Source organism: Ornithodoros turicata, chromosome 2 (assembly GCF_037126465.1).
Source record: "Ornithodoros turicata isolate Travis chromosome 2, ASM3712646v1, whole genome shotgun sequence".
NCBI classification, from domain to species: domain Eukaryota; kingdom Metazoa; phylum Arthropoda; class Arachnida; order Ixodida; family Argasidae; genus Ornithodoros; species Ornithodoros turicata.
The window spans coordinates 33,522,282-33,594,370 of NC_088202.1; the positions used below are offsets into that span (position 1 = coordinate 33,522,282).

General features: G+C 44.4%; 1 protein-coding gene across 2 annotated transcripts; it reads left to right on the forward strand.

Annotated features, from left to right (window-relative positions):
- Positions 1 to 6,440: 6,440 nt before the first annotated feature.
- LOC135385281 (ribosomal RNA processing protein 1 homolog B-like) lies at positions 6,441 to 54,387 on the forward strand. 2 transcript variants are annotated; one of them, XM_064614499.1, is made up of 11 exons: positions 6,441 to 6,673; positions 7,204 to 7,283; positions 9,941 to 10,084; positions 22,387 to 22,581; positions 27,022 to 27,086; positions 27,669 to 27,891; positions 39,140 to 39,237; positions 46,723 to 47,677; positions 48,044 to 48,304; positions 51,979 to 52,075; positions 54,144 to 54,387. In XM_064614499.1, exons 1-11 carry the CDS (start codon positions 6,550 to 6,552, stop codon positions 54,308 to 54,310), a joined length of 2,409 nt encoding a protein of 802 aa, XP_064470569.1. In that variant the 5' UTR covers positions 6,441 to 6,549; the 3' UTR covers positions 54,311 to 54,387. The 2 variants fall into 2 exon arrangements, with proteins under 2 accessions (XP_064470569.1, XP_064470568.1); XM_064614498.1 differs by having other exon boundaries at positions 46,723 to 48,304.
- The last annotated feature ends 17,702 nt before the right edge of the window (positions 54,388 to 72,089 follow it).

The window sequence follows — 72,089 nt, forward strand, 5'->3', positions numbered from 1 at the left end:
ATTGTCTTTAGGGCACCGTCAGGTAAAATACACCAGAAACACGCGTGGAGGCATGGGCGTCTTCAACGCAGAAGGGAGGAAAAGAGGTGTAGACCATTGTGTAGACCGGGAGAGGAGAGAATCGTCTGCTCGAAGACGCATAGTGCGCCTGCGCATTGGCACCCAATTGGAGAGCGGAATAAATCTGCGGCTAGACGCGTGTCACAGCATGGTCACCGGTCGCCATATTGGTGGGCCCATCGCATCCTGTCGTCTGCATTTAGTTCAAGCGGTACTGCCCGTATTTTTTAAAAATGTCCTTTAAATTAAAGGGCATGTCATGCCAGTTTGTTGCGGCTTTGAGTAGACTTCACACGGACAGAGAAAGAGGGATAATTTTTCACAGGTAAGCCCTTTATTTTGAGGAAAAATCTGTTTATTCGTATCGCGTGCATCTGACAACTCGGACTTGTTTGCACTTCGCTGGTGCCATTGCGTACTAAGAAAGTATGTGCGACTGCTCCTACAGATATCAAGACCATGTATTTTCTATAAACAATGCGCTTGTGCTTGCAGGTTCCCCTCACAGTCACTCAGCTGTGCCGAAGAACCGGATGCAGAACCTACGCCAATATGCCAATTTGTTCCACTGTTCTTTTAATCTGTGAGGTACGGTGGAAGTAAATAAACTGCTGTGTTAACCTCGTATGTGCAGTTGCTCCAACAGCGTGTGTGATAAGTCATGCATGTGCATGCTCTTCGTGCACAGCGCTTCGAATTTCTGTAATAAACAACTGCAAAACGCTCGTGACAATAACGTTATTTTAGGATGAGGAATGCGGAGTTTCATTGCCAGGGTCCACCCCATTGCTGGTTGTGACGTGGAGAATAAAATAACGAGCCCCTTCAGAACAAGGATCGAAGTCCTATTGCAGCCAGAGGGTCGAACCGAACCCGAACCGAAAACCGTTATTAACCGTTATTTTTGGCCGAATCGGAACTGAACCGAACCGAAAGAGTCCCCTAGTAGCACAAAACGTCGCGGAAACGTCTTTATTTGGTCAAATTAGGGTAGAAGACGATCAGGACGTCAACGCGACGTCTAGAAGCCGTAATTTATAGTATGTTTATAAGACGCGCCGATTTAACGTTTATAATACGCCTTCGGCGTCTCTGTTGAAGAGATATCCTAAGGAAGACCTCCCGTAAACGTCTTTCGTTCACGTTTGCAAGAAGTACCGAGTTTCCGTTTATAATACGTCTTCGCCAACTGTGTTCAAGACGTATCTTAGACGAGGACGATTTGTGTGCACTGAATAAGTTTACTTTCGGTGGACCTACTGACTGTCTCAAACCAAAAGCAGTAGGAAACACAGGCGTTGAGTTGACGGTGAGTTAATACTCCCAGAAATTTCCCACTTCAGTGTTGTTTGTATGCGTAATTGAAATAAAGTTAGACACTTCACCCTCCGTTTTGACTCAGAGGCGAGCACGGCTATCGTGTTTACGGGAGTTTTTAAGACGAGCAATGTATAGTATCTGTTTTCCCTTTGCAAGGGAATAGACCACCTCTACGCTCTGGTTCCCCTACGTGTAACGCCGTGGAGGGGGCCTGCTGTTCTTACGGTGGGAGGACCTCTGCTAACGCGGTCCACCTTGGTGAACCGCGTCTTCGATTTTGGCCAAAATGCCACGTGGGAGTGCTGCTTGCAGTTCTACTTGGAGAAACAGAAAATAGAACGTGTGGTGACGGTGACAGAGCTTGAAAAATGAAAAAAGAGGCAGATCTCCGGAAAACTGTACCCTGGTGGATATCCACAGGGCTGAATTTTCTCACATTCAAATTAGTGTTCTAAACATTTTTTGAACGTCTTCAAGACGGCCACAAACACGTCTTCAAGACTCGGGAAAGCGTCAACTTATCCGGGGGTAGAAGACGTTATGTAGATCAGATTGAAGACGTCTCCAAGATGAAAATGTGGTTGTGGCTAGACCTTTCCTCGACGTTTACAAAACGTTTTGTGCTACTAGGGCGACGCCATCTTGGAGCTGAACCGGAACTAAACCGGTAAAAAAATACCGGTTTCCGGTTCAAATAACGGTTCACACGGAATTAAGTGCGAAACTTTGGATGTTGTGCATGAACACAAAAACTATTTTTCGTATTTTTTCTTCATTTATTAGCTTCGTAGACATCCTCTAGCTTGCAAGAGATAGTAACTTAAAACTGCTAGGACTACTAACGTCTGAGACATACACATAAATACAGGGTGTCCACGCTAACTGTGAACATATTTTTAAAAAAATACGTATAACACTTTTTTCCAAGACGAAATCATTGCAATATAGCATATGCTGAAGGGCACTCCCTAGCAGGGCATTAGCAAAGTCCAAAGGCAATGTCTTAATTAACTTTCATTAATTAAGTTTTTTATTATAAAAGCTACAAAGTTGTCCCAGTGAGAACATCTGTTCCCTTCGGTCACCTGATATCGTGGCCGTTTTCAGAACACAAATCCGTTCGATAGATCGCCCGCAAAAAATTTGTGAAGGAACGCGATTTTTTCTTTATTTTGTTCATTGCGCTTCTTAGAAGACGCGTCTTTCTTTCATCCCCAATGTGAGAGGGAGAAAGAGCACACTATCGCCTCTCGCGTCCTGGAAAAAGATTAAAAGGAAACAGAAAATGCAACCCAAGAAAAGGCCAGTTCCGATAGAGTCACCCGATACAGTTGTTTTTGTTTTGTTTCCGCAAGTGAAAGCTCATCTTCGACGCATGAGGCGGCACTGTGCTCCTTCCCACTCTCCCGTTGGGGATGAAGGAAATACGCGTCTCCGAAGATGCGCAATGAACAAAATAAAGCAAAAAAAGGCGTTCCTTCACTAATGTTTTGCTGACGATCTATCGAACGGATTTTTGTTCTGAAAACGGCTACGATATCAGGTGACCGAAAGGAACAGATGTTCTCATTGGGACAACTTTGTAGCTTTTATAATTAAAAACTTAATTAATGAAAGTTAATTAAGACGTTGCCTTTGGACTTTGCTAATGCCCTGCTAGGGAGTGCTCTTCAGCATATGCTATATTACAATGATTTCATCTTGGAAAAAAGTGTTATACATACTTTTAAAAAATATGTTCACAGTTAGCGTGGACACCCTGTATATATAAGAATTAGGGATCAACAGGAAATGAGGGACAGGTTTGGGGAAGACGATCAGGACGTCAACGCGACGTCTAGAAGCCGTAATTTATAGAATGTTTATAGGACGCGCCGATTTTACGTCTTCGACATCTCTGTTGAAGAGATATCCTAAAGGATGACCTGCGTAAACGTCTTCCGTTCATGTTTGCAAGACGTACCGAGTTTCCATTTATAATACGTCTTCGCCATCTCTGTTGAAGACGTATCCTTAAGGAAGACATCCTGTAAATATCTTCAGTTCACGTTTGCAAGACGTACCAACTTTCCATTTATAATACATCTTCGTCATCTGTGTTCAAGACGTATGTTAAACGAGGACGATTTGTGTGCACTGAGTAAGTTTACTTTCGGTGGACCTACTGACTGTCTCAAATCAGTAGCAGTAGAAAACACAGGCGTTGAGTTGACGGGGAGCTAATACTCCCAGAAATTTCCCAATTCAGTGTTGTTTGTGTGCGTAATTGAAATACACTTAGACATCGCACCCCCCATTTTGACTCAGAGGCGAGAACGGCTATCGAGTTTGCGGGAGTTCCTAAGACGAGCAATGTATAGTATCTGTTTTCCCTTTGCATGGCAATAGACCATGGCCTATGGTCACCTCTACGCTCTGGTTCCCCTACGTGTAACGCCGTGGAGGGAGCTTGCTGTCCTTACGGTGGGAGCACCTCTGCTAACGCGGTACACCCTATTGAACTGCGTCTTCGATTTTGGCCGAAGGGTCACGTGGCAATGTTGCTTGCAGTTCTGCTTAGAGAAACAGAAAATGGAACGTGTGGTGATGGTGCCTGAAGTTCAAAAATGAAAAAAGAGGCAGATATCCGCAAAATTGTACTCGGTGGATATCCGCAGGGCTGAATTTTCTCACATTCAAATATGTGTTTTAAACGTTTTTTGAACGTCTTCAAGACGGCCACAAACACCTCTTCAAGACTCGGGAAAGCGTCAACTTATCCTGGGATACAAGATGTTATGTAGATCAGATTGAAGACGTCTTCTAGATGAAAATGTGGTTGTGGCGATACCTTTCCTCGACGTTTACAAAACGTTTTGTGCTACTAGGGTAGCACCCTCAATGAGAAAGTGACACTTTCCTATGACGTTTGCGTCAGAAACAGGCACTGCACTTCAGGATCAGTCCGTTTGTAACACAAACCTGTCAGTTTTTTTTTTTTTTTTTTTTTGACAGCGCTATGTCTTCGAGATCATCTCTACCGTTATCGCAGGCATCCTGATAAATGCGAATACGCGGACCAACCGACGTATATGTCGTCGGCTATGCGACCTTCGGTCTTTCAAATATTCTCCCCTTCGTTTTTCTTTTTCTTCTTCTGTTCTTTTATCCGTAGTGCATCGCGAAAGCAAACTACCTGAGCTCAGCTCTAGCACGTATTCGTGTGTACAACGCTGCAGCATAATTCCCAACGAGTGCGCGTGTGAACTTACATAAGCCCCACGCTAGCCACACTGCAAACTTAATGAAACAGAATGCCGGTAAGTTCACCTACTCACCAACTATCATCTCGTGTGGCGTCGTTCTCTCCTGGCTTGTTGAAAGCAGGGGCGTGTTGAAAAAACGGTGCCATTCGGGATTATGGTTGGTCACGAGGTGAAGTTACTGTCATTTCGTTTATTAAATTTGCCCGGGCGTGCCTAGGGTACTAGAAAGTAAAGCACCCGCTACACTCATGCTGGTCAGAATGAAAAGGATATGCCAAGTTGGCTTTCTTTATAGATTTAAAATAAAAGAAGCAAAAACGACCATACTGACACAGTATCTAAAAATCGCCAGTGGGTCTAAAATGAGTCGAACTGTCTGTTTGCACTTGCTTTGTCTTTGTTCCACAGATACTTCACTCTAACGCCGAGCACGTCGGCGGTCAATGCTGACACAATAACGTGCCCTTTAGTACACGTAATGTCACGAGCACACGTACTATTCCAATCCAATTACATACCATGAAGCGTCGTTATCTGATTAACGTGCAATCGCGGTTCTGACTGGTAACGAATAATTTCAATTACTTAAATGACTTAGGCCAAGGTAGGAGGCTTGGTTGACTGTTATTCCTGGTGAGATTCTGCGAAAAATCCGGTGGGTGAGTTAACCTCCGCGACCTGAGCTACGTGCGGGGAAAGTCAACCCAAACGAGTAATTCATGGCTATGCTCCTGTTGTAACCGCTACTAATCTTGTCTCCCCCCCCCCCCCATATCGCACAAACTCCTTCAAAACCCTGAACGACTACTGACGCTTTCCTGCCCACTTCAAGCACCATAACACACACATGGAAGCTTGTTTTAACTGCCTGTTGTGCTTCATTCGCACCTGTCGCCCCTGAACCGGTTCGGGAACTGAACCGTTTGGAAAGAACCGGTTTGAACCATTATAGTTGCTTTCTGGAGCTGAACCGGAACCGAACCCTTGTCGCCGAACCTAAACCCGAACCGGACCGTTAAACGTTTCGGTTCGACTCTCTGATCGCAGCACACACACAGAGACACTCGTAGAACATATAATACCATAATGGAAAAAGTCAAACAGAACCGTACAATACCAAACCGAACCAAACGAGAACCAAATGAGAACCGCGGAACACCACACGAAAACCGAACAACAAACGAAAAAAAAAAAAAAAACGAAAAATATAAAAGCGGAAGTACCTTACAATAACAAACAGTGTGAAACCTTTCTGAGTAAAAAGAATTAATTTTATAGGTTGACATTCACCTTCATGCGTATGCGCCCTGTGCACGACAGTTCCCCTATTCAGTGCACGAACCCCTATTCAGAATACAGGCAGCGGAGAAGAAAAAGAAGGCAATTACCATTAAAAACTACAGGAACACAGCTGAAGCACGTTTGGAATGCATCAGCACACTGATTCCTAAAAGAGATGCGTGCTAATCAGCAATGAGGAGCGTTTAATGCGCAATAAATACTCCAAATCAAATCGCTTCCCCTTGTTTCCTATGGGAGCAGCCGGCGTCGCTGGGCCCTCCAACATGGCGGCCGGTTGCCGCACCTCTCTCCCACGAGCCCCTCTCCTATGCGCAATCCAGCCTTTATGCATAGAGATCAGTGCTGGCACCTGTTTTTCGAGCTTCATCAAACTATATAATCTGTTTATGCAAAACAAATGAATAAAAAATTACTACCTCAGGGGTGAAATAAAGTCTACGGTTAATTTCTAATATAGTTGCATTGATCACAACCCTCCACAAGGCAGTATAAGCGGTATCAATACAAGCTATTCATGGCCGCCTCGGCCGCCTCTTGTGTAGCGTGTTTGCATGCGTGTTTGTGTGTGTAGTTGTGCATGTAGTTTTATGTTTTTAATAGAATCGCAAACAGCACCCTCATAATGCCAGTGGTGGAAGAAGTTAATTTTGCCTATCACCTGGCTTCTAATGAGCCAAATGTGCGTCGTAGAACAGTTTCCAAACTGATGAAATGGATCTCCACGAAGTCTGCGCACGTGAAGACAGGTGAGGCTGTGCCCTATTATTCTGTTTAGTTATTTACTTGATAGTAAATAGTGTACTTAATAGGATGGTGGTTAGGTAACCATGCAATAGCCTCCTAGCATTGCTAGTGTTTTCATAATATTTTATTTTTCGTGGTGGGTGGCTTGTTTAGGCCGGTTGTACAGTGTGCATTCATTGAAACTGATAGATTGAAACATGGCGATCATTGGAAAAGCTGGGCAGCGGTGTGAGCCTTACCTCTCAGTTATTTACTGTCGATCAAGTGCGTCCACCATTACGCTACACTGGCTCGACATAGCGACGACTTGCCAAGAGGCCTCATTCCAGTTTGTGTTCCTGCCTCAGATCAGTTACTTAATTTTGTGCTCAGTGAAACTATGATGTTGCTTGTAACGCAGCAACTGCACTCAGAGGGACTATAAAAATGCGTGCCTTCAAAACAAAGCAGGGGTTTTTTCTCTTAAGGCACATACTCAGTCGCAATAATTATGGAAAGCTGTACTCAACAAAACATTTTCCCCATATTTCAGGATTCACTGAAGAGTCTATGATGAAGCTATGGAAGGGTCTTTTCTACTGCATGTGGATGACAGACAAGCCTCTTGTTCAAGTAAGTCTTGCGCTGCTTGCTCAGCTCTGCTAGTATCACGTTCTGCTTATTCGCCTCTACGGGAAGAAGCAGGGTGCGAGGGAAAGCTGGCACGGATCCCGTTCTTTGTCCTACATTAGCTTGCATGATTAGTCTAGCCATTTTAGTGATCCGCAACCATTTTTTAAGAATAGCAATCCGAGCTTTGGTTGACGTATATTCTCCCTCCCCGCAAATGGGGAATTTCATTGAATTTCGACCAAACGAAGCACCTTGACATACTCAATTTTATTTTAACTATGTGAAGAAATAGTGGTCTGTCAAATAGTTATTTTTGTGAGTTGTGTCAGAGACACGAACGAATGCAAAAATTAATATTTTTTTAGACCTTCTCCAACACGGACCATTCATTACAAAAATATGAAATGCATAGTATGGAGTTCCTCTTTCAAAACTCTTCCTTTTGATGTCCCTTTTAATTTATGCTCCAAGTGATGTGTAAATACTTGACCCAACTTGAGGAGTGGTACCATAAAATTTGTCCTGTTCTGGGGCTTCTGGCTCAAAACACCAATTAAAAAATTGTGCACAATTTTTAACACGTTGCACGCTCATCCTCCCGATACACACAGAAGAAAAAAATAGATTTCTTTTTGATCAGAGGCATCATGGCATTTTTTTAAAATGACTCAGTGTAGCACCCACAAAACAACCTAGCGGCAAAGCCTTGCACAGCGCAGCCACTGTGCATTGCACATGTGGAAAGCGGTGTAAAAAAAAGAGGGAATCATATTTTATAGATACATCTGCCTAGATCTGATTTTTATTTCCTTGTCAAATAACAGGTACTGTTGGGGACACTGTTGCCTCAAACCACCTGTCAGTAGTTCCGCGGCCCGGATCGCCTCAGCTGAGCTTAAACGTGTTGTGGCAATATTGTATTTGAAGGTGGACCATATGCTGCACATGTTCATATGACAGGGAGGTGACTCGACACAGGGGAATATTTAATAGACAACAATTTCTCAGACACGGCAACAAATTTTAAAGGGGCACTAAACAGCTTGACGGACATTCTCCAATTATTATGCTCCATGAAAGAATATAGCTCACAATATCCAAATATGGAATTAATTTACTTCGACCGGGCGTCTTTACCACAAAACGAAGTCATTCAAATAGCATAATCTGCATGAGTCTCTCCTTCATCCCTGGAACCGGATCATGACACATCGTTCCCACGTATAGCAACACTGCATCCCAGACTCGGAGGTGGGGGAGATTTTGCTGTCCTAGCCAATGCTGGGCCCCAATGAGGCAAGCTGCAGCTCGTGAAAGAACCAGCTTCGGGAGCATCGTGGTGATCTCACGGAGAAATACACTACCGAAAACATAGTGCACACACGAAATGGAACTTTGTAGGTTTTTTGTTACCCTTTGATCTGGCTACCTTGGGATTGACATGCGGATGGGTGTTTAGTATTGACCTCACTTATCGATAAGACAACAAAATCAATTGATAAGCGTCCCGCATTTTGAACGGTTGGTGGTGCACTGCATCGAAATGATGTGTGGCTATTTTTGTTAGGGCGGGGCATGAGCGCGAAAGAGTACAGTGAACTTTTGGTCAGTTTAGAGCTATTATTTACTTTTTTGAAACAACAACGTTTGGAAAACTTTCACCGTAGACAACGAATCACACTGCTTTAGAAAAAAACTGCACTTTCTATACCTATTTATTGCCCCTTTAATGGCACATTACGACTTAAATACACTACATTACTCAAAAGAAATAGTCTTGCACACCTGGGGATTTGAAATGGGATAAGCCAACAGTACAGGAAGAGGAAAATGCTTGCACACTGATTTAGGTAGCCTTTTGCAATCTTTTGAGTGTGACGTGGGGCTTGGCTTCCCACTCTTTCAATTTCGTTACCTTGTAGCTGCGTAGGTAATCCTTGTAAAGATGCAGAAGTGTGACATTTTTTGACAGTGTTGCAGTAAAGTACCTGGCTTTCTGTTGTTGAAGCATGTTTAGCAACGTCTCCCACTACATTGCAAGCACATTTGCAGTGACACGGTGCTGGTATAACCCACCTATTTGCAGTGAGGCTTCGTTTCATCTTGAAGTACTGGAAACTGTTGTTAAAATGTACTCCAAAGTACTGTATAAGTTCAACTTTTCGTGAGGAACCAAGTTTTGCGAAATTCACGAGTGCTCTTTTTTCGCCAATTCAAAGTTCCATGGAATATTCAACCCAATGACAGAAAAATATGCGAACAAAGTATTGAAGAAATTTGACCCAGGGCACAGATGCAAATTATGTATGCGGCTTCTTACGCTATTACACTGCATTGCCTCACAAAGTGTTCACTTCTTCTACGCTGCAAGTGGAAACAGTAGTCCAGCCTTCACGAATCCCGAGCAGATGCTGGTGTCCCGTGATTCCAGTTCCTTGTAAGCCTGGGTCATCCAGCAATCGTGTACCCACACGTTGCTGTCAGCCTTTGTAAAAGTTGCTGCATTACTATCGAGAGCCAATTGTACCTGCTAATGTAGTGACAAGAATGATGGGAGACAGGGCAATTCGGCAATGCAGTATTCCAGTGAATTTTCTCTGTAACTGTACTCATACTGTTCTGACATTTTATACTCCTTTTGTTTGATTGCATTGCAGCAAGAAATGGCAGATAGCATATCAGCCCTGATCCACAGCTTCAGACGTCAAGAACAGACACTCATGTTCATTGATGCTTTCTTTAAGACCATGGCCCACGAATGGTTCGCTATTGATCGGTATAGGCTCGACAAGTTCATGATGGTAAGTACAGCATGGCCTTAGTTTCACACGATCTTATTTCACGTCAGCCTAATTTGTGTGGTGCATGTCTACCGTATATTGCCGCGTATAAGTCGACTCCACGTATAAGATGACCCCCCCCGATTACAACTGTACATGTAGGGAAAAAGCTTTATTCTGAAAGATCGTCGTTGTCGTTCGACAAAAGATCGTTGTTTTCGTCTTCCTCTTTTTCGATCCACAACTCGTCATCTTCGGTGCCGTCGAGAGTGTTTGAGATTCCAAATTTAAGAAATGCTTTGTGGACCATTTCTTGTGGAAGCTGCTCCCATGCATCGCTGATCCACTGGGCAATAGCGCTCAGCGGCGCTCGCCTCACACGGCCGACTGGCGTCATGGGCAGAACGTCGCGACTAATCCAATCATTATACGACTCGGCCACGCGATCCTTAAACAGTTTATTTAGGACAACGTCCATTGGTTGGACGAGGGACGTGAGTTCGCCTGGGATAATTACCAAGTCGCACCCAGTGTCCGATATAGTGTTGTTGACCTTTTCGGTTATATGGCCGCGAAAAGAATCCAAAACCAACATGTTGTTGGGCTGAAACAGCGCGCCGGGGCGCCTGCACCACACCATGCGGAACCACTCCAACACTGTTTCTTCGTTGAAAAAGCCTTTTTCATTTGCCGTGTTTTCTCATTTCCAGTGCTGATAATGCTAACCTGCTGGTCACCCTTCGTCGCTACGGTTTGTCTGGACGGCATGTCGAACCACACAGAGGTTTGGTCGGCATTGGCGATTTGTCCCAACAAAAAGTCATTTCCCTTGCGCAGCTGGATTAACCGGTGGAAAGCTTGAAGTTTTTCCTCTTATGCCTCGGGCAGTTTCTGGCAGATTGTCGTCCTTTGACATAGGGATAATCCGTTGCGTCTCATAAAGTTCGTCACCCATTTCTTGGAAGCCTTGAAGGAGTCGCGTGGAATTCCGAGGCTGCACGCCACAGCTTTGGCTTTTGTAGCAATATCTTCGTACAAAACTGCCAACCTTTTGCATCGCTGTTGATCTACTCACTCCGCAACTTCTTTCTCAACCTTGCCCCTTGCTTGGGGCCACGGAATGCATGGCGGGTGCTCGAACAAGCGAAAAGCTTCTAGCGCTGCTCCGCGCCTTCCCCGGACACACTTTTCGCACACGCCGAACTTCCTCTCTGCTGCTACGTTGTTCGTTGCTTCGGCATACACAATTGCTTGCCACTTGAAAGTGCTGGTGTATTGCTTTTTTGGCGCCATGATGATAACACGATGATAAAAATACAGAAGGACAGAAAGCAACTGCGTTCAGCGCCAGTGATGCACGGTATTATAAGACGCACGTCATGACCACGTGGGTTTCAGAGCACAGTGTTGCTAGGTGGCTTTCCGTATAAGTCGACTCCGCGTATTGGTCAACCCCCGATTTTACCGACCCTGTTTTTGGAAGAAAAAAAGGTCGACTTATATGCGGCAATATACGGTAGTTTAGGTCCGCCACTCAATTTGAAACTTGCAATCTACATACCACAATATAATTATGTAAGGTGCATTGTCCTTCGTTATTACACTACAGTCGCCGACCGATCTTCCGATTTTCCACCGACTTTCCAATTATTAAGACCAAAGTGGTAGCACTGTGAATCGTACCATAGAACCAATGTGTGTTCGAGTCCGATAATTGGGACTGCCTGGCGAGAGACATGTCCAATTTTTAGTACTCATTTCTCCTGCAGCCTGCTAAATTTTTACTACTTACTCTCGTGAAGCAGCACATTTACAGGAAAGCGCCGGATAATTCGGACTGCGCTGCAACTGTCACATGCCGACACAAAACATGAGCTGAAGTGCGGTGACTACGGCTGGACACACCTCTGGCTGTTTCGTCTCTGAGACGTTGAAGGCGTTGTCTTTTCACAAGAACATCTCAAAAAGAAAGAGTGGAATGTCGTGCTTGGCGTCCAGTGAGGATGACACTCCTGCGGCAGAGGATTTTGGTGGAAGATGTACTGCTGACTGCTCAGCAGACAATATTGCACAGACTTCGCCACTTGACTCTTCTGTAGCATCAATGTCCTCGACACGCACAACATCCGAAAGTGCACCAGGAAGATGTTTAAGAGAGAACTATTCGACGATGGCTCTGGAGCAAAAAGTACAAGCTCTCCGCATGGTGGGAAGCGGATGTAACCAGGTCCACGTTGCTGAAGAGATGGGGATCTCGAAGCAGACTCTCTCGAGCACTCTCGGAAGAAAAGACAAGATACTCAAAGCCTTTAAAAATCACACTTCAAAGGCCAGAAGGATGACCGCAAGGGAAGACCTCCATAGCTTGAAGGAGCCCTTATACTAATATGGCTAAATTAGGCCATTAGCAAGAAACTGCCCATCGCTGGCGATGTTTTGAAATGTAAAACCGATTGTCTGGATATCAGGTGTGTCAAGTACTCTGATGGGTGGGTAAGGGGTTTTAAAAACTATCATAACCTCCCTTTCAAGAAAATGTGCAGTAAAAGCGGCGACGTCCTTGCCCTTTGCTAAGAATGCACATGGAAGGCACTAGGTCTTAACGGTATCAATTGGAGGTGCTCTTACGTGCCTGCCGAAGGGCAGTGTTTTTTTGGGTTAGGTGAAGCGTAGTGAAGTTCGGTCAGTTTGGGTTCTGCATATACATACCTGCCAACTCTCCCGATTCATCTGGGAGACTCCCGGGTTCGGACCTGTTTGTACGATTGTACGGCAGAGAAGCAATGCAGTACGGCAGTGCAATACGGCAGCAAGAAGAAAATGCAGTTACCCCTCTATATCTCAAATACCCGCATTTTCTCTGGACACACAGAAGAAAGCGTCAATCCAATACCAGCCCAATTGCCATCGGCATCGCTGCCGCTTCCCGGATCCTCTATGTTACGGAGTTGAGGGGTTTTGGTCATGGATCTAGTTCTAGCACTTCTAGTTTCCGGGTATTTCCTCCATGTTTTCGGGCGACAAAGGTGCCTTTGCACTGTTTCTGCCGCGGTTCTGCGTATTGCACATCACGACTCAGTGTAAGTGCAACAAGTATCTACACGTGTTTCTGAAGCAATACACGGATGAACTGGGACGCATGACCGCGTCCAGGAAGGGCACTATGTGTTCGGCACACCAGCATTCGGCGTGAAGGGTGGACCGGGAGTTGGAAATGCGGAGGAGGATTGTGCTTTGAACTAAGTCGACCGCAGTTGTCGGTGAAATGGGAAACCGCGCACAAAAGCTCATGACTGAACTGATCACAGCGATGTACAACTGTCACTGATGGTATTATGCAAGCTACCTTTTTAATGACTCGTTAACTAACTTGTTCAACAACTATTATGTTTAAGCTGTCCTGGGAAGTCCAGATGGGCTTTTGAATTTCAGACACTTTACTCAGGTAGTGCTGAACGAGTAGTGTTGAAGGTGAGGGCAGTTCAGATTCACAAAGAGAGCAGAGACATAGTTGTGTTGTGTCTTCACGTTCTGTTCAGAAAGTGTCGTAGCGCAGCTTGACATCCAGATAGTTTCTTGGAGAAGGCAAAGTCCATTGCTGCAAAACTTGTGCCCGATGAGCCTGCTGGGGTGAAGTGTGCTCCTCTTACATATGCAAATAAAAGCCTCCCAACATGGGCTTTGTCCTACCCCCCCCCCCCCCCCCCCCCCCCGCTTTTGAAATCCCCCTAATTTGGAGGTATGTCCCGAGTTGGCAGGTATGCATATATCATGTGGGGGGTGGTCTGGGAATTTGCTTGAAATAATCAGTGGAAACCTGGAAAAGTCAGGGCATTTGAAGACTACAATTTGGCAGACACCCTGTGGGAGCTTGGTTGGAACAGAAGTACGAGAAGTCGTACAGCAGGCTGGATGACACAGAACTGGCAGCTGTCATCCCTGTCCCTAAGTGTTCTCTTTAACGTTGGTTGGGCATATAGTCTTCCTGGAAAGCTCTAACGATTTGGTAATTTTCTTTCCTTTTCCTTTACGCGCCAGGTGAGAGATACGTATGTGAAACCTGTTCATGCTGAGACTGACCCATAAGTCAGAACTCGATATCTGCAAGGTCATCTGAATGGTAACCAAATGGTCATCATCTTAATTGGTAACCAAAGTGTAAAAATGCATTCATTTTTAGCAGATATCTTGAAAGAATGGGGTGGTTGCTTTTCCTCCACGTTTTAAAAGTCTAATGACAAATTCCTCGGGTTGTTTTTGTGCAGGGCTGTGTAGTGTGCAGGTGTGTGTAGAGCATAGCAACGAACGAAGAGTGAAGGATTGGCCGATGAACGCCACACATGTTAAATTGCGATGGCCGCGTGACATGCATGCTTGAGCCAACATAATGTTTTCTGCACTACCGTGACCAGCAGAATTCGCCATAAGATTGGGCGACGGTGGGAGGAACTGTACATTTGTAACCCGGACCTCTTTTTTTTTCAGTGCAGGTAGAACTAAAATAATTGGCATTTACACATGATTCCCACTGGTCCTTGAAACCCTTAAATGCCCTGGAATTCGAAAATGCATTTTTCAAAGTCTGCAAAACCCCTGCTTTTGCATCTTTTTCACATCCTCTCAGAGCTGCAGGGCAAATAGTGCTTATCTGGAGCCAGAACTATAGTTTACAAACCATAAGGGCTAGCATTCATTGCAATAGCAATCAGTAGTGGAAGCCAGAAGTGCAAGCAATGACCGCCCTTCGTTGTACTCATCATCCTTCCTTTCGATTATGATCTTTAACATTCAAGAGCCTTCAGTCACGTTTGTGAACGAATTACTATTGTGCAGTCCCCATATATTCTGTCGTGTCATACATGTAGCTTAGAAATATGTTTGTGAAGTGTTGAGGTCTCTGCAGTAGACCTTGTTTTACATCCTTGGCCAAAATGACGGCAGAGCCTTCAAAGGTCCTTGAAAGGCCCTTGAATTCTTGTTCCGAAATTTAGTGGCTATGACATGATACAACGACTATTGTCCATAGATTGAGAAGTTACCCGTCAAAAAGAACTCGTTACAAGTTAAGTTACCGTGTGAAAAATGAAACTAAATTAATAACGAAGTTCTTCAGCCTGAAATGTAACTCGCAGTTACTGAGTTACTTAAAAAAAAGAATGAGTTACTTCCAAGTTACTTTGGACACATAATACAGTCTAAACTCGTTATTATTACACTCGTTAATACGACATCCTCACATTGTGACCGGATTTCTAGGGAAATGTTTTTTCCCCATAGAAACACCATGTAACTCACCCTCATTATTATGACAACTCGTTAATCCGGCTGTGACCGAAATTTTGAGGGCGGACCAAGGAGAACACGTGTATTCTGCCCTCGTCATTGTGACTGCCGACTGTTGACCTCGTCGACCATGAACAAAGTTTCGAGAACGAACGGCGGAAAACCCCGGTGTTCTGTCCCAATTGTGACCACCGACTGTTGACCCTGCGGCTTTTGTGATCCACCAAGAATATCTGGCCCCGTGTGATGCATGTGTGGACAATGTCGTACAAAGCACACCCCCGTCTTCAGAATTCGTTAGTGAGTCATAGTCTTGCACCGAAAGCAGCGCTTAAAAGGCCAGGACGTTTCCTCCCATGACCATTGCGGTTATCGTGCATACGGGCAACGCGATGAGCATGGCTGGAAACAAGGACATTCAAAATGTGCATGCTATTTGTAACGCAATAGAGACAGTGGAGAGCTTGCAAATTGAAAGTGCTACGAAACAGACAGTTCTGACGGATTTCTTTCGCAAATAAATTGTAAATCAGCAACTGAATCGTCTTCATTTTAGTACAGCATGTAGCAGTAGATCCACACAGGTGTGTGTGTGTGGGGGGGGGCGTTTTTTCTGTGTGTTTCTCGTTAATATGACAATTTCGCTTTATGACCAAAATCGGCAGGAACGGACTTGGTCATAGTAACAAGTTTAGACTGTAGCATTACGCAGGTGCAATAGTTACTGAGTTACTTAAAAAAAAGAACGAGTTACTTCCAAGTTACTTCGGACACAAAATAGCATTACGCAGGTGCAACGCGCGTGAGCAGTTGAGTTAGACCTTGAGTTGCCTGCGGAGGAATGCAACATGCTTAGATCGTTTTCGTTTATGTCCAACAATAGATCTCTCCCTGTTTGTACACAAATGACGTCATAGTGTTTGACAGCGCCACAAATTTGGTAGAATTGAACTACGCTCGAAGCTAGACGTGAACAAGGTCGCGCCCGAAAGCCACGGTCTTGAGGGGATGATGACATGGTCCCCTAAAGGGACGCGACCCTCGGTCCTCCTTTTCTTTCAATGGAAGGGAGCGAACAAGGGCCCGTTCGTGGAACCCAGCCCTCTCCTTCCAATTTGTTTCGGTCTCAGTCTGTCTACCAATGTCATGATCACGTTCCTCTGGTAGAAGTCTATTCGAACGCTTTTCATCTTAGTCCCTGTGGGCGCACAATGGTTCAGCTTCATTTCAATGGCAGCGGTTCTTACTTCCTGAATAAAATACTATCAGTGATTGAATATCACATTTTATGGCAAAAAATGCCATGAAGGGACCGGAGAGAAAGCAAGAAAATATGTGGACGTGAGTGGAAAGTGTGTTAAAGGTAACTTTAAACTTAACTTAATTTACTTTGGCAAAGTTACCTGAAAAAGGAACGAGTTCCTCTGAAAGTTACCACGGCGCAAAAGTGCCGAGTTAAGTTACAAGTTACCAAAACAAGGCACTTAGTTACAGTAACAAGTTACCTCGAACTCTGGTATTGTCATCTAATACGGTTCAGCAACATATATCAATTATTCCCCATAGTGCCTGCGATGCTAGAGTTGCTGTGTTTCATGATTTAATGAAATAGCTAGACTAGTAACCACAATAACATAATCATAGCCAAATAATAATAATGACCAAAAGGATTCAGAGAACTTTTTGTACATGACGAATGTGTAAACTGACACCTCAGGTCTACTTCAATGAGCACTATTTCACTCTTTAGGAGAAGACCATTATATTGTAGTGACGAAGGCGACGACCGCGGAGGCATATCACGTGCATGTAATTTGTCATTAAACCATTGCATCATGATGCTGTGCTGCCGCGCTACACTTGGTAGAAGTGTTGGCTTGCACCACTGGAATCGCTGCTGCTGCGGCCATCAAGGTCCCAGCCCTAATGCAGGCAGGCCGAGAATTGACCTGAGAGTGCAGACCAGATGACCCCAGTCCAAATGAGAACTGACAGCAGTGTATCATGCCCACTCAGTGCAGGCCTTAGCAGGAACACCGACCTTTTAAAGGGAACAGAGCATTGCTCATCGTCCACATCCATCCACCACTTCGTCCCCTTCCATGTCATCAATGTCACCACCCATCATGCCTATGTGGCCATACCTCCAGATAATGGCAATGTGACGACGGAGACCTTGGAACCATATCATATGTATTGTATTCTGTCATTAAATGATTGCCATCATGATGCTGTGATGTCAGCTTTCATCCAAAAACTTCATGACGATTCCATGACAGAAGGATTTGGAGAACTCCTAACTGAATTTAATTTTTTTAATTTGATACATTTAAATACAAGACGAATTGCACGTGAGTAATTCCATTTTAAATCGACCAAGGTCCGTCGATGATATTTTTATTTCAGTGAAAAAAATATATGTCAGAAACGACCTTAGAAGACGAAAGCAGGTTCCTGGAGCTTCCTACGATCCACCAGTCCAGAGATGGGGAGGGGTTAAGGTGGCGCCGTCTTTGCAACGTAATTTTTTCTCACGAATTTGCAGCCTTACTGATGCCATTCCATTCGCGTCACAGCCATCATAGCTAGCGCACGTAAAGTTTGTGCACTCTACTATACCTGTACGGAGTGAAAATGGTGTCACTTTAAGGGGGCGCTGAAGGAAAAATGCCAAAATCAGCAGATATGACAAAAATTTTACATTTTTTAGCGCTCATAGCTCGCAGGTCAGATATCCGTAAATGAAGTATGGTTTTAGTGCGTAATCTTTCCTCTATCTTTCAATATATAGAAAGCCATTCTAACCTGTTTCGTTGTCGAAAGAGATGTCAGTAAAGTTAGTTGAGAGCAGAAAATTGCCGATGTTTGATGTGGCATACCACAGCCGCTGCAATATACTTATTCCAATAATTTTGCGGTTACTTGTAGGCCAACGTATCCCCTAAATTGAGCTGCAAAAATATGTTGCACTATTTTAGTAGGGGGGAACGCAGTGAATTTTTCTCTGTGCCCGGGTTTCGCCGTTGCGGCCTTGCACTCCGACTCCATTTTCGAGTGGCACGCCGTTGCGCGTTTCAAATTGCACTTGCTTTCGGTCTTCCCGATGTTGCATTGATTCCCGCTGCTAGCACTTGTTTGTGGACATGCCTACGTCGGCATTCCTAATTACGAGCAACCCTTTTATTATAATGCCGTTGCGAGACCAACATGAATGGCATCCGTCTATTATACCGCAGCGACTGAGAGTGGAGCACTGACTGGAGTAGCTGAGTACAGCAGCAACTTTTGTCAATACCGCACAAGGTGTTAATTTTTTAAATTACATTTTGTACTGGGAAGCACTACCTTTGGCTGATTGCTGGAGGTGCCGTCTTTATTACAGCCAGAAAAAGAAGTAACAAAAACTGTCAGCATACATGCATAGGTACCATGCTTTTCTGCAATGGAAATTAAAGTGACATATATTAAGAAAAAAAATAATGAGGGGCGCAACCTACTGACAAGGGTTCGCCTAGTCCGGCATGGTGCAACCTTCCTCTTATTGACCAAATCCTATGTAATTGACCAAATAATGTCGAGCTTCAGGGGATGGATACGCTACCTATGTAATGTAAGTTAATGCTTAACGTAAGGTAATGTAATGTAAGTTAAGCTAATGGCAGTTTTTTGCTACTTTTTCTTGTGGCTGTTATAAAGACGGCACCTCCAGCAATGAGCCACTTGGTCGCACTTCCCAGTACAGATCTGTATTTTTTAAAAATTTTTTGTTAGTGCACACCCTGTGCAGTATCCACAAAACTGTTTCAAAAGTTGTTGCTATACTCAGCTACGTATTGTCAGTCAGTACTCCACTCTCAGTCGCTGTGGCATAATAGGCATCATCCGTTCGTGTCGCAATGGCATATGAAAGGTTTGCACGTAAATACGAATGCCGACGTGGACATGTCCACAAACAAGTGCCAGCTGCGGGAATCAGTGCAACATCAGGGAGACCGAAGGCCCTGTGAAATGGGAAATGCGCGTTGCCATGCCACTCGACAGTGGAGTCGGAGTGCAAGGCCGCAACGGCGAGATATGGGCACAGAAAAAAATTTGCTGCGTTCACCCTACCTAAAATAGTGCAACATATTTTTGCAGCTCGATTTAGGGGATACGTTGGCCTTTCAGTATCAGCAAAATTATTTGGATAAGTATTGCAGCGGCTGGGGTATGCCATACCAAACATGGGCAAGTTTCTGCTCTCGCCTTACTTTACTGACATCTCTTTCGACAACGAAATGGGTTAGGATGGTTTCCTATATATTGAACGATAGAGGAAAGATTGCACATTAAAAGCATACTTCATTTACGGATATCTGACCTGGTAGTCGGATCTGGCTGGTATTGCGGATATCTGACCTGCCGTCGAGGAGCTATGAGCGCTTAAAAGCAATTTTTGTCATATCTGCTGACTTTGGCATTTTTTCTTCAGCAGCTCTTTAAAGTGACACCGTTTTTGCTCCATACAGGTATACTAAAGTGCCCATACTTTACGTGTGCTAGCGATGAGGGCTGTGACATGAATGAAATAGCATCAATAAGGCTGCAAAGTTGCGAGAAAAAATCTCGTCGTGAAGACGGCGCCACTTTACCCCCTCTCCATCTGTGGACTGGTTGGTCGTAGGAAGCTCCGGAAACCTGCTTTCATCTTCACTTGAGGCCGTTTCCAACATATATTTTTTTCGCTGAAATCAAACAGTGTCATCGGCGGACCTTGGTCGATTTAAAATGTAATTACCCATGTGTAACGAACACCAATAAGTACTGACCAGGGTTGTGTAGTTGCCACTCCGGGGTTGGAATGATTAGGGAATCATTCCAGATTTATCACAGCCCGGAATGGAATTGGAATGGGATGGCGGAAACTGTCGTAGGAATGAAATGGAATTAGGCATTTTTTTCGCATGCGGAATGGAATGGACTGGTCTGGGTGCCACACGGTCAAGGGCGAAATAACCTTGTCTTTTTGCTTTTTCCATGATGTCAGACTCCTCTATAGCACTGCTGGGCTACCCAGCACGGTTACCGGTCCCTTTTCTTTTATTGATGGAATTAAAGGAATGCAATGGAGTTCCAGGAGTGAGAATTGGCCATACCTTTTCATTCCGAGGAATTGAAAGGAATGGAATGGGTGATCCCATTCCGCAACCCTGGTACTGACCATGTACCCGTATGTACTGACGGATGTGTAGCTTCTTGATCTGTACAGAATTTGGGATTAATACTTGTTTGACTTTTCCTGAATGATATTTCTTATGCTGGTTACATTGCAATGAAACAATCACAGTTAACAAGATTTCAAATGTTTACATACAAGGTGTTCCAGATGACGTGTCATTGGATTATTATAAAAACTACACCACCTACGGTCATGCGGTCAATGGCATTTGTTCTTACTGGGTTTTTGCCACCACCTGATGTGACTGTCGTGTAACGTAAGTTTAGTTATGTAAATTTTTGCGAACCCAAGTTGGAAATTTGCCAAGTAAAGGTCGCTTTTTTACCCCAACAATGTGCAGAGCGTGTCTAATTTACTCAAATTAACGATAATTGACAGGGATATTCAGGAGCAATCCCATCGGAAAAAATAGCCGAACATCGTGCTCTACGGAGCTCCCACAGGATAGCGCACGATGAATTTTTCAGCGCAATCTTTGTCAGTCCGACGAAAGGAGGTTGGAAACCCAGCCCACCCCGGCATCGCAGAAAGAGATAACACAGGCACGGCTTATGGCGTCCGACTTTGGCTGGGATAATGCTTTCCCTCTCCCAATTTTAGGAACTGTTACTTTTTCTACTATGACTGTGTGGGCTGGCTTAGGAACCTCCTTTCGTGGGACTGAGAGCAATTGCGCTCAAAAAGTCATTGCGCATTGTGGTCCGGTGCTCCGAAAAGCATGATGTTCGGCTATTTATTCCGATGGGATACCTCATGAATATCACTGTCAATTATAATGAATTTGGTGAATTCGGCTTGCTCTTCATACTGCTGGGGCAAAAGGTGACCTTTACTTGGCAACTTTCCGAGTTCAGTTCGCAAATATTTACATAATTAAACTTACGATACATGACATTCACATCATGGGGTGGCAAAAACCTAATAAGTACAAATCCCTTTGACTGCATGATTCTAAGTGGCACAGTTTTTTTTATTATAATCCAATGACACGTTTTCTGGTACACCCTGTATAAGGTGCAGTCTATATCATTTTCTCCTTAGCAGTTCAGTAGTATACCTATGCCCGTTAGTCAGAAAATGTACAGTTGGCAACGTTATGACTGTTGCTGTATGGAAATTTCGTATCTGCAAGTTTGTGGGAACTCTCCTGGGTCTTCGCAACCTCCAGTGTTGTAGCTGTCTGCTAAGCCTTTCTCCCAAAGTGTGGTGACCAGAAATGGAAAATGTATATAGAAAGTTGAGTATCCAAGCTCCGCAGTTTGATGGACAGTTATGAAGTCACATCAGCTACGTTCACATTAGAGCACTGGTGTTAGGGCTCCGCTGTACCGGTGTGCACGGCCCATGGACCGTACTGGGTAAAGCCTTCTTTTATGCGGGCCGGGCTCTGGATGCGGCAAGTGCAGTGGCCTACTTCATGGCAACAAGGCCTGCATTGGATCATACACACACACACACGCACACAACAAGTTCTATCTAAAAAAAATTGTTGCAGTTATGGAGGACCAATGATAATGGATTACACATGATATGAAACGATAGTGTGCTAGATAATGACATTTCACGAAAATTGCATCACAACTGCCTCCTTCAGAGATTTGCCATATTTGTGTTGTCCAAATTCGTTTAAGTGGAGTAGACTTGAGCATTTCACAATTTTTGTTGTATGACACATAAATGAAACAATCCCTGTTCCAGATACCCTTTTTGACACTTTGCAGTCCCAGTTAATTTGTTCACTGATTATGCATGCACATTGCACATATAGCAAGTTGTCATGTTTTTTGGTATTCATCTACATTCATCTTCATCTACCTTCTAGCTGGTGCGTCGATTCTTCCGCCAGAGCCTGGTGTTCACTCGCAGGGATGGATGGACAGACGAAAGTATCCAGAGCCTCAATGCTTGTCTCAGCAAGACTGTGTTGCATCCAAGCAGTGAGGACACACCTGTAGGGTTGAAGACACACATTGCCGATATTTTTCTCCAAGAATTGGCTAGGATGCATGGACATGAGGTAATGGCACATGTATCACATTGGCCAGGCCTTTCATTTTTATTCTTCAATCTATAATTGTAGCTTGTATACTACGGCTACCATGGTTATTGTGGAGATAGTTTCTTTTGGACCATAACCATTGAGCTATTTGAGGAGTGTCACAATTTACATCTCAATGGATTTGTTGCACCAGAAACCAGACTTCTGAGTTTGATTATCGAAAACGGAAACCAGATGTCTTTCCCCCCCTAGCATAGCTTTTGTTGCTAGAAAAAACACAATACCCGCGTCATTCAGTTGTCACATAGGCGCCAACCAAAGATATGCAGCTCTTGGCTGTTCATCAAACATTATGGCATTAGTAAGATGGAGTGCAGCACACCTGTGGTGTTCTCAAACGTTTTGTGACTCTTTTCTACGGGTGTGCAACTATTGAAATTTTCAAATACGCATATCTGCAAAACTGTCCTTCGAATATTGAATATCACATCCTAGGATACACGCTTGTAAGAGTTAAATAAGTTATGGATTAATTAACTTAAGAGTTAATTAAGTTAATTAAGCTCCGAAAACGAGCATCATCACAGTTGCATTCTGTTGGTCCTTAGAACAATGCCCCAAGTGCTAAAAGGAATATGTATTAATATATTGGCTTAGCATAGGGCACATATGCTTATATGCACAGGTACGGTAAAATTATTTTTACAATGAAACAATGTGCTGTTCTCATGAGGCAAGCTGAAAACTGTAGAAACAACTTCCACTTCAAAAATATTTTATGAACAGTAAACACCTGTGTCGGCATTTAAGTGCTGGTGAAACAGAGAGAATGGAAGTAAAAGACAACGACATTTATTTATAATACTTCTGGCGGTTGCCCAGAATGTGGCGTGGTTTGGCGATGAACACATCTCAGAAGGAATATGAAGGTGGCAAGTCCTCTCTTCTTGCACCGAGAATGCCTTCCGCATTTGTCTTGTAGGCGAGAAATTGCATGCTTTCACTGTGCGCTCACGCATCACGTCACGAGTGAGACCATCGCTCCTGACGGTAATGCATAGTTTGGAACAGCCTCATTCATTAGCGCAGTAAAACCGCGATCCTCGATGCTGTTGTGTGGCTCTGCTCACCATGCGTGATTGTTTCTGCGGCGTTCGTGTTCAGCATTTCTTTGATTTCATGGCGCAAATCTGCGTGCTTGCCTAGAAAATTTGTCGGACCGACGCATGCAAGACGCGAGCAAAATCGCTGCATGCGGGTTGGGCTTGAGGCTATATGTGTCTTGCTATCATCTGTAACAACAGTTTCAAATGACCTTGCAGCGTAACTGTCGTCATAGCTGGCGCATTTTAGCATACGATCGCGCAGGCAGATATCATCACCTCCCACACCTGGATTATCGCCGTCATCGCACGTGACCATGATTCTATTATACAGGGTGTCTTTTTTCAGGCATTTTTTTTTAGGCGACACAGATTTTTCATAAAAAAACTAAGGGCTATAGACAAGCTGTTTTCACTTCTATCATCTCTGGGCCGGTGGACATTCTTGGCCATATGTTGCTCGACCGTCAAATGAGTAATTACCTAAAAATCGTTAATTAACCTTTTTAATTATAAAAGCTACGAAGTTGTCCCAATGAGAACATCTGTTCCTTTCAGTGACCTGATATCGTAACCGTTTTCAGAACAAAAATCTGTTCGGTAGATCGTCCGCAAAAAAATCGTGAAGGAACACCTTTTTTTTTCTTTTTTTTGTTCATTGCGCATCTTCGGAGACACATCTTTCCTTTGCCCCCAGTGTGAGAGGGTGAAAGAGCACACTGTTGCCTCTTGCGTCCTGGAAAAAGATTAACAGAAAATGCGACACAAGATGAGGGCAGTTCCGACAGCGTCACCCGATACATGTGTTTTTGTTTTGTTTCCGCAAGTTAAAGCTCGTCTTCGACCCATGAAGCTCCTTCATCATCTCACGTTGGAGGTGAAGGAGAGACACGTGTCCGAAGATGTGCAATGAACAAAATTAGGGATGTGCCAACCGAATCCACGAATCCTAAGCAGGGCATTCGAGATTCGGGAACCCGAATCCCAGTGCCCAAAACGGCGAATCGAATCTTTCGAATTCATGAACCATGATTCTTTGTTTCTTTTCCAAATTTGTGCCTCCGGAGTGCCTCATTGACCGACGAGTGTTTTCTTGTTTGTTTGTTTACGTTGCTCTGGACTGAAAGAGTTTAGGCAGGAACTGTTACATTAAAAGTGTAAAAGTAACGTGGTTTTGCTTTTGACTGTTGCTTAGTTTTATGGAAATAATTCAGACTCGAGAATCTATGTGTTTCTTGTAGTTGATGAACAACACGTTACATAAATAACGTTTACGAATAACTGTATTTTCTTCAGAAACTGAACTATTATTTAATTTGTTTTTCATTAATCAAATGTATCATATTCTGCTTCAAAACATTTTTCAGTAGAAGATTTTTTTTCTGGCTTTTTAAGCTCTTTTTAAAGAAAGGATTTGAAAGATTCAAGATTCGTGGATTTTCAGAACCTCCCTTGGATTCGGAAAATTCTGGATTCGTCCCATCCCTTAACAAAATAAAGAAAAAAAGTGGTGTTCCTTCACAAATTTTTTGCGGGCGATCTACCGAACCGATTTTTGTTCTGAAAACAGTCTTGATATCAGGTCACCGAAAGGAACAGGTGTTCTCATTGAGACAACTTCATAGCTTTTAAGATTAAAAAGTGAATTAACGAGTTTTAGGTAGTTAGTCATTTGACGGTTGAGCAACATATGGCCAAGAATGTCCGCCGGCCCAGAGATGATAGAAGTGAAAACAGCATGTCTATAGCCCTTATAGTTTTTTTATGAAAAATCTATCGCCTAAAAAAAGACACCCTGTATATCGCTGACTACCACAAATGGAAACTGGAAAAATGTGTTTGAGACGCGGGTTTTGGCTGTGCACGCGTGGGACAGTTATCAGTGGTGCCCAGCTCAACGCCAACAAAATTCGATATTTAACCGGAATTTCACCGAATTCTAGGCCTCACACGAAGGTTCACAGTTTGTTGGCAATCCACTAACGCCATTACTGTGCTGACGATGAATAAAGCATACTGCAGTTTTGTGTTTGGCTGGGCAGAACTTCACAATAGCAGGTGTAGAAATGCACAACTGCGTTCTAGTTTTGGTTTCGGTACTAGTTCGGTATAGCGACGCACTCGCGGGTGAGCGTACCTCCGAAGCTCTGCATGTTGATTTACAGCTGCTCTACATGTTCGTCGCTGTTAGTGCAGCGTACAAATTCTAACGAGCTGCTCACACCCCCTTGTAATAAGCTGCTATGATATTCGAAAAACTGGAATATTCGAACTTTTACAAGTACAGTGAAACCTCGTTAATACGTACCCGCTTAAGCCGTAATTCCGCTTCAGCAGTAGTTGCGCTGAATCCCCGTCGCGACTCCCATTGAAGCCAATGTATTTGCTACCCGCTTAAGCTGTAGCTGCTCGCAGCCTCAATATCGGTTAATGCATACTTTTCGTCCTGAAATAGACCGTGCAGAACAAAAAAACTAGCTCGTCCCCTACCAGCAACAAAGATTTGGAAGCACGTGGCTCCTCCAGAGATGGGGCGACGCCAATACGTCACTCCTGCGAGGAGGAGAGGTCATTCTCCCGCAGAGTGGAGAGGACAAGTAGGCTCCGAACCTCCTCCCCCCCCTATAGTTTCGTTTCTCACTTCTTTGTCACCTGTGTTGGCTTGTGGGACAGCTCCATGATGCCACAGTGTCCTGAACAGCAAGGACTAACTGGACATCATCCATACCATCGATCAGTTTGCCAGAAAACGGGGACTTCTTGAACAGCTCGCCAGTAACGTTGGTGGATTTGAAGCCGCAAGGTCGCCTTGGTACGAAGCGAAAATAACGGACTATCTTGTTGCAAAGTGAATAAACGGCGATACCTATCCTCATTTTGTCGACCATGTTCCTTTTTTCTTCCTTTAGACAGGTACGTGGACTTGTATTTTGAGTTTTCGGTTAAGCCGTACTACCGCTTAGTACGTAGTTTTTTCGCGTCCCCTCAAGGTACGCATTAACGAGGTTTCACTGTATTTGCAAACTTCGAATATAGGATTTTTAAATATTAGTACGAATCGAATATTGCAAATATTTGATTCAAATTCAAATAACTTTTTTCCAAAACACAGTCTTGTGCAGCTAGCATGTTGTGCTGGACTCTGTGGTGTGGTTCTCTCTCTTACTTCCCCTCGAACTCTTTGAGAAATTGTAGTTCAGCTCAGTGTAGTATTTCATTGTACAGCGCACTATGGCAGCTCAACTTCTGCTTCAGGGATGCGAGATAAACTTGTTGCCATAATGCGGAAACTTTAGTGTTAGTGAATACTGGTTCTATGCTGATGAATGCTGATTGCATTCAAACTCTATTCCAGCTGACAGCAGTGCAATCAATGCTATTTCTTGAGCCTTTCTTCGAGATTCTAGTTAAAACACCAAGGTGAGTAATTGGCTGCACAGCTAAAGACCATGCTTTATTAAACGAAAAGTTCTCTAACACATCGCTAAATAGTGCTATGAGGCATCTTCACTGTCCTTTAGAGTGTCCTAAATGCATCGAGATATTTTGACCTAACAGCACTGTTCAGGAAACAGTCATGTACTTGGTGTTCCCCCATTTTATGTGCCCAAACATTGCTTTATTTTAACCCACATACCATGTTTGCATGATTCTGACACACGCTTTTTTCATTCAGAATATGCACTCAAAATCACACGTGTGTTAGTCCTTTCCAAAAAACAGAAATTTGTAGAAAAATGTTACGTGCTCAGTGAAGTAGTGGCTGGCGCATTGCTGTAGACACAACTCCCTTGCGACTATCACATTATCACATTGTTTTATTGTTTCACTTCAGAGAGAGAGAGCACAAAAGAGCATTGACTGCTGTGCACCCGTGCATGCCCTGGCAATTTTAACATTTTGGAGCTGCTGCTATAGGAGCTAAGCCATCATTTCTAAAGAAAAGACAATGATGTTTTTAGTGTATGCATTTTGGTACAGCTCAAACTTTTGCTTTAACAGCGTGGTCCTGAGGAGATCGGTGCGGGATAACATCTTCCACTTGATAATTGACCTGGATCCAGGAACTTCAGGACAAGCAGCAAGTGTGGCATCTGATGAGGATGAGGAGGAACTGGTAGAGGATACAAAGCAGGGAATGAACAGTGACAGCGAAGAAGAACATTACGAGGATGGCAAACTTATGGGGAATGACGAGACAAGCGTGGACCTTCCTGCAGTTCCTGTAAGTCATCAGGTTCCATTCTTCTCTGAGGTCTGCATACCTGAATTTACCCCACAAATGATGAAAAGGCGGCTTCCCTTAACACCCCCCCTCAGTGGCGCTATGTTTTTAGGTAAAAAATGTGTGTCTTATACGTGAGTAAGTGCGGTAGTTTTCTATGGACAGAAAGTCTTCACTGCAGTGATATAAAATGGGAAGCTGTTATTGATGCGAAAGCATCGATAGTACTATCGCGGTCGCGCACCATCCTTTTTGGTCAGGAAGCTCCACTCGAATATAATAGACAAGTTCACTTAGGGACAGTTGTCCCCGCATGGGGGCGATCGCATTGTTCGATGGGAGACACCTTCGTGGAGCAGATGACGTTTCCGCAGCACTGCGTATGTTCAGGGAAGGTCCGATCAGTTTTTTTCTTAATGTTTGTTCCATGTTCAGAGCAGAAACAATTAGTTCTCGAACTGGCCCATAATTTGGGTCAGCACATTCAGTTCAGTGAATGTAAATGTAAATTTACAGATTTGCTGCATAGATTGCAACTATCAATGTTGTCTTTTTCTGACATGCAGAATTTTAATTTTTCTCTCACTCATGGCTCTCGATGAAGGTGGAGAAACATATGAGTGCATTGTGTTGCACAGTCATGCAAATCATGGATGTATTTTAAGTTAATGGTGCTTTCCAAAGTTACTGCGTGAGGGCAAACTTTCCAAACGTGTGATTTTCTTGTCTTCCTCATAGCAGTTTGTTGTAACTTGAACAGAGATAAAATTACGAGGTTATTTTATTTCGGTGCAGACAGGTACAACTTCACGAGAAGTAGCACTGACAGCGTTGCGAAAAGCCACTGCCACGGTCGCTGAGACGTGCGTGCCAAATATCCACGCGCGAAAACGTGGGTGTGCAAATTATACATGATTTTTGTTTTCTTGTCATTTTTAGTGCTAAACTAGAGGTGCGCAAATTATGCGATGGCACAAAATATTCAAGTAGAAACGGTATGTCGAAGGATCGTGTGTACCTTGGAGCAGTTAGAAGTGTGCAATACTTCTCCTGAGACACTGCACGTCGTAGTAATCATCCACATCGCGCCAATCACGTCCTTCGACCGAATCGGACTTCCATGAAATTCACGCAAAGCGCTGCAAAATTTTCAATGAGATAAGAGATTTCATGAAATTCCATGCCAAACTATGTATTCCGCGATGAATTCCAGATCTCGTGAAATTTCACGGAATCGCGGAACACCGCGGGCCTTAATTATATTGTTGTAGATAGCCTCGGTTTGTTGTCAGATCAGTTCCAGAATGTTGCACTAAACAAAACTGTTTAAAATGATGGAATGGAGCTTTATTTCGGAGCAGCCACTGTTATCGTAGCTCAGAAGGAAGTTTTTGGGATTGCCCATAAGCTACCTTTACAACGTGGTAGTATCTGGTGACAAATAAATAAGAACTGGGAAGAGATAAGCAGGGGGGAAAGGCAGAAGACTTCTTGAGACAGCCTTTTGCTTGAAATTCGGGATGAAGACAAGGAAGCAGTATTTTTTAGCACTATACACATCCATGAATGAGCTCTAGAGTCATGTAGTTTATGCTCTGCAGTAACGTGACGCATTGCAGAAACAAGGTGTCAAAAAAGAAAAAAGAAGAAACCCATACGAGGATAAACTGACACCTCTTGCCTGCCATGTGAGGTAGGCGTGGAAGAATTGCTAAACTGAAAGAGAGTTTAGTTTCAGCTTAAATGTAAAAAGAGGGGAGTAATTACACTTGTCACCCAATGAATTCTGCTACTCACATATTTGTGAGAACTGATGTTCTGAGGCTGGAACAACATAGAAGGGACAATCACATACAAGGCCATCACATACATATTTGTGAGTTTGCTACTCACATAATGAACCCCATAGAAACGAAAAAGAGAAATGAATAGGTAAAAAAAAACATCATCTTTCCCCCTCCCTGGTTCTGATTCAACAGAAACTAATAGGTGTGAGCGGACTGCATTTACGAAGCCGACTTGGTATTACATCTCTCCCCGCAAGTTGTACCCTAAGACATGTTGATGTATTGACATCATGTTGAAAGATCTGTCTTTTGAAAACATTACGGCTCTTAGTATTCGATGCTACACATCTCACACACTGATCAACTTGGTGGAGCTCAACAAATCACTCTCCTTGCAGTACCCCTCCAATAAAGGCTGTTAGCGGATGTTTTTTGTTTATTCCCTTATACCAAGTCGTCACTGTTTTGTAGACAAAGAAAAAATACTTAATTTCTCATGAAGTACGGCTTCCCTTTCATGAAAAACACAGTCATCAAGAACTGCAGCACGCACAAGTCAGGCGAAGTGGTCTTGGTTTGTGTAGATCATTCTTACATATGAACAGAGTGGAAAGATTGCAATAACCTTCGAGGATATTTAAAAAAGAACCCGTGCTTATGCACGGGCACACGCAACCACCAAAAAAGAAAAAGTGTACACTTCCAAACACCTGCAGAAACATGATGAATGCCAATCTCCAGCAGACACGAAAGTCTCCACCCAAATGTCCGATGCGCCGCCACACTTCGTTGGGGTGCCCTAAGCGAACTTTTTGCCTGAGTTTCCTGACCAGAAAGAGTATGTATTGAGGGACAGTGATACTATCGATAGTCGTATGAGAATCGAACTATTGATAGTAAGAAAATTATCGATAGCACTGTTGATAGTCGACTGTCGATAGTAAGAAGACTATCGATAGTCCATTATAGTAAATCGTTAACTTTGGAACACTATTGATAGTGCTAGCGATAGACAACAATTAATAGTTTTTGAACGCTATCGATAGCGTTATCGATAGACAACAATCCATAGTTTTTACACTATCAATACTACTATTGATAGTCGACTATTGATATTTTTTCGACACTATTGATAGCTTTGAAAAACTATCGATAGTTGATTGCAAACTATCGATATCGATAGTCGTTATTGCATCACTAGAAGCCATCCATAAGTTATGCTATACAGTCATACTCCTTTACAACGACTTTGACTTTGAGAGCGGGCTGTAGTAACACAGTAGGGTGTTGACGGTTGGAGAGCCTAGCACACCTGGGGACTTGTTCACTATCAAAGAAACTTTGATGGGCTGGACTTCTTCTCGAATTCGTTCCATGTCCTTTTCGAACACTTCAACAAGGTGTCTCTTTCGAAGCTGATGCCTGTCCGGCATGGTTTTGCGGCAGGGCAATATTTTCGAACAAAATCCCCTAGAGGACCATTTGCTCTTTCCAGGTTTACTCCGCTGTACGCGAGTGCTTTCACAAACTCGTGGATCACACTTGTGGCTTCCTTCTCTTTTTCGCGTTGACGGTAACTGATATCAAACATGGTCGGTTGATGGTGCCTAGTGTTCTCCGCGGCCAGGAAGGCTTCTCTCAACTTGTTATGGTGAGCGGAGGCCATATGCTCCCGTATTCTGTCGAACGGCTTTCTTTTCGGGTGCTCATTGAACTCCCAGTGACAGTACTTGCAATCCAGCGACTGGCGTTCGTCGTTCGCCACTTTCTTTTTCACCAGCTCCAGAGCTTCATACTCAAGGCACCATGCTTCCAAAGCCTTTTGTTTCCTGCCCATCGCGTCCAACAATCCACGCGGAGATTTTCACGCGAGGTGGTTTACTCCGACCGATCACGATCACAAACAGAGTCACAAAATCGAGCATCGAACGTCAAACACGCACATGTGCACCAGACGCGTCTCGACCGCTCACCCTTCACGTGCTTTCGTCCTTTCGTCTTCGCACCACGTCTTACCACGTGCAATCACGGTTGACCAATCGCAGCGCCTATTTAGTGTTTACATCCGGTGGCGTTGTGCGGTTGCCGCTCGCCGTTCCAAGAAGAGGCTTAACTGGATAGCCGTCTTCAGCTTTTCGTGCTACGTTGTTAGCATACGCCTTCGTAACATACGGTATGTAGCGCACCATGTAGGTAATATATTCGAGAGAATCAGCTCATCGCAGCAACGTAGTCAACATTTGCTACTCCCCGCAGCCAGCCAAAGAAGAGCATTTTCTCATCATTTCAGTTCGTCCGGTGTGCCGGAGGATCCGTCATCATAATTTCTCCGTTTCTATGCCGTTTCCTATGACTTCAAGAGGAATGGCTGAATTTGACATGTCACGAGGTCTGATTTTTTTACCAAATTTCCGGTGGACACTAACTTATGCGATGGTACTTAAGCCACGCAACCCGGATGTTTTCGGGTAGATTCGGGTTAAACCCGAATTTTACAGATTTCGTTCGAGGGGTAAATATCGGGCGGATACGGGTTTAACCCGAAAAAGTCAGGCCCTAAAAATACGTTAAAATAACACCCGTATAGCACCGCTGAATTTGGGGCACGCCATTTGTGTACGGCTGTATCGTTTGTGAGGACGACTGGTGACGCCACTGTCACCTGCGCAGTTTCTGTTTCGATAAGCCTCGGCCGTGCAGCTGTAGCGGAATGCGATGACTGTTAAGCATTCTGTAGATAGGTACCCAAAACATTGTGACTGTGCAACGTGTCGATTATGACTCTTTATGCAACTCCTTCAAATAACGACAATGCATGATTTGGTTGACGTTGACACACATTTATTTTGATGCCAAAAAGTCCGTAAGCTTCTTCTAGACTAGGCTGCTAATTGCGCTCTGGTTACAGTACGTGTGGGGACTATCCAAGTGTTTGAACTGCGCTTCAGGGACATTACAGTTAAACCTCCGTGAACTCTCCATGCAGCGAATTTCTCTATTTAGCTAGCTTTTTCTAATTCTTGTACATCTGTCCCATTGAAGCCCATGTATTTGGGTTTTCCGTACAGCAAAGTGATTTTGTCCACGTTCTCTATGTTACGAAGTTGCATGCGCGCAGAACCCTGCTTCGATTCTCGGAAATGGTGCGACTGCCGAACTTTCTGGAATTCAGGGTGTCCGGGGTGCATCATATCCAGGTCACTTCTTGCGTTTGAGATGCCAGTACAAAGGAGAGATAGGGAGAGGGGGTTGTCGTGGGTTCGGTGACCAACACAACCGGTGTTCGACGAATGAGAGGGAGGAGTTTCCTCCTCTCCTACCCCTCGACGGTTGTCACTTGTTGCCAGTTGCATCCTGTCGGGCGAAGTCGACACCATGGCAAACGTGTTGAAGCGAAAATTGTTGTCGGTAGATGCCAAGATGCAAATTATCAACGCCATTGCCAACGGTGAAAAGAAGAAGGATGTGGCTTCGCGATTCGGAATCCCGGCAAATTCTTTATCAACAATATTGAAATCCAAGGAAAACATCCTCGCAGCCGTTGCAGCGTGGACCAGCACCACGAGGAAGAGATAGAAAGTTCCGCATTATGACGACGTCGACAAGGCAACGTTCACGTGGTTTATGGAAATGCTGTCATTGCGTGTTCCACTCACCGGCATTATCGTGCAATGCCAGGCTGTCAACTTTGCAAACATGCTTGGTTGCGACGATACGCGGCATCGAACCAGGATCAGGAGGGAGCTTTGGCAGCGTTGGCAAGCTATGAACAGTGTGTTACACCGATGTTTTTCAAGACTGTGCAAAAGCAAGTAACGGACTATTTCCATGCCAAATAAATAGCTTTTTCTCTCCCGTAATCGTGGTTTTCGTGCGTTATATGCCCGCGGCTTTCAGGCAACTAAATTCCAGTGATGACCACCAAAATTTTGCTAATGTTCTCTATAACGAAGTTCTCCATATAGCGAAGTTTTGCGATATGTTTACAGACTTCGTTACATAGAGGTATAAGATGCAAGAAAGCACTGTAGTCGGTCAATCATCTCAATGGCTTCCACTGCAGATACCCTGGTCGCTTGTACCTCTTCCTCCCCATCGCTTTCCTCGTCGTGGCTGTCATCTGTTAGCATCTCTTTTTCCAATGCCACTTCCGCACACATGTCGGTGTCCGAGAGCTGTGGGCGAACAGCAACATTGTCATCTGCAGCCATGAAGTCTGCAGGGGCAACTGTGTCCGGGACGCCGACCGTGCTCTCGTAGCTTTCGCACGCCTCGAGGAAGGATTCGTCATGGCACAAGCCTTCGTATGCTTCATCGTCGCATGTCTCATGCTCCGGTGTTGGTTCAACTGTTGATAGAACAAATCCAGCCTTGCGCCAGCAGTTTTCGATCACTTCTTGCTTCACGCTCCACCATGCGCCGGCGACCAGCCATGGGCAGAAGATACATGTATCTTCGATACTACCTTTCGATACATTTTGTGTATCGGTATTAGGTATCGCGTGCCAAAAATGACAGTATCGGAGTATCGCAAACGGAAAATACATTTTTAGTGTATCATGTATTTTAACGATACTCAATACTAAAAAACGACGCAAATAGTGAGACTGTTGTTAGACTTTGGGGTCGGCGGCGCTCGCTCAGGCGGTAGTAAAACCCAGCCCGCAGCGGCGTAGGTATGTCGACTATAAATTCGATTACGTCCACGCACGCGCTCCGTCGTCAAGGTCGCCGGGAGAGGAAGCCCTGGGCCGTGCTCTGTGACGCGCGCGCGCGGCTTCTAGTTTGTTCCAGAAAAATCTCACCCATCTCTTTCTACGGCGGGCGCTGTAGAATGTTCAACTTCAAACGTCAATTATCGCACTGCTGGAAATATAGCTGTTCGGTTCCCCAGGCGCACGGGGCTTGCACGTTTTGGCACAGAGCAAAGTCAGCGGCTACCGGGTAAGTACTGCAGTACCAAACGAAAAGCAGCAGAAGAAAGTTTCAGGTTTATTGGTATCTATAGTCAAGTGCTCACAGACCGGTGCGCATGAAGAACATTATCTTAAAGGGACTATGAAACGATTTTTTTCTTCGTTTCGTTCGAAAGAAGACATTTTTCTGAGTCTAGAACCGAAATTTTACTTTCGTCGCGCGAGCGGATTTCTCGGGAGCGAATTTAAACGGAGCGGCGAAGGGAGGACAGCTGGCGCCGCGCCGTGACGAGCTGCCGAGCGGAGACACAACGGGTAACTTGACGCGACCACGGCCGGCTCAGCAACACGTCATCGTGACGTGTTGCCGAGCCGAGGAATCCCGCCAGGAGCATGCGCCGTAGGATCCCGCGTATGCGTTCATCGGGAGTGGAAATCTCCATGACAGCAGCTTTCGCGCGATCGGCAGATTTCGGCAGTGGCGGCAGCCACAGCGCGAGCTCGCAGCATTACTTGCCATTGTGCAACACCGGTGACGTAACGGGGAACCGAAAAGCGGTCCGTACAGTTACACCATCGGCAGGGAAATATGCGCGGGAGAGGAGGAACGCGGAAGAGACATTTCCAGCGCGCGCTCCTCGCAGAGTGGAGCGATTTCGTCCGGAAAAATTTGTGGCATATTAGTTTCTCTGCGGGAAGAACAGTTTCCATCGAAAAAAAGTATGGGGGTTCGGGAAATTTCATAGTTCCTTTAAAGAATTGTTTTTTTGCTAGGCTGCTTATGGAAGCGATCGTTTGAACGTACCCATGGCTTCAGTCCAATCTAAAGTTCTAACAAAGCTAGCGTCTCAGACAGTGCAGCTTCACTAAATCCGTGCGGTCGGACACGTTTAAGCCCTTTCAGAAAGAGTGCGCTAAAAATACACTAAAGGTTCCAGAAATAACAGATAAATGTTTTTGCTTCCCTAATCATATTACCAGCTTTATAATATTGGGATTTCAGTGATGTAAACTTCGCTAATCATAACACCAGCTTTATTATACTAGGGATTTCAGTGATGTATCGAAGTATCGACGATACAGTATCGACCATCTGTATCGAAAATCAATTTCGGTTGTGTATCTTGTATCGGTATCGGAAATACAATTTTTGAGGGTATCAAGTATCGGTATCGAAGATACCGAAGTATCGTGCCCAGCCCTGCCGGTGACCATCTCCGTGGCTTGACGGACGTCAATCTTCGTAGGCCTCGGAACATTTGCCTTGATGTTGATAAGAATCCTTTCAATCATCCGCCGTCTATAGTGAAAAAATTGGAACCCTAGAAAGGGACCGAGGGGGACAACACGACACGTTCCCGAGAACGTGTCGTGTCGTCCCTCCTCTGTCCCTTTCTCGGGTTCCAATTTTTTCACCATGTACCAGCTGGCCTGCACCCTTGCCCTTTTGCCATCGCCGTCTATAGTGTGACTTTGCAGATCGAATCATACCCTGGTTGAGTGGCTGAACTATTGAAGTGCAGTTTGGAGGGAGAAGCACGACCCAAACGTGGCTTATCCTGGGAATCTTGGAATGGGCTGAGCAGTTGTCTAAGAAAAGCACGATATGCCTTTCCTTGCCTTTCATGATCCTGTCCACCCGTGTCAACCACTCCGTGAAGATCGCGGACGTCATCCATGCTTTCTGGTTATGTTAGTAGTCCGCGGGAAGGCTGCGCATGTTTCTGAAGGCATGTGGCTTGCGGGATCTTCCTATCACAAGCGGCTTCAATTTCATTGTGCCCGTCATGTTGCAACAGAACAACACAGTGATCCGCTCCTTGGATTTTTTTCCACCTTTGCATTTGTCCCCCTTCAAAGTCAGCATGCGTTCACGAAGCAACTTAGCGCGGTTTCGTCAGCATTAAATATGTCATCTGGATCATATTCCGAGAGTATCTTCAGCATTTCGTGCTCTTGCCATCACTGTGCGATGTCTTGCCGGGACGAGTTTTCTTCTCCTGCGACGCCTTTGAACACAACGTCGTGCCGGGAACGAAATGCGCGGAGCCAACCTTGGGTCGCCTTGGATTGCTCGTCGACGCCATAGATAACTGCAAAGTCCCTGGCTTTAACAAACAGCATGGGACCAGACACACGGATGTCTTGGGATCTTACTTCCAAAAACCACTTGTAGACAGACTTTTCGATGTCCTCGAAGTTAGCAGTTCTGATCCTTTTCCGGGACGTCGAACCTCCATTGTATTCGCATTGAATCTTGTCACGATTTTTGAGAAATGTCGAAAGCATCAATGCACTTATCCCAAAGTCCTTTGCAATGTTGCTTTTCTTTTGTCCACTGTCCACTGCTCTCACGACGGAGATCTTTTCGTTCAACGGAAACTGACGTTGTTTCGCGGTCGGTCTGGCGGCCATGACTTCCTTAGACTCGGGGAGGACTTCCACGTTGCCGAACCTCACACCGAGCAGTCCAGAAATGCACAGCGAGTTGGCTCCAATCTCTCGTGCAATCTGTACATGACGTCACGCTAGTCATCCAGAGGTCAAGAACGCATTCTTTTTTTCTCGCTGACGCCTTGGAATCAGGGTCAGTGCTCCCCGGAAGACAGCAACTGGCGTTTGCTAATCCCAGATTAGCGGAGCATGTGCCTGTCATTCTTCATTCTCCGGGGGAACTCTTCGTTGTATGGGTGAAAATTCTGGGCAACAGACTCTGCAATCGCTTCGTAAATTCGGTATGTTCGTTCAAAAGAAATTCGTTGTAAATGTTTTCATTGGGAGCTTGGCAGACTATGGGAGCTTGGCAGACTGCAAAAAAGAAACTAAAAAGGCGTTCGTTCTAAAGGAGTTTGACTGTACAGGGTGTCCCCGAAAATGTGTAATTGAGTTATAGGGTGATTTCATGTCGGTTCAGGCACGGTGGTCCGGTCGACCTCTCTAATTTTTTTCTTTCAAACATATATTAAAGCCTTGTCCCTAGGACGCATATTGGTGCTGAAAGTAGTTGAAAATAATTTGTGGTTATTTTTTAATGAATTTCATTCAGATGTGGGCATTTCGACCATTTCGCTTCCTACGCAGTTTGACGCCATGTATCGTCATAACTATTTGACATATTCAGTTGAATTGTTTTCCATGTATTGTCTGATCCTAAGCTTTGCCTCTGAGGAGATAAAAAATCACAAAGGTGCCTCATTTGTAAAATATGGTACGTTTTGGGAAGCTCACAACTCGTCCCCCTGAAAGTAATCAACATCATTGTGTTCATCTCGAAATGCCCTTTCTTCTCATAGCGAGTACATCGTATTGTGAATTACGGCAACGCCCCCAACAGTCTTTTTGTGAAGGGTGTCTACGGAAAATGTGTAAATTCGACAGCGCGCATCCCATGTATTCCCACTTGTGACATCGTTCATTTTACTCACAAACGTTCTTCATGACGACTCAAAACAGCACATTTAAAAAAATTTGCTTCAGAGGTGGTCGAAGTTACGTTGCGAATGACGTTGAGTTACGAACGTAACTTCGACCATCTCTGAAGCAAATTTTTTTTTATGTGCTGTTTTGAGTCGGCATGAAGAACAGTGTATGTCAGTACAGGCTGGCGTTATATATACAGGGTGTCCCACTGAAAAAGGGCCGAGGGTTAAAGAAAAAATGGAGTGCTCTACACAAATGGAACCAATAGTACGTGCTTGGCAGTTGTGTGGTCTATCCAAAAAGATTTTTTTCATCGCCCCTTCTCAATTAATTAGCGAATGAGGAAGTTGTGGTACATGTCGAAAAAGACGCAACTGAAGTGGTTCGAGGTTGCTATGGCTTGTGGTTTGGTTTTTTCCCAGGTTTAACAATTGGTTTCAGAAGCCACGCGCACCGCAGAGCGCTCCCCATAATTCTGATAGGTGTGCCGTGAAACAGGTGAAATGTCTTCCTCTTGTGTGACGTGGCCCACGGATGGTCTCCAAGCGCCAATCTCAAGGTCAGTGTACGCCAGATGGCGCTGGTATCGTCGCGTGCTGGTGCCGGATTGTGGGCAGCGATCTGCGGTCCGCCCGGCATCTGAAACCCGGGAGAAAACGAAAGCACAAGCCATAGCGACCTCGAACCACTTCAGTTGTGTGTTTTTTTACATGTACTACAAATTCCTCATTGACATCTGATAGCTAAAACCGATAATTAAAAAGTTAGAAAATTAATTACCGCTAATTAATTGACAAGGGGAGATGAAAAAATATTTTGGGATAGACCCCGCAACTGCCAAGCACGTGCAGTTGGTTCCATTTGTGTAGTGCACTCCGTTCTTTCTTTAGCCCCTGACCCTTTTTCGGAGGGACACCCTGTACATACTAAAAACTCTACATGATGTCTAAAGTCATCGTGATTGCTTGAGAAACATTATTGTGTTTGTGAAGAAAGTGCTTGTTGGAATGACAGAAGAACAGTAAAATGACCTCATTTTAGTTTATTTTCGGTTTTAGATTCGGTTATTTTAGGTTATCTTGTGTACGTTGCAAAGGTTGTAAATGAATACTTTTTTTTTCACAGTTTGACTATGAGATGATTGCAAATCGTTTCGTTGAATGCAGCAAGATAAAGAAGATGAAGGCTCCCAACCGTAGCATAATTGCAAATCTTGTGAAGAAGTAAGTATAGCTGCATGGAAATACTTGAGCCTTCTAGTGAAGCTGGTGTTTATGGCTTGTTTTGTGAGCACAAAGTGTACAGTGGGGCTCAATATGTGCCCACTTAAGTGATAAGTGATGTGCCCAGTTCTGCATAAAATGTAATGGCATCAAATCCCAGACTCTGCTGCCATTAAAACCAGTAAGTGATGCCTGCTTGAGAGGTAGTGGTTGATCGTGCACTTACTGCTAGTATGTACTTTTTCTCATGTACAAGCTCAAAATGGGTTCTGGAATGGCGCTGTGGCATTCTAGAGAACTTCCCTGAAGCTCCCTGAGCATACATTGTGTAGATATTTCACACATAAAGTGCATTCTTGTATCATAGCACGCTGTCATGATGTCTTGATGATGGTCTTACTCATTACTACTGCAGTGGTTGTGCTGTGGCTCACTTCAGTTGCACAGTTCCAGAGGTGGGGATTAACGCGTTACATTCGAGTAATGAGTAATGGGTAGGGCTGTGCTAGTAGCAAAATTTTCAAGTTTGAGTCGAGTTTGAGTAATATGAAATCACTGTTTCGAGTATCGAGTCAAGTTCGAGTAGTTGGCGTTCCATTAAATGATAAGTAACGTGTAGAAGCAGGAAGATAGATGTAAAATTTCGAGCTGCTTTAGCGCCGCTTTTTGGCCAAATTCCCCTTAAAAATGTTAATTTGTTCTACAGTTCACAACAAAAAATGAAATGAATCAAGATTATAAGAGCTTTATAAAAACAATGTGCCACCTAAGGACAACATTGCTAAATGAATGTTGAAACCATAAGAGTTTTACAAGTTATGGGTAGGAAAACTGGTCTTTCTACAACTTGCGGTTTAACACTTTCCTTACCGCCGCAAAAATGGCCATTTTTGGGAGGTTTGGCAAATATATTTTTTCTGGCTGACAGTATCACTTCAAAATATGTTGCTGTATAGGAAAATGTAGCCAAATCAATGCCATATCGCATGATGTAAGTTTCATAGACAAAACTATCCATGTATTTCCAAAATTGATTTTGCGACAGCAAAAAATTGGTGCAAACAGCAGAAACCCTTTTGAATATACGGCCTGTATCTTGAACAAAAATGTCAATCTACAAGCTCTAAAATATACAAAATGTGGCAATCTTTGCCAGAAATAATATATGAAAATATGAACCCTCTGGATCAAGAAGTTCATGAGTTGTGGAAAATAGCGTGAACACTGCATGTTGTTCATGTAACTGAGTGACAAAGTTCATTGAATGAGTAAAATGGAAATTAACATCATAATTTCCGCTGAAAACATTAGTTTCAGGCTCAGTTTTCCTGTTGTACCACATATTGCTATTTCACCACTCTTCCACTCCTCCCGGTTAGTTCTGAGACAGGAAGAACAGCAATAGTGGAAGTTATACATGCCTACACATGCAGGACAAAAATCTGATTGTTTAACACCTTCAGAGAAGTTATTTGCGTTATCGAATCCACATATGCTTAAAATGGGAGTATTGCGCATTTGCGCCGCGGTCTGCTGCGGGAACGCGATGCCCCAACCAAGATAGAATCTCCACACTGCCTCCTTGGCGCAGGGTCAACTTCATAAATCGCTACCACAAAGAAAAGATAAAAGTGAAAATGGAACTCATTCTGCAGTGTTTATACATAGTATCCAACAAATGTGACCACTTGTCGAAATCTACTTTAGGGACCGAGCGCTGCTAATAAAACGTCGATCACCGGTGATCGACTCTCTATGGGCGCGGTAAGGAAGCATTCGTACCGGAAATTTTCATAGAGTAGTCCTACACAAGGCTTTCATCCCTTTTCGGTTGTGTGGTGATGCACTTTCTTCACACTTGTTGAATTGAAACAGACTCTCCCGCTGAAGAAACGAAACCACAAAATGCACTCCTCACATGTCGGATACGCTTCCGTGCGCGCGACGCCTCCATGGCCAGCAGTAGCCAGTTGAAGCCGGCTTGCCATTCATAGCCACTACTCAGTCTGTAGCCATGTCGAGGGTCGAGGTTAGCCGAAGCTAATGGTGAAAACAAGATGGCGGAATTGTGAATTGGAAATGCGTGTTTCCAAACGGTGGAACCGTTGTGACAGGTTATATCTTACATGTGATGGACTTTAATGTGGATCTAACACGAGCTCGAAACGATATCGAGTACTCGAAAGTTGACGAGTCACCATTTGTCGAGTCGAGCTCGAGTTGAGTATGAGATCGACTTGACTCGAACTCGAAATTTCGAGTACTCGCACAGCCCTAGTAATGGGCGATTTCATCTCAATTCAGGCAAGCCCGTCCATCGAGGTCCTTCGGTTTTGCTACATATTTTTTGGGTGAAAGCCACATCTTTTTGTGATGAACATTGGCACAAATTTCGGACTTCAAATCGGAGCGAATGCAGAGAAAAAAATTGAAGCGCGACGGTGCCTCATTCGCGAGCACTCGGGTCATTGTTTGAGACAACCCTATGCGCCCTACGGACAAGTGACGGGGACAACATTTTTTCTACCCGTTCTCTACATACTGGACTGTAACTCTGTGGCATAGGCTGATACCTATTACCGCACGTTTGCTTGAGAAAAATACTAAAAGAATATAAATACATGTAAAGAATAAATACTAAATACGTAGCTGTCTGTCAACCTGTGTCTTCTTAACGCGATATCTCGTGTCTGCGGAAATGGGAATACGCCCGACAGTACAAGAAAGAGTTTGGGATTATTCACTTGCATGTGAAAATGCAGGAAATAAATGGTAACGTGGATATACAGACGTTAGCGCACGCCTGTGGTGTATTAATCCAGCCTGCGAGATGTCACTGTGTACCATGTGTCGCCTTTTCGCTCCGTTGTGGTTGTCAAATGTTTTTGGTCCCTACAAGCTTTATGCCGCTTGAAAGGCAATAGAATATGAATGAATTATATTTTTTTCGAGAAAATAAAACGTGGGGTTTTCGAGAAATCGATCCGTGAAGTATGTGTATTTTTCTAGGGGGATCCTGGTTTGCTCCCTCATACCGCCTTAGCTTTATCATTCGCAGTCCTTAACAGCATACCATTAGAAAGAGCACTTAATGGGCTATCTTTCAGTATAAAAATCACGTCGGTCTAATGTCCACTTCACCGACGGGAAGGCTACAAAATTCACGCAAAACGCGCTCTACGGCATTTTTGTGATTTTTTCTCAAGCGAATGGGTGGCAGTAGGTATCGGGCTATGCCACAGAGTCACAGTCCAGTGTGTAGAGAACGGGTAGAAAAAATGTCGTCCCCGTCACTTGTACGTTGGGCGCATAGGGTTGTTTCAAACTTCGGCCCGAGTGCTCGCTGATGGGGCACAGTCGTGTGCGCTTCAATTCTTTTCTCGGCATCCGCTCCGATTTGAAGTCCGAAATTTGTGCCAATGTTCATCACAAAGATGTGGCTTTCACACAAAAAATATGTAACAAAATCGAAGGACCTCGACGGATGGGCTTGCCTGAATTGAGATGAAATCACCTTTATGGTAGCGCACTACATTTTTACCAAGTAGAGCGTAGTGGCATGAAGCATTACCAGGGCTGGGCACGATACTTCAAAAAAGTATCTTCGATGGCAATGCTTGATACCCTCAAAAATTGTATTTCCGATGTCGATACAAGATACGCAACCAAAATTTATTTTCGATACAGACATTCGGTACTGTATCGTCGATACTTCGATACATCACTGAAATCCAGAATCTAATAAAGCTGGTAATACGATTAGGGAAGTAAAAAAAATTCTGCGTTATTTCTGGAACCTTTGCTGTATTTTTATAGCGCACACTTTGTGAAAGGGCTTAAACGTATCCAACCGCACGGATTTACTGAAGCTGCACTGTCTGAGCAGCTAGTCTTGTTAGAACTTTTGATTGGACTGAAGCCATGGCTACGTTGAAACGATCGCTTCAATAAGCAGCCTAGCAAAAAACAATACTTGTTCTTCGTGCATACCGGTCTGTGAGCACTTGACTATACCTACGAGTAAACCTGAACCTTTTTTTCTGTTGCTTTTCGTTTGGTACTGCAGTACTTACCCGGTAGCCTCTGGATTTGCTTATGACTTGATTTTCATAGTTGGCCGTTGTGAATTGTGAGCTGTAGAACAGGTTACAGTGCTCAGGCTAAGCCGGCGGCTATTCTTTCGGCATGACAGATGTAGAATCCACACTTCAAGATACCGTATTTTCTGGATTCTAACGCGCACTTTTTTTCAGAAAAAAATCGTCCTACAATCGCGTGCGCGTTAGAATCAAGTGCAAGCAATTCACGAAGAGCGAACTTCGAAAACGCGACGCAGGCAGGAGGCGCCATAAGCGTCTGGAAGCCCGTAGCATGCGTAGTCCCTACTGGCCCGGTCCGTACCACGTGGTCAGGCACGTGGTGTATCTTGAACAGCCTAAAACAAAACCACGCCGCTGCGTTCATCAACGCAGTACTGCTGATAGCGCATAGCCGTGTCATTCTCGCGACGCTAATCCGCATCTTAACCGATGAAGCAAAAGCGTATTCACTACGAGGCTTCGTTCAAATGACGGGTGATTGCCTATGCGGACACAGAGGGCAACCGTGCAGCATCAAGGAGATTTTCTGTGCCGGAGACCAACGTCCGGGACTGGAGAAAACAGAAAGTGCAGATTCTGGCTTCGAAGTCGACACGCAAAGGATTCAATGGGCCGAGGCACGGTAGGTACCCCCACGTGGAGGACCTTCTTGTCCCTTTCATAAAGGATTTGCGAGCACGACATTTGCCAGTGACGTCAGAAATCATAAAGGTGAAGGCCCTGGAATTCGCAAGGGCTGCGGGCATCCCACGCTCAGAGTTCAAAGGCAGCAGGAGCTGGATAACAAGGTTCATGAAGAGAGCAGGATTCTCATTACGACGCCGGACCACGATCTCACAGAAGCTGCCAGAGGAGTACGAGGAGAAATTGGTTGCTTTTCAGCGCTACGTAATCAACGTCCGCCATACCCACTGCCATTTGGTTGGCCAGATCGGAAATGCGGATCAGACCCCGATTTTTTTTTACTTCCCATCAAATTATACAGTCGAAGAGAAAGGTGTGAAGCAGGTCGCCATTACTTCGACGGGAAACGAGAAGAATCGAGTCATGGCTATGCTGTGTTGTACTGCCGACGGCTTCAAGCTTCCACCGTACCTGATTTTTCGCCGAAAAACTTTGCCAAAGAACGAGTCCTTCGCGCCTGGCGTAATAGTGAGAGTGAATGAAAAAGGGTGGATGGACACCGATCTAATGATTGACTGGGTGGATGTCGTGTGGCGGAAGCGACCCGGTGCTAACATGGGCCTCCGCTCCATGCTTGTGCTCGACTCATTCCGTTGTCACATTTCGGAATGCCTAAAAGACAAGTTGCATGCTTGCAATACGGACCTTGTGATCATCCCGGGCGGGATGACTTCACAATTACAACCACTGGATGTGTGTCTTAACAAGCCACTGAAGGACACTATCCGGGCAGCGTATAACAACTGGCTGATCGATGGGGATCACGTCATGACACCCGGAGGAAGGATGAAGCACGCTTCGCTTCAAAATGTGTCGACATGGATTAATGATGCGTGGAGAAGCCTTCCCCGGACAATGGTTCAGAACGCTTTTAAAAAATGCGGTATCTCAAACGCGCTTGACGGGACGGAGGACGATTGTCTGTGGACTGTGAGCAGCGACAAAGCAACTTCTGACGATAGCGATGCTGAATAAACGCTTGTTCATTGTTTGTTTCAGTGTTTGACAGGGGTGCATTTTCAACTTTTTTTGCGGCTAAGTCGTAAAAATCACCTGCGCGTTAGATTCGGGGGCGCGTTAGAATCCGGAAAATACGGTAAGTGGACGTGCCCTTGCACACTGAGCAGGGGAACATCGGGCAGCGCAGTTCCAGAAGCCGTGAGGTTGGTCCTCTGTAAGGCCGCTATGGATGACGCTGAGCATTTTCGACCCGCCCGCCGTAGAAAGAGACGCAAGAGATTTTTCTGGAACCTATTTCTGGAAGATCCTGGAAAATTTTTCTAGAAACCGCGCGCACCCACGAGCGCATCCCAGGGCCTCTCCTGGCGACCTTGACGGTGGAGCCACGCGCGTACATAAGCTTGGAGCGAATTTATGGTCGACATGCCTACGCCACTGCGGCCTGGCTTGTACTACCGCCTGAGCGAGTGCCGCCGACCCTAAGTATCACAACAGCCTCAATATTTGCGTCTTTTGTTAGTATCGAGTATCGTTAAGATACACGATACACTAAAAATGTATTTTCGATACTGATACTCCGATACTCTCATTTTTGGCACGCGATACCTAATACCGATACAGAAAATGTATCGAAAGATAGTATCGAAAATACATGCATCTTCGATACTGCTCATGACTGAGCATTACTCAGGATTCAGGAACAACATTCCTTCAGTGTATAAACTCTAACGAATTGTGAGAATTGTGCTGTGTAGAAGCTGGAAAAAATCCTGGATTCTTCTACTTGTCTTTAACAATGACGGGAGGTTTACACCGCACCCATGGAGAACACAGAGGAAAGATGTAGGTTGGACCTGTAGGAAGGATGTCGGAAGGACCTGTAGGTTTACACCTGTTGAGGTGTCATGTATAGTTTTTCCACCACCTTTATTTTTGTTTCCCAGAAAATAGCCCCTTCACCTCCAACAAGTGACAAAGTACCAAGGGATTGTCTGTTTTGGAATTGCACTGTGTAAAAGGTCACAGACACGAATACGAGAGACTTGCACTGCCGCAGTTCTACATGCATCACGTGTCCTATGAGGGGTCCTCAGATGATGTCTTGATGATCCCTTGTAACGTTGGAAATTCGAAACATGGAATCCTTAGGTAGCTACCCTACAATCAGGAAGATGTTTGTACAACGTACCTCCGCCGTGTCATCATCTGCTTCAGCTGAATGAGCCGGCGAAGTAATGCAAAAGTAATGGTGGTACTTACCAGAAGTACTTGCTTTAGTAACGCACCACCTACCACACAAAAGTAATGAGTAACATAGTGTGTTACCTTGTGAAAAAGTAACGAGTAGCGGTAGTGCATTACGAAATAAAAGTAACTTCCCCACTTCTGCACAGTTCTGACGGCTGCAGTATCTTCATTTCTTATGAGTTGTGGCTCTCTAAACAATCGTGCCTTGCTCTCCTTCGACTACCTGTGCACGGCGAGGGCGTTATGCAGGTGTCCTGTCTTAAATTATTTGAAACTCCAGAACTCAGTCAGTCCAGTCAAGAGCGGGGTAGCAGTGCAACATGGCCGGTGTCGCACGTTTGGAAAGCATCCACATGGTGCGTTCAGTGTGTTTGGCCCACACCAACCCAGCACATGCATAGATGATGCCTCTTGTTTGTAAACAGTGATACGGTCTAGAGATGCCATGTAGTACTTCATTTAATCACTTTGTCACATATGTCCTTACTTGCAGATTTTGGGAGCTCTCTCAAGGTGTTAATCCACTACACAACATCGACGAAGATAGTGGTAGTGAATTGGAAATTACAGACAGTGCCATTACAGAAGCTGCACAGAGGTTGAAGGACGAAGAAGAGAAGGAGCTGATGATGGAGAGAGAAGAGCTCGCGAAGCTAGCCCGTGCTTCAGCGAAATCGAAGGGTGGGAAATTTGGATTGGATACTTGCAGTGGCATTTACGAACATCAAACCATGACAGACAGCTCAGAAAGCGGTTCTGATGCAGATACTGAGAGTGCTGATGAGGAGGTAGGCGCGGTACAGGCAAAAAAGAAGTTGAAGCAGAGTACAAAGAAAAGAAGCACAGGAAAGCAGAGTAGGGAAGATTCAGATGGTGACAAATCGGGCGACTCGGACATGGAATGTATTGCTGTAGGCAGTGAGGAGAAGCTTTGGGAACAGTTGCAAGTGACCAAGAAAAAAAAGAAAAAACGTCCAGCTAAAGGAGAGGACGACGACATGTATTACGAAGATGTGTTACGGCATGAAAACCAGCGCCTGTCTGATCTGTCACTGCTAACACTTGGAGGAGAGACAGGAGGAGAAAACGAAAGCACAAAAAAGCCGAAGAAACGGAAGAAAGTAGCCAAGGTTGGTTCAGCTCCTGGGGAGTACAGCGTATCTACCGTGAAGAAAAGGAAAGTAGGGTCGCCTGGTGGGAATGAAGACCCCAAAGAACAGGTCGTGCCAGTGAATGAAAGTAGTCCTGGAATAACAAGTGCAAAAAAGAGGAGGAGAAAGAAGAAGAAACATGGTCTTCCCACTGGAAGCTGTGATGCACGTAGTGCTTCTGGCGATGGAGGGGAGGAAACAAGTTCCACAGAGAGCATGGTAACGAAGGATGGACTCACGTGTGGTACTACGCAAGAGGCGGCAGCAAGTAAAGCTCTCAACATTGAGAGCAAAAAGGTAAATAAAAGAAAATCTGTGGACAATCAAAACACAGCAAAAGGTAAAAAAGTAAAAGGAAAACAAGAGTCTAACTTAAACGTTAAGCAGCTTCCCACATCAGAAGTAATTACAACGTCCAGTCACTCTCCTGATGTTTTGAAAACCACCGCCAAGGCTGGACAAAGAGGTTTACAGAAGCACCAGGAGGAGAAGAAGAAGAAGAGAAGGAAGAAGCTTCTAAATCTTAATGACTGCGAAAATGCTCAGCTGTTTTCCAAGGGCAAGGGTCGGTTGCAGCCCGAGGAAAACAGCTCACGTTCTCCCCTCAAAGAAGCGCAAAAGCCCATAAAGACAGGTCCTCAAAGCAGTGGCTCCCCTTCGCAGGACGACTGTGGCAGGGATGTTACCAAGCTGTCTTCTTCACCGTCACAGAAGAGTTTGGAAAAGGAAGACAAATCAACGAAAGTGGTTGACACGATATATCAATCAGGGAATTTAGTGGAGGAGAATGCTGAAGCCGATGTTGTTTTGACTCCTAAGAAAGGGTTGAAGATAAGGAACAAATTTGCACAGTTTGGCTCAGACACACCAACAGCCAAATTTGTACGAAGATCACACCTGAAAGCAGAGACCGAGAGGCCAAAGGTGAGTTGTGATGTTTAGCTACGTGATCTGGACCGTGAAACAATATTTTTTTTCTTCTCCGAGCACTTTCACCAGTGTATCTCGGACTGTCTGTGTAGCATAATCTATGTACGGATTTTGTGCACCATAAAGTAAGGTGACTGTACCGGAGGATGCAATAATGGCAAAGCTCCGTTCGCTGTCAAAATACAAAGCAGCATATTCCTCACAGCTGGCACTCATGTTATAGGTCTCATAAATGGATATATACAAATATGTGGCTACTACCAGTCTTCAGCACACTGTCTCCATTCCGTGACATGCAATAGCGTTGCCACAATATTTCAACTTTCTCCATTTAGAGGAATTTTTTAGATGTACATCACTACATGTCTTGATAGTTTTTAGGAACCATGATGTTTAATGAACATATGACGTTGTTCTGAAGCATATGTAAGAAGGTCAGAAACCACACAAAAAAGCGAATGGTGTCTGTCAGTGGAACAACCTGGCAGAAAATTAGTCATGTTCAGGTTTCAGTTGGGGTGTGGGAACCCCAACATTTGAAGTTGTATCGAGTATAGAATTGAAAAGGGGGGTGGGGGGGAATACCAAATTGAATGTCAAATTGTCATGCAAGGTTTACAATATGTGCCTTTCAACTAAAAGTTTGCAATTTCTAGCCCATGACTTCAGTGTAATTTTTCTTGCATTAACTGTCTCAATTCTTCTGTGGGGAGACCCTACTCTTTAGTGTTACATGATAGTGCTTCCTGCTTTTAGGTGAGTACTAACTGGGTAACTATATTGATTTCAAAGTTTCATGTTGGGCAGTGTCGTAGGTCACTTGTGAAATAAACAGATTGGTGTCCTGCCTCAGCTTTGTTGTAAATGTCCTTTAGCTTCTTTGCTGGGGAAATTGTGCTGTTGAAATTTTTAACGTAAGGGACATCTTTACAACAGCCTTTTTGTTCTTGGGCATTATTTAAGAGTACTAAGAGAGAGTATTTAAGAGAACTTTTTAAAGGCAACCTCCAAGACGCCAAATCAAAATGCCCCACTGGTAGGGCTAAGGTGCATGTGAGAAGGACGCTGCCCCTTCCTCAGGCGAAGTATACACAATAAACTTGGGCTAACGACTGTTTGCCTGTGTTGGTCCTACAGCACTGGCAATTTTGTAAAGCAGGCTTCACCTCATGCAGGAAAGCATTAGGTGAAGCCCACTTTTCGGAGGTGTCGTTTATAGTCGGCAGCAAGTGGAATATTCGGAAAACCGAATATTGGACATTGGATTCGCGAATGGAATACTTGGAGTGAATGATATTTGATTCCAATTCGAGAATTCGCACATTCCTAGTTTCACTACGATGGCCTCAAGTTCCAACGATCTGCAAGTAGTCAAATTATCGACATTAGGATAAGATCTGAGTTGTCAGTGTGTAGATTGAACAAGTGGACGATGAGTGTTTGACTTAATTTCTAAAAAAAAGTCCCCCCTCGTATCAAAATAAACTTTATCGTGTCATTTTTGATCTCATATCGTTGAACTCTCAAATGGGGTAAAGCAAGTTGCATTTGGTTCCCCTTTTGCAGTCCACTGCCTTGATTGTTCTTTGGTACCCGGTGTGTAGTAGTGGACCCAGGTCTTATCAATGGTTAGGAATCTTCGCAAGAAGTCAGCTGGGTTGTGCTGATAGAGCCACTTCAGCTTTATAGCTGACAGAAACACTAGGCAGTTGTTTGAAATGTTTTTTCTGTGCCTCTTTCTGTCAGAGTCAGCAAACGTGGTACCCATCTTGCTCACAGCTTGTTCACCTCAGAGTTATTGAGCAAAGTATTACGGACACGTTCCTTTGAGATGCCAATGGCCTCTGCTATCTCGGACAGTTTCCGTCTGCAGTCTGCTAAACTCATTTCGTGGATTTTTTCACACATTTCTGGAGTGGTCACTTCTATTGGACGTCTAGGCTGTGGTTGACCAGTGGTTCTCGTCAGCCCCATTTTAAACGCTACAACCCAGCGCTTAATGGTCATACTTGATGGAGAAGAGTCCCCTAATGTTGTGTCGATCTCACTTTTAATTTGAGAGGGGATTAAGCCCTTCAAGAAGTAGTATTTGATCACGGCTCGAATATCGAGCTTGTCCATCACGCAGAAATCAGCTGACAAACTGTCTTTCGCTGCCCGTCTCGTAAGCACAAAACAAGATGTTGCCCTCTGACTGTGCACAGGGCCTTCCAAGGGATGAAAGCATAAATTGACACCAAAGAGATTAGCATGGTGGCCCAATCTATACTCAAGGCCCTGAACTTTTCACCCCACCCTCGTATCCATTCCTTAGACTTCGACACCACAAGCATATTGAAAATAAGAAGTATATGATTAGACATGGAGGCAGTGTACATGCTACATTTTCCTCAAACACTTTCCGCCCGTGTGCATATACTGATATGCATGCCCATGGGTATTTCAGTCACTAGTGCAGTGTAAACAGTGCCTCCACATGATAAAGAGGGAATGAGGGACAACAAAGCATAGGTGTTTTCAGACAAAAGTAGTATAGTAAGTCACAATCCATAGTTGTGCTGAACATCAAAGGCATCTCTGTAATAGCTCTGTAATACCCATCACATGTGCAGTTTTTAGTGATCATGGAACATGCTTGTAGTGCCACCAGTGTGAAATGTGTCAACCTGTCAGGGAGCATTTGATTCAATGCTCCCTGACAGGTTGACACGTTGCACACCTGGTGGTGCTACACGCATCCTCAATGTCAGAGTTGTATATAGAGAGAGTTTAGCCATCTTTTGACCTTTTGCCGCTTCACGGGAGGAGCCTCTTTTAATGTCAGAGTTGCTGTTGCACCGCCCAAAAAGCCTGAATCCAAGTGAAATCTGCTTACCAGCCAGCAGGTAGGCACCATTTTGATGCAGTCCGCCGGCTAGTCGACAGGTACTTTTGTTCCGCTCAATGTAATCTGCCAGAATCGCCAGCTTAGGACCCGCAGGCACCTGTGATAAGGGGGCCTTGTTACCAAACTGAAATGATTCATAACAAAGGGTTCTCGAAGCATGCGATATCCCTCCCTTGTCTTCCCCCTTGTATCGTGAACAACGCTTTGCATCAACATGGTGTCTGCGACCAGTTGACGACTGGGCAACAATAGAGTGCATTGAGGGAGGTCATTCCGCAGTGACGTCACATGACACAGTATAAGTTAGGCTCCTCCTAATGACCAAACTCTCTCTATAAACAGCTCTGGCTTAAGGGCTATTCGTGTCGATGATCATTGAAGACTGCCAGTGTGATAGCGATATAACATATCCTTATTACATGGAATCATGAAAATAACTATTGTGAGACATAAATATGAGCAGAGGAAATGATAATATAACATTTAAAACATTATGTCGTCTTCTCATGGTCAAGTGATGGAAGAAAAAGATGCACTGACAATGCCATTCTTACGTTGAACACGACCATTCTGCATGGATGAGTTAGGCACAAATTACAAGATACAGACACTAAATTTCAGCTGTTATGCAAATTTGTTAAAAGCTCCTGGGCATAATTTTCCTATTCATTCCAATTACTGTGTGCGCATTTGTTAATTACCTCGATTTAAGACCTAGTCGGCATGTCTATGTCAGTTAGGATGCTGATGCAACTTTGTAAATACTTAACTTTTTGTGCAGCTGAAGAAAAAGGCAGCTTTGAAGAGACAGAGCTTTTCCGACTCTCTGACATGTGGGAAAAAGGTTAATTTCCTGCTTTCAAGAAACCGGGCTCAAGGTATGTTGTGTGTTGTGAGCACTGTTATGTTTGCTATTCTGACCCACAAGCTAACATGATGTTATAATTTGGCAGCATAATGTACTTAATGTGCACTAATAGATGGAGTACAGCTTTTTGTGTTACAATAACGACGAAGGATTGTCTGCCTGCATTTTCACTCTGCATCTCATCCTCCTCCTGGCTAGAAACTATCGTACTGCCATGAATCCATTGTGTCTTCGGGCATTAACTATGCAAGGGATTTTTTTTTTTTGTGTGTGTGTGTGTGCATATGGTACATCACTTTAGAGCAGTGGTTTGCAAACTTGGTCCTGCAATGTTTCCTGGGGAGTTCTGCGATGTTCAGTGGCATAATCAATGGCATCATTCATAGCAAACACATTCAAAAGAATTGAATTATGGCTAGGGCCCTCTGTTTTCGGGTAAAATCCGATAAAGCCCGTTTTTACCCCCCGATTTACATCAAAAGAGTTCGGGTTTAACCCGATAAAACCCGCAAACCGGGCTTGCGAAAGTGCAAACCAAGGACGTGATCCGCACATGCGCGAACTACGGCAATCGCGCAACCGCTCCCGACTTGCTCCTGACCGCGCTGCGTCTTGCCGGTGAAATAAACAAAACACGTCAGGATTGGATTTATAGACGCTTGCATCTAGGTCCGATTTCTAGCATGAAATGTTCCTTTGGTAGGCATCACCATTTAAAAGTTGCCTTCACCTAACACTTCTGTGTATTGCGGTCAAGCTCACTTCAACGAATGCTTAGTGTTGCTTTAAGTATACGTTTGTGCATTTAGCGGAACTTTTCGATTCATTTATTTGTGTTACGGGAAAGCCATCTTTAACTTATGACATCATACACTTGTTTAGTGATATATTAGGTTAGATTAAGGAGGCTGTGGCAGCTTGCCTCACACTCCCAACTTCATTATCGAAGCGGTAATGGCCTTATTACTCTAACCTAACTTCACTAAACTAACCTAAGACATCATCAACTTGGTTAGTCTAGTGATAAGTTAGATTAATGGGGCCATGACAGCTTCCCTTGTCCCTCAAAATCCGTTTCAATAATGAGGTGAAGCCGCCTTGCAGAATGCCAACCAAAGTAATACTCTGGTTTCGTACCAAAAATGCCCTGTGTTTTGCACACCCGAAGAAATGTAGTCTGCTACATGAAAGCTTGTGTCAATAAGTAAGTTGAAAACTTCAGTGCTGGATTTTTGTACTGTTAGTGCTTTCCGTGGACGTCGACGAGACCCTTTTTTGTGCTGTTACCAAAAATAGCAAAGGAATCAGGAAAAATCACGCTAAACACCGAAGAAACAGAGTTAAGCAATGCTCGTCGCTGCTTGAAGTGGGTTTGCCCGCAATACACGGAAGTGTTAGGTGAAGCCAACTTTCAAATCTTGTAGGGAGTAGTCTTGCATCAGCAAAGTACGCAGAGTAGTAAAGAGGATGCAGCAACAGCCAACAATATACGAGGCATACCAACGCGAGCGCGAACATGCTCTCAACGCTCATTGATGGATGATGCTTTACTGAACATGCAACTTATTCTTTTTATAAACAGGGGCCAGTGCAAGCCTTAGTGGTTATACAGTGAATTATCAACCAGTCTCTTAATAAATATTCTTTCACTTAATTTCAACACTCCACAGAACGACCGCTGTGGCGTCGCTCATGATCTCAGTTGTCTTGCGACGTAAACCCCCAATTATTAATTAATTTCAACAGATAAAAGTATCTTTTTGTTTCACCCAAAAATACATCACTTCCCAGTATATCACCCGATTTTACCCTCTTTGGCAGGTCCTGATTTTCAACCCGATGTTTACCCCCCGATTTTCACAAAAAATAAAACCCGAAAACTCAGAGCTCTATTTATGAGGTACAGTCAGTTCCTCAATATGTCAGCAATTGTATAGGTGCTCGTTGACCTCACAAAGTCTGAGAACACTGCTCTAGAGATGGATCTTCACCATAGTTTGGTGTTTTGATGCTTGTTTGCAAGGTGATATGTGGGAGGAATACCTACTGGATTGTATCTTACCATCAATAACTTTCAGACCCGAAGGAGTACCTGGAAAGCCTGAAAGCGAGCCCTCAAATTCCATTTGATGCCTCCAAAAAGCCTGTGCAGGGGGTGCTGAAGGTCAGAGAGCATTCAAAACAGGACAAATCCTTGAAGTTCACACCATCATCCAAGCGCAGGAGAGCATCAGATTTCTTTTAAATGCATATATTACTCTGTTGCTTGAACTGTGGCCAAATTTGTACAGTAAGTGAGATTAAAATATGTGCCCATGCCCATACGCATCACATAAAATGGAAGACGTTTCCTTTCATTTATCACTGGTTGGTAGTGAAAATGGGGGTGCGGCTCTTTTACTGGATTTTCCTGCATTTTTCTTCACTTGGAACAATTAGTCTAGCACTATTAGTTTGTGTGCAGGAGACTTTGCATCAGAATCAGAAGCCACCTTAACCGGAGCACATACAGCTAGATCATTATATGCAACATTTTCTTTCTATAAAATTTTTGACTCTGTAAACTCCAGTTGTATTTGGCTCTGAAATGCTGGGAAGAAACTTCGTTTCCATCCATCATCTCCATTCACGTTCATCATGTCCGAGGCTGAGGTGGATTGTGGGTGGCTCTGATACCATCTATTTCAAAATGACACCTTGGTTGTAGGTCTCTAGAGACAGCAGTTAACGTGTACATCAGCGGCCATTTTTCTTGTGGCAGAGTTCTTCATGCCGTCCATTTACACTCCTGTATCCAAACTTTTGTACAGTAGTAACTCATGATGGAAAATAGACCAGAAGCCATGGGACATGTTACTCTATAGAACGAGGAAAAAACACTGGCTTGCATAAGGTAACAACCTTGGCTTTTGAACACAGATGGGGGGGGGGGGGGGGAGAGAAAATTCCTCGAATCATGGCATATTCATAGTGAGATAAATGCATGTAACAGTCACGGGGGCCCTTACCAGTTTGCTACAAAGATTTAAGGATTCACATTTTCGATTGTACTTCATTCTCTTTGATTATGATGACGCCCGTATAGGCGTCGAAATGTTTGTTTGTTTTGTGATTGTTATGCAAGCCAGTGTTTTCTCTTCGTTCTATAGAGTAACCGATGGGATATGTATGGCACACAAGAATGTGTTCCACCTGCCACTGTCTGGCGAAACACCAACTGGATTCTTTTAAAGGGGCATGAAATGCACTTGGAACATGTATCCTTTTACTGTGTTATATGAGCATACTACATTCAGGAATTGTCACGATATTTAATTTGGGAAGTCATTCATCTGTCTGTCATTTATCTGATATATTTCTCCAAAACCTTACAATCCAACTGTGGTCACTTTTACGTTACCCCTTAACATATTGCTAACATTTTTTCCTCCTTTTGAGCAAGTAGGAGAGATTTCCAACGACAATTCACTTTGGAGATGCCAAGTGTGTATACACACAGACACACTTGTTCAGTGATGGCACCAACTTTCAATTAATCTTAAATTTAAATCACGGCATACAGGAGCGTATCGCCACAGGAAGAGCAGCAGGAACTGCTCTTAAAGGGGCAGTAAACAGGTACAGAAGGTGCACATTTCTTTGTGTTATATTATTGAAACTTATGCAGTGAAAACTCCTTGCAATTACTAACGCTCAAAAACAAAAGGCGCTTGCATACGGCTGAAATATTCACTGCACTCTTTCGTATTTTAGCTCCGCCCCGCGCTCTAACTTTACGTAATTTTGATGTAGAGCTTTCCTCACCAATTACGATCGAGTGTTCCACGTACGCTTCTATTTCAAATGCGGGATTGGACTAGATGAACGTGAATCCTCTTCTATTTAAAATCTAAACAGTTACAGCCTCAAACTGAAAAAGAAATGCGTTTAATTTAGGTATCATACGCGCACTACGTTTTCTGGGCAGTAGCACGCAGCACACCACGAGCGCGAATGAATATCCGGGACTACAGTTCCGGGATCTTAGGTAGGTGCGCGATGGAACATCTTCGTCATCTTCGAATGGTTCCAACAACTGGGCTGCCATACTTTGGTTTGAGCCACGCGGCATTGCGTCACCAGCTCGCGTGGTACAGTGGATAGCGTGGGGTCATGTCACGTCGTGACTGGGAGGAACCCGGGTTCGAATTGCGTCATGCGATAGCAGCCCAACTGTTGACGCTTGCGCCAGCCGGAGATGTTGAAGATGTCATGATGTGCAATTTCGGAACCACGGCGCGCAAACCGTCGTTTCACACAAACAAACTGAGCGCTCCGACTCACAGCTGATAACGAAGTATGTGTATTGGCTGATAATTTGAAATGTCATGTGCGCAGCTCGGCCCCCCCCCCCCCCCCCCCCCCGATTGGACGGCAAAACGCTACGTAGCCACATGACGTATGCGTGGTGGAGAGAGGCTCGCTGGTTACTCATCTTTGAAAGCCATTATACGGGTCAATGAGCTGGCAAGAGCCGAACGAAATGTATATTTGGGTATTATGATCTCCGTGTTCTTTCATGGGGTATCATTATTTCAGAAATATTTGGTGGTCTGTTTACGGCCCCTTTAACCTATGGCCCTTTTTTTACCAACGGTGGCTAACTTTGGACTGAGATCCAGGGTTGCATGATCTGATGAATATTTTAGTGTCAATAACTCTCTTTAGTGTAGCATAGTTAAGCGTTCAATTAAAGTTAAGGGACTGTTGTCCGCGGTTCAAATGTGAATTGGTGATGGTGAAACCGGGCATTTGTTTCTGTCATTGAAGGACTGGAACCGAACCGAATATCGGTTCGGTTATGGTTCAGTGTCAGAACTCTGAAAACGGTTTCGGTTACAGTTACGAGGTTCACCATTTTAATGCTTGTGGTTACCGCTAACCAAGCAGTTGAACCGGTACTTTTTCGGTTTTCTCTAGGATGGATCTGCAGGCTGCGTGGATGTTGCAGAAGTGCGTTCAACACCACTGATCAGAGTTGTAAAGCAATACAAATATTGCATCCAAAGTTGATTGCTTTCATGCCTGGACGTATTCTTATGAACCGGTAACCGAAATCCCATAATTTGGTTCAGGTTGCGGTTTCGGTCAGTTGCGAATGGTGAATTGCACATATGGAAGAAATTTGGGTACCAAGTCGTCTTCGGTTTCGCCCCTGTTTCAGTCCCTGTGCACACTTCCATGTGCCAGAGCATGGTTGGCTTCACTGCTGGATCGTCAATGAGCTGATTGGGTTTTTACAGCGATATGGGGGTTGGGGTGGTTAAAGGGCTCGCTGTTGTCTGCCTCACAGAGGTGGGCAACGTCACGACTAATGCCCTGGAGGAATATGCGTCCTGGGACAACTTCAAGGGAACTGTGCCGACATATGTCTCAAAGTGTCTGACGAAAACCCAGGAAAAAATCCAGACAGCATAGCCGGCTCCTGGACTCGAACCCGGGTACCTCCCAGGTTCTAGCAGGTATGGGGGAACTTGCTTTTCAAGGAGGCGTGGTATCAAGTCAAGTGCCTTGTACTCTGTACCAATACGAGATGCGCTCGCGTCACGCACTGCATATGCCTATGGCTGTACCATCGAACGGGAAAACAAAATAAACCGCATCCATGTAAAGGATACCCCGACAAAACGAGTACAGGAGTCGATATTGTGCATTACAAATCAATATGGACGTCGAAAAGATATACATGGGCCCAGAGCCGTAGCGAGGCAAGTTTGCGCCCAGGACAGGGTAAATCTCAAGCCCCCCCTCCCACTGCCGTCAGAAGCCCTGTAAACCAAGATATGAAAACGCTTATTTGCACTGCCGAGATCGTAAATTCAAATTATCTTCGTTCACGCTTCATCCAGTCCAACCAACCTAGGGCCTGCCGTTCGGCGCCCTCTCTTTCGAGGGCGCCCGAGGGCGTTATAGAGTAAAAAAGTGATGTGAAGGGGTCCTACGGAAATATTTTCCTGCAGTTCTTTCTCAGGTCGGTGACGTACAAATTCTAGCCTCTTCCAGAGTGTGCTGTGACTTTCTCCCAAATCTCTTAGGGCCAGTTGACAAAACCGGCGAAAGGGCACTGGACTTCATAGAAAAGTTAATGGTGCTACTTAAAGGAGTAGAGAAGGCCATCCAAAAAAATTTCAGATTAAGACGTGTGATGAAAGTATGTGTGTCATTTTACCGAATGGTGCTAAAGGTTTTGATGTGTGCAATTCGTTTCCCAGGAAAAAATTCACATAAACATGGCTCCGCGCTTTCACCCTTAAAGGGACGGTCCGTACCCCCTGCCCCTCTCATAAAGTGTACCATTCGATTGCCCTTTGTTGAAAATGGAATACTGCGAATTTACCCGACAAAACACGTCACAGTTATTATACAACCGAATTAAATTGATAAAGATTGCAGAGCATGCCGCGATCTGTGTTAGCAAAAATAAGAACGGCCACGTCGCCCTGCGGGAAAGCACGTGATAGGATACAGAAATCGTCTGGTTTTGCGCGCGCAAGTGCATCCGCGTGGGCAGACGACTTTCAGAAGTTACTGGGGATCGCGGCAACTCTCGTACATTTTCTTTCAGTTCTTAGGTGAGAAACGCACATTCTAAGTAGGGGCAAACATGGTGGTTTGGAACAACTATGTTAATCCTCAGAGACAAGTTAAAAGTCGCAGGACAACGCCACCCACAATCACAAATCTAAAGTCGCCGGCCATCGGCGCGCGCGGTCGCATTACAGCTCCGACCAAAAATTTATTACGCGCTCTTCCATTACACTCCCCGTTGTACACTGATAATGTTTCGAAATGAAGTGTCGCTGACTACGTACATGGAGAAGGAGTGCGTGTTTATTTAAAAACCGACTTCCGCAACTTCGGACCCTCAGTATTTAAAAACCGCATTAAATACTCGTGGAAAGAAAACACGTGACTTAGCTTCCACGTATCCCATTATGAGCCACATTATCCGAGGCCCCACAGTCAATGCTCGGGCTACATTCTCCGCACGCGGAGGTATATGTGAGCGGAGGCCTGAGTGTCCCCATTTCAAGAACAAAGGGGATGACTCAACCCAAGGTGCTTCTGCAAGTTAAAACTACCATGACAACGACGGCGTATCCGCAGGTGACGTCATGCGTGACGTATGCATGAGAGAAGCGCAGGTTTCGTCGTCTGCTATTACGGCACGTTTCGACAAATTCCTCGAAACCGACTTGGTTATTTCGAATGAAACTTTGACGGTTGCATGTGTAGAGTACTCGTGAAGGTAGTTTTGGCTAAGTTTCGGAATCTCCCCGGCTGTACGAGACCGTCCCTTTAACTCGCCACTCCGGGTATAACGAGGAGGAGAAGGTATGATGCAACGTCACCGATGGCGTTTTAAGGAGAACTCGTTCTGGTTTGCCGGCCAGTGGGGTCAGCGCCCTTTCCTTTTTATCGCCGTAAACCAGTTTTGGCAGTTCTCCCGGAGAATTGCGGATAGAAGGAGCAGCTGAATGATTACCGAGCCAGGAGAAAGGCTTTTTCAGAATCCCGAACAGCCGAGTAGCAGACGACAGAGGAGTAGCAGACAACATTTCTCTAGACCAATCAGCGAGCGTTCTCCTTACAGCGTCAGCGCGAGGTTCCAAGCAGATCACAGGCTGGTACTGCTCTTCACACTGCGCACGGTCGCTTTTTGCGGCGTACTTTAAATTCAATTTCTGCGATAATTATGAATCTGTGGTGTGAATCACTTCGCATCGTGCATCTTACTGGCTTACTTAACAGTTTTATAGGAAGAAAACACTGTGTTAAAAATGACTTCTGTGCTACTTTAATGCTGAATCCATTTCGGAAGGCTGGCGTAATTGAGAAGGGACACGAAACCGAAAGTGGAGAGGAGACTGAAGTATACTATATGATGAAATAAGGGTGAGCAGGCAAGCGAGCTGGTGAAGGTTCGACGAAGGTGGCATACCTTGAGCTTGAGGGAACAAGATAACACACGAAGAAGCAGACAAGACGAGGCTCAAGATGAGGACAAGACGAGGCTCGTCTTGTCTACTTCTTCGTGTGTTATCTCGTTCCCTCAAGCTCAAGGTATGCCACCTTCGTCGATACTATACGACACCGACTCTGTTGCATCTGAGTTTAACGGCTTTGACTACATGTGTTTCAAATAAAGCATATGCATATATGATGCACTGCCTTGGTTTATTGTGCATGCTGGTGGCAGTACAGAAGCTTGTAGCAACAATGCGGTGCGCGTTGTACATGGGACGTTTTTAAATTAGCCCCGTTTTTAGGGGTGCGCGTTATACACCGGAAAATACGGTTCACAAATGAGCACATCTTTTGGCTCATGAACCTCAACAAGTTATGCAGCAACTTGGTGTTTGTATGTACTTTGATAAGCTATCATTGCAACCACTGCGAAGGTTAAGGGATAAGGGGGACTCATCTTAATTGTCACACTAAAGAAGTAGAGATGGAACTATGATGTATAAAGAATATTGTATTTTAATTTTTAGGAGTCGTATTAAAGTAGCAAACCCGAAGCCATCCATCGTCCCCCCATAATGTCAGCTAGCTGTTTCTCTTTCATTTCTCTATTTCCTTTCACCAGTTCAAACTGTGAGCAAATGCAACAATACAGCTTGTAAATAGGAGATAATTTCAGTGCCCCTGAACATCGTCATAATCGTTCGTCAAGAAATGCGTATTTTTCTCGAATAATTTTTCATATTTTCAGTACCAGATTTGGAAAGGCAGCTTATTTATTGCTGGTGTCAAATGGAGCCTTTCAGTAATGAATTCCTCACCCACTGTCCGGCTGCACAATAACTACACCGGTCCTGTTTTTTTTTTCTGTATATTTTAATTATTTTTATTGTACGGTATATTAGGGCATGTTATGGTAGCTACAGCAATTTGTTTCTGTGTGGCACTCCATGATGTGGTCTAAGATCAAAGCAGCTAAGGGGACTCGATGCGACTAAGGCCTATGCAGTCCCACGACTCGATTTGAGTTTGAGGCTCCTGCTGTACAGGATGTATAGGGTACGTGTCTCCAAAAGATGACAAAACTCCGCGAAAACTAGTCCTTTTTCGTTCATTCGTACTAATGTGTCACATAAATGATCGAACTGAGTTACACAACTAATTGTCCATCAGTTTCCTTCCCAAACGGAGACGGTCGTGCCAAGAATAATACATCTCGGAGTTGGGATTAATTATTCGCGAAGTCTTCCTATTTCGATGAGCAAGTTGAAATGATGCAAGCGAGCTGGTGTACTGTAGAAAGACACCATTCCTTGGACATTTTCTTGAGGAACACACAATACGAAGAGGACTCAAACTCAAGGAAGTGTAACCTCTTTAATTCTTCCTATTTCTTTATATTGGTAGCATGTGGTACGGATTTCTAGTTTTCGATTATTATAATTTTTTAGACGTGGCCAAACATGAGCGCCAAAACCAATTACAGTGATATAAGTTTGAACTATAACATCCAGATACCAAGAAAATCTGAAAGACTGGAATTCAAGCCGAGGACCGAAATAACAGTAGGAGAAACACTCTCCATGCCTGACTAAAGGAAATGGAGAGATAGAATAGAAGCTAAAATATTAAGAGCAATGGGACTTGGGAGATATTCCCGAGGCCAAATGACCGTCGGATTTTGAAGTGCAAGTGGGGATTCCGAAAGAAATGGTGACCTGGAAAGGTATAAGGCAAGACCTCTCGTTTGCGACTGTTCTCAGATAGAAGGAGTAGACTTCAAAGATACCTTCCCACCATCCGCATATTACTGGGAGTAACAGTCGAGAGAGGATGAACTGTACACCATATAGACATAACTTCGGCTTATCTGTATGGGTCGTGAAAGGAAACCATATACACGGAGCAACCTGCGCCATTCTGTGAGATAAGGATGTTGTATGCCTTTTGAAGAAGACCTTACACGGATTGCGTAAGTTTTTTCGTAAGGAAGAGAGCGGAATATGCGACTGGATGAGTTCCTAAAGAGCAAAGGGCCGAAATCAGGTCTCTTTGTTTATTTGAATCGTGACGAAGGCATCATTATTGGGGCATATGTGGGCGGCATACCCATGATGAAAGATGACGAGGAAGTCGAAGACTTCAAGAGCAGCATTGGAGGCACGTTTAAAGTCAGAGATCTTGGTGAGGCTAGCCACATTTTTTCTTTGAGGATCGAACGACATACAGAGCTGGAAAACTGTTTCTGTACCAGACAGCATATGCCGAAAATATTGTAGATGTTTTGGAATGAAAGACATTGAGGGATCATCCACCAGATCCTATAATGAAGTTTCAGAAAACTCCTTGATACGGCCAGGCAAGAAATACACTGTCCCACAGATAACGTCAAGCTGTTGGAGAATATCCTTACCTCGACAGAGGCACAAGGCCGGACTTGGCAATTGCTGCTGCCTGTACAGGAGTCAGTTTAACGAAGATCCACACCAGCCCACTGGAATGGTGTCAGGTGCATACTACGCTATATGTGAAGCTGACCAAAGACTACGCGCAACAGGACACAAAGTCATTTTGTGATGCACACCGGGCGAGTGACATTGGTGACAGACATTACAGACAGGCTACGTGCTCACGCTGGCTGGAGCAGTAGTCTACTGGAGCGTAAGCAGCAGAAGTCAACCGCTTTGTCAACTGTCGGGGCCAAGTATCTAGCCATATGTGTCATGCAGCCAAAGTAGTACTGTGGCTGCAGTATTCGGTTGAGGAGTTGGGCGCAAACGAGTTCATAGGAGAAGCTCACACACTGTTCGCTGTCAACAAGGCTTCTCTTGCTGTTTTACCTTGCGCTGTGGAACCCACGCGAAGTCTCAACCAACTATCTCGTTATTCCGCCTTGGTGGGTATTTTACTACAGCCTTCAGGTTTTTACTCCAGCTACATTAGTCTTTCACTACATTCTTACGCAAATGCTCTGAATGACGCCTGTAATCTTAAAAAGTGTTGGTCTGTCTGTCATAGCACGAGCACTCTTTTTTTTCCCCTGGCACACTTCCACCCCGGTACAGTGGTTTCTGAGCCACGAGCACGCATCGCAAGTAGAAAATAAGCAGAGCCAAATGCAGGGTGGAACCCTACGAAAGTCAACCCGCGCCGGCATGCCATGCTTGGCAATTATTCAATGCAGATGGAACACTGGGTTGTCTATAGAGATCTGAAGGAGATTCAGTTCTGGTAAATTTTGATGTGGTTGAGCATCGTAGCGGAAAGTTATAATGCGAAACGCAATGATGCAATGGAAACAATTAATATATGGCGTGTTGCCAAGAGTAGTTGGAATATTTTCAAGACTATAGTTGAGACGCTGCTCCCCAGACGCTCAACACTAAAGCGGCTGTGATTCCAGGACAGCTCACTTGGATCTCAGTCGCTTGGGTGTTGAGCGTCACGACGCCGTCTGGGGACCAGCGCTTCAACAGCCATTCGCAACACCGCCATTTCAATCGTTTTGATTCGCACGCCTCTCATTATAACCTTACGCTACCACTCGAATTTGTCAGGACTGAATCTCTTTGAGAGCTTTATGTGAATGCAACAGCATGTTCCATCGGTAGTTGCAGAGGATGGCATGTCGGCACGGGAATACTTTTATAAGGTGCCACCCTGTCGTATATCTGAATGAACTTGTGATTAAATTCGAAGCAAGTTTTGTATGATCATGGGCAGTGGCGCTGACAGCACAAACGCATATGAAGCTATTATATCACTGCCATATTATCGCGCGCGCATATCTCCGGCACACTCTTAGAAAAAAGGGTGGAGCAGTTAAACATTTTAGAAGGTAATAGTTGTCGCATATGTTGTGCCTAAAAGGTTGCAAAGTTCTACCTGCTACTTCACTCTCAAAACAGAACTTCACCGCATAGCACGTTGTCCGCCAACCATTGCCACGAACGGTAAGGTTACAGCTTCTGATTCGGTGAGCGAGGAGGACGTACACCATTTTTGTAGCGATTTGGACATATGCTAATTTCATTTACCACCCTTTTACACCCTTTATCATAAGGGCAGTTTCATTTTAAATCGAACAAGGCGCAGAAGTTGGGTGTTTTGATTGTGACGAAAAAAATATATGTTGAATGGGACCTCGGGCGATGTAAAACGCGCCCTACACTAAACTCGTTCAGGCATTAATATCTGAGGTGGAGAGGAGGAAAGATCTGAGACTCTTTCGGGCGCTTCTGTCGACACCATATTTGAGCGCTTCAGGAGCCGTTCATTTTCATCGTAAAGGGTAAATTCTTTTTGGGGTGAGAGACAGGGTACTAGTGCCTGCGCCACGTTGTTCTTGCCGCCGTGTGATGCGTAGTTAATTTCCAGAAAAATCTTAAACTCTGCGTGTGCGTCAAAAAATCCCACAATTTCCGGTCAACTACCACCATAAGTATTTCTTCCACTGAAGTGAAATTAGTATCACTCGATAGATCGCGCAACGCCCTTTCGTGTGGTATGTTTTTTATGTATACCGATCTGGGTATTACGTGATTTGGAAGCGTTCAAATGCGCAAGGTATGCGGTTTTACGCAAATTTTGGCCGCAGATATCTCAAAAATGCCATCTTCGATTTTAATAATTTTCGGCACATGAGTAGCTTCACCCCGCTTGTTTCTAATGGCGGAGAGACATTTTTACTTTTTTGCGTCTGGGAAGAGGAGCGATTTTCTCCCTGCTGCAATGTTTACGACACGCACGGCTCTCACGCGCCGCTACGCAATCTAATGCGCCACACGTGCGCATCAAAGAACATCACGAAATAGTGTGTCACGCTGAGCTCAGACACGATACACAGCTAAGTCCACTCTATAATATCCATTTGGTGTGCCTAGTTGCAAAACAGCTATGCAGCACCGAAAAGGGTCTCAAGTACATGGGAAAACTGATCTCTGTCAGATCTGCCTGAAATCAATACAGCCAAAGCCGTCTGTCTGAAACAGGAATCGGCGAAGTTCACACACTCTTGTGGCCTGTCCTTTGGATTTGGGACATGCAATAAAACATGTTTTGCTCGCAGCTTAGCTTGGCCGGTCCTGGCTACCGCTGATTTCTAGGAATAGTAGCTTTCATATCCACCATACAGTTATTCCGTGATTCAAAAAACAAGTACAAAATATGTGTCAACAAACAAATTTATTTGAGTCATCATATACTAACACAACCGCCTGTGCAGACTGGCACACATACATGCACTGAACGTACAGCGTCCGTTGCGAAGCGCTTCTGAGCAACAAAGTTAAACCGTTGACCCTTGCCGTTCACCCTTTCAAAACACAGCCTTTTACCAACAACGATCAAACTTTCACTTTCACATACTTGCCCACAATCACATGATGAACACGTCCTTTCCTTGCCGGCTATACACCAAACAAAACATCACGCTGCTTCATGAATCCTATTTTCTTGTCACTGCAATGCAAAAATAACGGCGCTCGAACATGTTTCTGGAGTCAGAATTCACGACAACATTGCAGTTTTAAATACAGTTGGCTGTTCGTAGACTGATGCTTGTATCGAGAAACAGTACAACACGATCATAAATGGATTAATTAATATTATAGAGTGGACATCGCTGTGTATAGTGTCTAAGCTCAGCATGACACACTATTTCGTGGTGTTCTTAGACTGATGCTTGTATCGAGAAACAGTACAACACGATCATAAGAAATGGATTAATTAATATTATAGAGTGGGCATAGCTGTGTATAGTGCCTAAGCTCAGCGTGGCACACTATTTCGTGGTGTTCTTAGACTGATGCTTGTATCGAGAAACAGTACAACACGATCATAAGAAATGGATTAATTAATATTATAGAGTGGGCATAGCTGTGTATAGTGCCTAAGCTCAGCGTGGCACACTATTTCGTGGTGTTCTTAGACTGATGCTTGTATCGAGAAACAGTGCAACACGATCATAAGAAATGGATTAATTAATATTATAGAGTGGGCATAGCTGTGTATAGTGCCTAAGCTCAGCGTGGCACACTATTTCGTGGTGTTCTTAGACTGATGCTTGTATCGAGAAACAGTACAACACGATCATAAGAAATGGATTAATTAATATTATAGAGTGGGCATAGCTGTGTATAGTGCCTAAGCTCAGCGTGGCACACTATTTCGTGGTGTTCTTAGACTGATGCTTGTATCGAGAAACAGTACAACACGATCATAAGAAATGGATTAATTAATATTATAGAGTGGGCATAGCTGTGTATAGTGCCTAAGCTCAGCGTGGCACACTATTTCGTGGTGTTCTTAGACTGATGCTTGTATCGAGAAACAGTACAACACGATCATAAGAAATGGATTAATTAATATTATAGAGTGGGCATAGCTGTGTATAGTGCCTAAGCTCAGCGTGGCACACTATTTCGTGGTGTTCTTAGACTGATGCTTGTATCGAGAAACAGTACAACACGATCATAAGAAATGGATTAATTAATATTATAGAGTGGGCATAGCTGTGTATAGTGCCTAAGCTCAGCGTGGCACACTATTTCGTGGTGTTCTTAGACTGATGCTTGTATCGAGAAACAGTACAACACGATCATAAGAAATGGATTAATTAATATTATAGAGTGGGCATAGCTGTGTATAGTGTCTAAGCTCAGCATGACAGACTATTTCGTGGTGTTCTTAGACTGATGCTTGTATCGAGAAACAGTACAACACGACCATAAGAAATGGATTAATTAATATTATAGAGTGGACATAGCTGTGTATAGTGCCTAAGCTCAGCGTGGCACACTATTTCGTGGTGTTCTTTGATGCGCACGTGTGGCACATTAAAGTGCGTAGCGGCGCGTGCGAACCGTGCATGTCGTAAACATTGCCTCAGGAAAAAAATCGCTCCTCTTCTCAAACGCAAAAAAGTAAAAATGCCTTTCCGCCATTAGAAAGAAGCGGGGTGAAGCTACTGATGTGCCGAAAATTATTAAAATCGAAGATGGCATTTTTGAGATATCTGCGGCCAAAATTTCCGTATTATCGCATACCTTGCACATTCGAACGCATCCAAATTACATAATACCCATATCGACATACATAAAAAACATATCACACGAAAGGGCGCTGCACGATCTATCGAGTGATACTAATTTCACTTCAGTGGGAGAAATACTTACGGTGGTACGTGACCACAAACTGTGAGATTTTTTGACACACATGCCGAGTTTACGATTTTTCTAGAAATTAACTACGCGTCACACAGCTGCAAGAACAACGTGACGCAGAGACTAGTACCCTGTCTCTCACCCCAAAAAGAATTTACCCTTCACGATCAAAATGAACGCCTCCTGAAGCACTCAAATACGGTGTCGACAGAAGCACTTGTAAGAGTCTCCAATCTTTCCTCCTCTCCACCTCAGATATCGATGCCTGCACAAGCCTGGTGTAGGGCGCGTTATACATCGCCCGAGGTCCCATTCAACATATATTTTTTTCGTCACAATCAAAAGACCCAACTTCTGCGCATCGTTCGATTTAAAATGAAACTGCCCATAAGTTATGTTGACCTAGGTGGTGACTATAGAAGTTACCACCTTTCCGCACCCTTTTTTCGTAGAGTGTGCAGGGACACAGAGTGCGTGAGATTCTAATTTAATCAATGTTGTGTAGACGGTTATTGCCAAACTCGAACACAACTGTCAAAATTTGGTGAACTTACCTGATCTACACCCTTCTCCTGGCCTTCTCCAGTAGATACTACGAGGTGAAATGGTGACCTAGTTTGATGCCTTCTAGATGAATAATTATGGGCTGCCGCTATCCGATGAGCCTCCTTCATTATGGAAAGCGAACGGTGTCCTCGAGAAAGGAATGGTCATCATATAAGGCAGACATATCTTGGATCACACACTCCCATGTGGCTTGTACTATGATGATAGCCCTGTGCTCTTCTTCGTCGTCGTCACACACGCAGTGGCCGTGATCTGCGAAGCGAGGTTGGACAGGTCTATATGGAACTATGTAGAATGGGTACTCCTATACATATATATGGACGCTGTGGAGTCTGCTCAGGACTAGGGTGCCTCAATACTAGCTCCTTATGCAGAAGGAACTAGTACTGAGGCACCCTACTCAGACCTACTCACATACAAGATACAAGAGGCCTGCTTATTGCGTCCTCTCCCTCCTTCGTTACGTGGACATATCAAGTCAGAATTCGTCTGCTACTGCGAGCCGCCGTTCTGCGAATTCAAGAACTCGCAAACGATTGCAGCTAACTTGGAACCTGTGCACCTGAATCCGCAGACAAAAAGTGCAACACACTTTCCAGAAAATCTGTCTTGAGAAAGATATGGATTATCTTTGCGCTTTATTTTAAAGTTTTACCATTTAGTGCGTGAGACGTTCAATCACTACTCGCAGACGACGGTGGCTCGATCGTTTCCATGGCTACGGCCGCTGAAAACTCGTTCGTGATTGGCTACGGCCGTTGAAAACACGATCCTGATTCGCTTACTCTTCAGTTTGTTACGTCACGTCGACGAGTAAGCAGACTTTCTCTATCTAGGTGGCGTTGGCACGAACACGATACCCTTCTGCGATAGCCGTGGCTTTACCCTCCTGAGCGCGGTCGACTACGGCAAGCAGTTCTATCGCCACCATACCGCCACTATACCTATAGGAGCAAGTATGTTAAGTGATGTGTGTAGTGCGATAGGGGACATGAACTATGTAAAATGGGTAAGATTAAGAGAAACTATACAGGGTGTTCCATCTAACGTGATAAAATATTCTAACTGGGAACGTACTCGCCGGAGGATCGTGGGACTTTCGGCAATTACCTTCTGGAAACTTTTGCCACCATTGAGGAAGGGTTTGGACAATTTTTAATTGCGGAAAGTTTATTTTTTCAATATAACTTCGAAAATTGCCAAGCGAACCTCACTTTTTTTTAACCGAAATATGAAGTACTCCATGGATAACCACAGTCCCAACAAAAACTATGCACAGTATCGCAACAGAAATAGTTTAAAAAAATAGTAAAATTTCCGCTTTAGCCCCGCCTGCTTGAGTGTCGCAAAGAAGAGCGCACGTAAGATGCGGGGAGAGATGTGTACCCACCTCTTGTTTTACTTTTCTTTCCCTCGTTGTGACCTTGATGCTGGTGACAACCGTCTTATCACAAAGAAGGCCAAACAAATGAAGGCGGGGACACGTCCTCGTCTAGACGCACATTTCGCGCGCGCTTCCTTGCGAAAATCAAGAAGGCGGGGCTGAAGCGTAATTTTACAATTTTTTTTCGACTATTTCCGTTGCGATAGTGTGCATAGTTCTTGTTGGGACTGTGGTTATCCGTGGAGGACTTTATATTTCTGTAAAAAAAAGTCAGGTTCGCTTGGCAACTTTCAAAGTTCAATTGATAGAAATAATTTTCCCGCAAATAAATATTGTCCAAATTCTTCCTCAATGGCGGCAAAAGTTTCCAGAATGAAATTGCCGAAAGTCCCACAATACTCCGGCGAGCACGTGGCTAGTTAGAATTTTTATCACTTTAGGTGAAACACCCTGTATGTAATGGTAGGCGTTTAACGATACAGGGGGGCGACAGGAACCCTACGGTCGTGTTCAACTTAAGAACGAAAAGAAATGCAGTCCGTCAACTACATACGCCGTTGGAGACAAGGAGACGCAATAGCGCACCGGGAGAAATACTGCACCGCCACCATGCGCCATCAGTAGGGGAGCGCACTTTCTGTCGCAGCGTGGTGTCATACGGCCAGTCCTAACACCCAATACGGAAGAAGAGTGAGTATGATTGGTTACATTATCTCATGCAGGAGGGAGCGTGGCCTCTGTGTGTTCAGCTATCCTATCTGCGGCGCAGTAATATTTTGAGAGCTGACGGACTAGATTTCTTTTCGTTCTTAAGGTGAACACTAGTATAGTCGGAAATAATGCAAGATGCAGGTGTCAGTGTGCCAGAAACGAACAGAACTAAACTAAACTAAAACGACTTGGATCGAGAGACAAACACTATACCAAAGGTCACGGACGTACTCTACCGTTCCGTGTGAATTGTCCCGATTGAGAAAACTGGTGGGTCCTTATACTGCGAATGTCCGCAAATAGACAGCGCTGACGAAGATGGTACAATCGATGAAGCAGAAAGTGCTCCACATCATTATTACTTATTATTTTACTGGTTACTTTTATTATTACTTATTATTTTTTTACTCCGTGGCGAGGAGCCTCCCCAATGCACAAGCTGTGGGGAGCACCTCTCTCCCTGTGGTGTAAACATGTAATCTAATCACATGCCAATTACACGAAAATCACCGTCGTCGTCATTTTAAAGAATTTTATCAATATCAAGTGCCTTTTCACTCTGCTCTATTGCTTGGGGGTGAACCAGTTTTACCCTACATGAGAACAACTTTTTTTTAGAGATATTGGTTATTTAAATGTTTTATAAGTGAATGACTTTCCTTTTACTGTGGTTTACACCTGAACTGATTCTGAGATAATTTGGTTTTAATTGAACAGTTAGTTTTACCTTGCCACACACATCACTGTTTTTGCGCACTATAGCCTTAGTTGCTCGTGCGCCATAAAAACTGCAATCATCATCAGTCTCATTATTCCCATAGTGTGGCCAAGGGAAGGGTGTATACTGCTGTATACCTGACCCGTGGACCAAAAAATTCAGCAGTAGGACAAGACATCTGAGGCGCGTCATGCCACGAGAAGAGGAGCTGATCGTATCTTGGGCATGACGATGTGCTGTTTCAAGAAATTGGCTGTACCTTGCACGAAAGACATCAGCAACTGGAGGCGAAACGTCGATTACGTCGCCTGACAGAGACACCTTTGCCAGGCTGTCAGCGGACTCAGTGACTGGGATCCCACGGTGACATCGGAGATGTTATGAGATATAAAGGTATCGAATACACGGAGTAATGAGCTCGTGGGTGAGGCAGTGCTGATATTACAAACAGGGAGTCAGACAGAATAATGACCTCCTCAAACGTACACGGTACTTTTCTGAGGGCCAGTAGGATTGCCCATAACTCACTTTCATAGGGAGGAGTGTAATCCAGTGTACTGGAAACTGGAAACCTATAGTTGAGGAAAAAAGATCTCGGCAAGCGCCAGCTCCTCTATGACAGACGCGTCAGTTGCAAACTACCATGGGATCAGCGAACCGGTGTAGGTGGTCTGCCTGAGTCGCCAGGAAAACTCTGGAGGCGACTCACCTGGAAAATGGCAATAACCAGCACCCGTGAAAGCAACATTGGGGGACGTAACAGGGGATAGGTCTGTGAGCGACACCTGTAATGGTGTTATTAGTTGCTGGGCAAATACTAGTCGCGGTGAATTCCGTTTGCGTCACCGTCAAGCCAACCACAGCGATATATTTCTAACAGCACTATTATTTCTTGCTGCGCCAGAATTCTGGCATCGGGAAAGATGCTCACACTGAGCAGCCGAAAGCGAGTCTTAAGAGGGGGTCTCAGAACTCGTCACATCGTTTGCAGTATACTTGGGAAGGCCCTAGACACAGGCGGAGGGCCCCTATGGTATTATTTTTCCATAAACGATATCAGGCAAGTGGGAGAAGAGAACGCACCGAGCTCCAGGGTGGGAGGAATGCAGCATTTATATATGAACAGTAGGGCATTCCTACGCATCTCGATGCGAACACTGGAAGATTGCTGAATTATTCCAATTGCCGTCGCAGCTTTCGAGCGTAAATGATTAACATGATGACTCCAGTTGAGAGAGTAGTTACAAAAGATGCCGGAGTATCTGAGCAAACGCGTTGGATGAACACGCAGCATTTGGATTCTGAGATCGACTCGAACTGCGCTATCGAGCGGGAATAGAATCACTGTTGATATCTCGACATTCAGCGTAAGGTGCAATGTACTCACCAAAGTAGTCATCAGATAAGGTAAGATAGGTTTAACTGGGTTATGGTGTATTGGACCTAGGTGGCTGCCCTAAGAGCGCCTGCAGCTCCA

Excerpts from the sequence above, each read along its gene's own strand:
- LOC135385281 (XM_064614498.1), top strand. The coding sequence starts at position 6,550 with ATGCCAGTGGTGGAAGAAGTTAATTTTGCCTATCACCTGGCTTCTAAT. Across the intron at positions 27,087-27,668 it reads ATTCTAGTTAAAACACCAAG|CGTGGTCCTGAGGAGATCGG; the intron begins GTGAGTAATTGG and ends TTGCTTTAACAG. Across the intron at positions 52,076-54,143 it reads TTCAAGAAACCGGGCTCAAG|ACCCGAAGGAGTACCTGGAA; the intron begins GTATGTTGTGTG and ends AATAACTTTCAG.